The 71,157-nt window shown below is 42.0% G+C and overlaps 3 protein-coding genes across 6 annotated transcripts; 2 read left to right on the top strand and 1 right to left on the bottom strand.

Annotated features, from left to right (window-relative positions):
• The first annotated feature begins 19,345 nt into the window (after positions 1 to 19,345).
• C1GALT1C1 (C1GALT1 specific chaperone 1) lies at positions 19,346 to 21,866 on the top strand. 4 transcript variants are annotated; one of them, XM_076347310.1, is made up of 2 exons: positions 19,346 to 19,531; positions 20,482 to 21,866. In XM_076347310.1, the coding sequence occupies exon 2, from the start codon at positions 20,487 to 20,489 to the stop codon at positions 21,441 to 21,443; it is 957 nt and encodes a 318-aa protein (XP_076203425.1). In that variant the 5' UTR covers positions 19,346 to 19,531; positions 20,482 to 20,486; the 3' UTR covers positions 21,444 to 21,866. The 4 variants fall into 4 exon arrangements, with proteins under 4 accessions (XP_076203425.1, XP_076203427.1, XP_076203424.1 ...); XM_076347312.1 differs by lacking the exon at positions 19,346 to 19,531 and adding an exon at positions 19,888 to 19,937; XM_076347309.1 differs by lacking the exon at positions 19,346 to 19,531 and adding an exon at positions 19,888 to 19,940.
• A 2,002-nt stretch (positions 21,867 to 23,868) lies between these two features.
• On the bottom strand, positions 23,869 to 31,357 carry MCTS1 (MCTS1 re-initiation and release factor). Its single transcript, XM_076347313.1, has 6 exons — positions 31,268 to 31,357; positions 30,304 to 30,456; positions 29,480 to 29,577; positions 28,247 to 28,380; positions 27,129 to 27,196; positions 23,869 to 24,970 (listed from the first exon to the last, which is right to left on the bottom strand). Exons 1-6 carry the CDS (start codon positions 31,276 to 31,278, stop codon positions 24,889 to 24,891), a joined length of 546 nt encoding a protein of 181 aa, XP_076203428.1. The 5' UTR covers positions 31,279 to 31,357; the 3' UTR covers positions 23,869 to 24,888.
• Positions 31,358 to 35,326: 3,969 nt separating this feature from the next.
• CUL4B (cullin 4B) lies at positions 35,327 to 61,843 on the top strand. The gene is made up of 21 exons (XM_076347305.1): positions 35,327 to 35,394; positions 36,193 to 36,711; positions 39,423 to 39,538; positions 44,289 to 44,392; positions 45,331 to 45,400; positions 45,893 to 45,966; positions 46,996 to 47,158; positions 47,259 to 47,348; positions 47,630 to 47,712; positions 48,848 to 48,915; positions 50,054 to 50,172; positions 51,008 to 51,200; positions 52,297 to 52,401; positions 52,710 to 52,820; positions 53,595 to 53,680; positions 54,518 to 54,625; positions 54,886 to 54,999; positions 55,964 to 56,069; positions 56,147 to 56,319; positions 56,855 to 57,007; positions 58,238 to 61,843. The coding sequence occupies exons 1-21, from the start codon at positions 35,382 to 35,384 to the stop codon at positions 58,331 to 58,333; spliced, it is 2,664 nt and encodes an 887-aa protein (XP_076203420.1). The 5' UTR covers positions 35,327 to 35,381; the 3' UTR covers positions 58,334 to 61,843.
• Positions 61,844 to 71,157: the final 9,314 nt, after the last annotated feature.

Raw genomic sequence — 71,157 nt, 5'->3', positions numbered from 1 at the left:
ATATAGATGCCCATGGTACTATTCCACTAATATTAAGAGATTTGGTTTCCTTCCTCTTAAAAAACAGCCTATTAGAGCTAGATGCATGCTAGATTGCTTGCTTTCAAAATAGCCAAGAAATAGCCCGACAGGTTTTTTGGGCTTGGTTTTGATGTGTTTTTTGGGGGCATAAGCGAGGGCTCCCTTCTCACCCCTCTTCAAGCAGAGCATAATCTGTATGCTTTTCTGATACACTGCTTGTTGTCTAAGTTTACTCATCACGTTGATCAAGGAGTCTGGAGAAGTTTAAGTACCCTCTTTGTGTTCTCATTTTCATTTCAGAGATTGCCTTCTCCCCATCACCTCAGATGGAAGAAAGCAGAGCAGTCGCTGTGATGTGCTACCCTACCATTGCGCTGACCAGCCACACAGGAAAAGACACTTCGTACATTTTTTAAGAAGATGGAGTCTTCTATTGCTCCTCCACAGTGATTATTTTTGTGTCTCATTATTTCAAACCCTTTCTGCTTCATTATAAAAACACCATTTGCTAGAGCTAAGGTAACTAGCACAACAGCATTTCAAGGCAGCATGAATTAATCAATACAGCCTCTGCAGCTAAGAAGCACAATGTCACTCTCACTGGGAAGGTGTAGGTTTCATTTCAAGCTGCTCTCCACCCTCCCAATTAAGCACTTCATAACTCATCCTCTACCAAAAGCCTCAGCTCCCAGCTATAAAAACAAACATCTCTGTTCAGAAACAGATGTGAATGTAACTGGAGTCGAAACAAAATAACCCATCTGTAGGAGAAAAAAAGCAAGAAGGAAGGACAGAAGGATGGAAGAAATTGAGTCAAACCTGATAGTCCCTACTCCATCTAGAATAGTTAGGCTTGACCCATACACACGTGCTATTTTCTGTACAGTGTTCCCAAGCCTCAGGGTCACTTGTTTGATCTGGCAAGAAGAAAGGAAGCAGGAGCCAAGAGTGGTTTCCTACCCATCCTTTTCACTGCCTAACACCCCATCCCATTGCCAAAGAGCACTTGTTCTGCTACTGGGGTGCTGCGAGAGCACACGGCATGCAGCCTGGCACTCACTAGAACTCAAAAAGACAGATTTTTATTTCCAGGGCTGCTATTGAACCAGAAAGCTGTTACGGGTTAAGGCTCATGATGTTATTTCAGCTTCACCTGTGTGGGCTGTACACTAAACATTCAGTCCATTAGCTGTACTGAAAAAATTTATTCTTAAAATAGGATACTGTGTTCCACTGTGTCTTGCGAGTGGAGACAATTTCCACCCTCCCCAACCCGTCCAGAGCAAACCAGACCAGTGGGAGCCAGCAGAGCCCTGGGTTAATTGCTGTAGGAGCTGCTTGCCAAACTCCTGTACAGCCCCACCAATGCAGTCATCCTTTGTCACTCACGGCCCCTCTATCCATGCAACTTGCAACTCAGCCTCTAGAGTTCAGAGAAATGTCTTACAGCAAGAAAACCAGCCCTGTCCTTTCCACCTCCAAGCTATCATTTCAAGGTGTAGAAGAGGCCAGGCTCAGGGGCTGTAATCCAATACTAGCTCTTTCTAATTGCATGATTGGGAAATGGGAGGAGTAGCACCAGTCCTTCAGAGCAGGAGGAGTTCTTCCCTTCCTGCAGTACAGCAGTATAGTCGTCTTCTTCAGAAGGGACAGAAGCACTTATCTATTTGTGCCTCACCATGCTGAAGGGTGGATCTGGCATGCACTTCTGCCTCTAGTGATCATACAGGAAAAAGCAGACAACTGGGAAAACTGTTTCTCCTTTTGCTCCCAAACCTTTTATCTATTCTGCAGTCAAGCACTAAAGCAAAAGCTTAACACAGCCAGTGTTTTCTTTAACAAGAGGTCTCCCCGCACTTGCTTTTGTTCAGCTGTGCCATGTACAGATCTGGTTTAGGGGTCTTTTAGAAAGCACTGAAGAGCTGACAGAAGTAGAATAAATGCTTTGAATAGGGAAATTTTGTACATTTTTTAAATTTAATTTGTGGAACCTCCTCACAGACCAAGACTAATATTGTGCCAAGAGCCATATGCATACAACACTGCAGTTTATTCTGTAACATGCTGCCAGTTTTCCAGTGTAATTTAATGCACGGGATTTTATCACCAGTCTTTCAACAGCAGATACCAAGCAGTCAGAATGAAATGGCTTACAAGATCTCTTACTGGCAAGAGTTTAGCTGTGTGCTTGAAGGGCAACTGGAGTTAAAATACGACAGGCAGTAGACTATCCCATACCTTAACAAAGGATGAAGCTTTCAGACAGTTCTTTCTCTCCCAAAACACAGTCAGCTCCTCTGGGGTCTGCTTTGCCTGTATGTTGTAAAGGCCTGTAACAGTTTACTAATCCAGCCCTTGGGGCTGGCTCAGAACAAGAGATGGTGTTGACTGCAAGCTGGGAAAGAGCAGCACTCTTTTTACTGAGGCGAAGCTGGCTGGCTGTTATTTTACTTTCCCCCTTCAGAAAGGTATGTGCTTAAAAACATATGCAATCAGGACACCAGCCTACTGACTACTCTGTCAGATGGAAAGCAACTCAGCTTTAGTGAGCAATCTCCCAGCACACTAGCCTTTCCACCTCAATTTACGGAAAAGTTTCATTTTCTTCAGCTTCTAAGTCTATCTAAAAGCAGATCCAGTAGCAACTCTTCCACATATCTACTTTATCCTCCAGTGGAGAGAATCAGAAGCAAGCAGCTCTCAGAATCAGCAACAGGCAACGCAGAGAACTGCCAGCCTTCGGATGAATGGTACCAAGGACAATACATGGAATAGCCTCATGAATATACTGTTTGGCCAGACTGGTTTCTGCCATACTTTTCTATGTTTCAGTACTGTAGTGACCACCTTCAAGCCAAGCAACTTCTGTTCCTTAAGTTCTGCCAGCTGTGGTGAACACATATAGTCTGCTTTGAGACGCTTTCTGATAGCAACACTGCTACCTCTTCTGCAGCTGTTCTGCAGCCTCATCTAGGTTTTTTCCCTACCAGGATGAAGTTCAACTACTAAATGATCTGAGCTTTTACTTACTCTTGTTCAGTGTTCCAACAGTAATAAACAAGCAAGGGCTGGATCTAGGATCTTTGGCAGAGAGAGTAAAAGTCTATTCCTTTCTGAACAGGCTGTTAGAAATAGTTCTCTTCCAAGATACTACTTCAAGGGCTATTCTCACATGTATTTTATATGAAGACAAAGGACACTTCAGGTAAAAAAATAAAAAAATCAGGCCTCTTATTTGGTCCAGGATTGACAACTGAGGTAGCCATCTAGCTGAAGATTTTGTAGCAGCCAGAGGAGGAAGCAGTCACTGCCCCGCTGGCCTCCACAAAGTTCATCCTGAAGGAAGGATCTATTTTATCAGATCAGAAACAGTCCCCAGCTCTCAGTTTCCTCCAACAGCTGCCTGTTAAACAGCTGCAGTGGGCTCCAGATATTTCTACCAGGCCTTAACTTCCTAGTACAGACACCTCTGTAACCTTGCCTCTCCAACATCCTTTTCAGAACAGATCGGCAAAACATTTTGACTCCCTCCCTCTTAAAAATGGAGGTTGGCTAACTGTGGAAATCACCACCTCTTTTGGCATTGTCTAGATTAGTGTTGCATTATTGCATGTGCTTATCTCAAGTATTTTTATTGCTTTTCTCATTTCTTTTATCACCACTGATAGTACTGCAACTGGGCAATAATCCCTCATACCTGACTCTGAGTACTCATCAACCCAGCATGACCACAACATGCCGGAGCAATTAAGTGGAGAGAACAGAGCTCAGCATGCAAAGCCCCCTTGCAAATCTGCTCCACCTTGCAGCATGGACACAACTACCCCGTCTTTGATTAGCTGGGTCACTTCCCCAGTTTCAGCCCAAGAAGGGCCAGAGACCACAGCGACATCTCCTCCCACCACGCTGGGCTGACTGCACATAGGCACAGCCCTGACACCGCCTAAGCAAATGTGCTTTGCTCTGCAAGTGCAGAAGAGTAGCTTCTTCAGCTGAGGAAAACGTGATGGGCTTACTGCAGAGCTGAAGTAGCGCAGACAGGCGCAAATTCTGTGGCTGCCTGCCAGCACACAGAACGGCGACTGCAAATGCACAACACTGTCCTCCCACGGCCGAGATGGCAGAGTTACACAGCGAAGGCAGAGAGCAGGAGCAGCCTGGTACCAGCACAACCCGTTTGGTCTGAGAACAGCTCACAGAGGGATAGTCTCAGCCACGACAGGCCTTCAAGCTGCAACATGAGCAACCCTGCCCTAAAAATGGGAGGCATCTATGTAGCGCATTAATACTCAAGGACACACAGGCACACACCAGGCAAGATATCTACCCTGCTAGCAACATGCTTCCTGATGCTAGACAACATGAGAGCTACTAAGCTGAAATCCAATTTTAAACCCCTTGTTGAGTGAGATCACGTAAGTTCAAAAGGGAGCTCTCTATCATTGTTATAGATCTCATCTCCTGAGACAAGGTGAGGCAAGTAAATCAACAGAAGGATCGTTACTAAACCATAGGAGAAATGGGTGTATTGGGGCTGAGTTGGTTTTCTAACTACAGCTTTGATTCACCTATTTTTCTCAAGCCTGTCTCATCCGTCAAGCTTTCCGAACCGGTACCATTCCAATGCCTAGATGAGCTATAAAGCTTCCACTATTCCTCGTTCAGCTTAATATAGCACTCAAGCCTCTACACGAAAAACGGTGGCGCCACATGGAGAGAATAGATACGTTTAAGTTTAATGCTCACTATAGCTAACAGTCATTTATGTTAATAGACACTTTTGTTTCTTGGAATTAATCTTCCGCTGGGATTTTTTTTGGTGGCATAAATCTGGATGGATTATTTCCCTTACAATTTAGAATACTCTTCTTTCTCAGATACTTAGAGTAGAGAAATACAATCACAAGCTATCGAATTACCATATCCTAATGAACTACCATTTGTCAGCTGAGCCAGTGACTATTTTCTTGCATGTAGCAGGTAAGCATCAGAAAGGCTTGAGGAAAGTAATTAAAGCCAGTATGTTTAATTCTGCATTTGCAGTAGGCTGAGAGAGCACTGTCAACCACTTACAGCCGCTTGCGTTCAGATCTCCATCAACTGCAATCTCTTGTCCTTACTCCACATTTTCATTTCAGTCTTTTCCAACTCTCTCAACACTGGCTACTCCGGCCAGTTCCTGCTGAATTTCCTACCAACCTCTCAGCGCTGGAGAGAGGTGTATTCCTGAGCAATACAGGTTTCTGGATGACCAGCACAGGGAAGTGAAGAGGCTTGCCTGGTGTCCTAGGAAGCCAGAGGGCAGCTCTATTCTCAGCTCTGCAAGAGACATTTTGACATTTCTTATGCCTCCTTTTCCTCACATCTGAATTGAGAGTAACTTTGCAAAACATCCTGAGATCCTTGGTGAGAGAATAAGATATATAACACTCCGGGAGAAGGAGATGCCCAAATGTGACATCTTGAATGACTGCAGCATATATACATTTGAAACCTCAGCTACTAAAAGAAAAAAAATCATCCTCTCCTATCCAATAAAGGGTTAAGGGTTCAAAAGAAATAGTTTTAGCAATTCTGGGTGCAATATTAGCTCAGATACATGAGTTGAATCCATACGGCATATTAACAATTCCCAGCAAGGAAACAATTTCAGGAACTATTCATTTAAGCAATAGTTTTCATTCTATCTAAATACTGGAAGCAATAAAGGCTCCTACGCACCCAGTAAAGTAGATGAGGAAATGGCATAGTATGAAAATCAGAGAATGGGAGACAGATGTCAGAGTTCCAAGGAATAGAAGGTAATATTTTTATTTTTCCTATTCCAGCTTTGTGTGCATGAAGGGGCACACACAGAGCCTGCTTCGGTTTTCAACACAGTATCCAAAGATAGGAGCCTGTGTTCCCCCCAAGAGAATACAAGATGAAACAGGGGGGTGTTTCCAACAGAGCTGGTGATTCAGAGGACCGAAAGATTACGTGCCTAAAACAGGGAAGGGGTGAATAATCCCCTCAGCTGGAAAGCAGCTGGACTTGCCTCAGCACTAGCACTTTAGATACTCTGCCACTGTTTTGAAACTCCGTAACAAAAATGAGAGAAAGCTTAGTACAAGCGAACTCCCCTATGTGCAGCATGGGAAAAGCAGCGCACGCTTAGCCCCAGCCTGTCATCATACACTTATAAAGCCCTGCAGCAGTGTCACATCCACGGGTCCATGTATTCCTTCTTACAAAGGCCTGATCTCACAGGCAGCTGGGGACTACAGGATGGCTCAAGCAGCCTTCGGCTGGTCCACACAAGAAACCTGTTAGGGCTGTGGAGCATAAGTCACAGAACATACATTTCTCTAGACATTGAATTTTTCCTAACAAGATGTGATCATCTTCTGCTCTTGCTGATGTCTATGAAGACAATGCACAAGTAGCACCACATACTTCAGCAACAAACACTAGGGATCTGATCTTTCTTTATAGAAATATATATTGTAATAGAAAAGTTCGTGGGTGTGTTTGCATCATATTGATTGGAGCTGGTTCAAACCCAGAATGAAGGACAGCATTCCCTACTGAGACAAAGGGCAACAGTGACCTGGAGCCCTTTAATCTCATTACGATCAGACCATCCCACCAGTTACATCAGCACTGCACAGAGACTAAGGTTTTGTCCTGGCTCCTGTCATCCAGCATTTGAGTAGACTTAAATACTGCAGTATTATTTCAAAAAAAAGGCTAGGGTGTCACAGGCAGAGCCCAGACTTACTAACACTAGGATATTTCTGGTTAACCAAATAATCACTTCTCTCTCTCCAGGAGGATGTATGCAGATTGCTGGGGAGTCATAAAGAAAATGCATCCCAGAACTACAGCAAAATCAGTGAAATGCTTTACTTTGTTCAACTTGCTGTTGAACCATCCTATTTGGCCACATATGGAGGCAGGTACTATGCTACTGCTTTTTAAGGAATTTATATCTACCATCTTTCTTCAAAAGGAACAGTAACAAAACTTCAAATATCCAAAAACTCTGAGGCATTCAGGAAGCCTACAGTGCATCTGGCACTGCTCTCTGAATGCAGCACTGCTAGTGCTCTACCGTGTCCTCTACCCCGTCCCATCAGATGTATTGGGTGTACTCACCCAAGCTGTGCTTTGAATACCAGCTACTTCTGGGATCACCTTAGATATTTTTCTTGTTTAAGCAACTCTGCAGCAATGCTTCCCTCAACAGTATTTCAGCCTTGCTGCCACCTAACCAGACTAAACAGATCAGCACTCAGTTTCCCCAGAGTCTGTAGAAATGGGGCTTATTCTAAGAGAATGCTAAGGGCTTTTGATAAGAGCTGAAGCCTCCTCTGTCATCAAGCTCAGGAGGGATTAAAACCATTGAACATCTTGCAGAGAAATCTGCCTACGTTCAGCCACCAAGTTTCGGGGTAGGATGCGCATGTGTCATACACAAGAGCCTAATAATTCACTTGCAATGTCTTTAATGCTATCATTGCAGGGGGGAAAGAACATTTTATCAGAGCAACAGAAGTGTCTTTTTTTAACATTGCCTGAAAACTGACAAAAAACCCTACCCACAGCTGCTGAAAAGGCTTTTCTTCAGGAGCCACAAAAACCTTTCACTTTTCTTTAAGGCTAAAAGAGCTTTCTCCAGTGCCACTTTCATGTCCTATTTTTCACCATCTCTGCTCTGCCCACCTCTTCTGGGGGTCCTGCCTGCTTCCCTTCTCCAGATCTGGGTCCTCTTTGAACAGCCTTTCTGTTCTAGCAGTTGGGAGAGGAAAAAAACACTCCTCTCTTCTTATCTTTTCCCCTTCCCCACCAGCAGTGCTTCCCTCTCTGCCCAGCAAATTACCAGTGTGGAGCTGCCCTGTGTGTCGGGGGGAAGAGCTGCTCTGGATGGCACGTCCTGTACCTAGGGTAGGTGGGAGAGACAATAGGAGTACCAGCACTCCCTCGGGCTGCTTCACACGCCTACCTCCAGCACAAGGCACGTCTCCAAGAACATGTCCTGACACCTTGGCAAAAGCAGAGCAGCAGGGGCTGGATGCAGCTAGGAGGGAAAGTCCTGACGCCCTGTCTGAAAGGTTGAAAAATGTCATCACCACTAGTGAGATGGTGTTGCTTTTGTGGGAAGTTCCGCTGACAGCACCTGTCACCATGCAGTAGCTCAAATGTGCACACACTTGTTGCTCTACATACACTGTTTGCATTCCTGCAGAGTACGAAAACCAGGAAGAACAGGCAAGCAAGAGAAATTAAGATTGACCTCCCCTGTTGACCTCATAATGCTATTGTCAACATTATGGCTTTGCTACAGGTCTTGCAAATTTGGCTACATACAAGACATGCTCCATCATGCTGACATTTGACATATGGGCCTAGCAAACAGACTCTCCAAAGCAAAGGCTACCTATACTGCAATGCTGATTTCTGTAAGCTGCAATTTCCTGTCCTTAGTTGGCAGTTACAGGAATGTTGTCAGTATATTCATGCCAAGAAGTCCAACCATGAAAGCAAAAACTAAAGAAAAAGGACATTGCCAAAGAAAATCTGACCTTTCTGAGACTCTGACATATCGTGAGTACTGTAGATGTTGGATTGTTCTGCTCCTAAATACTCCTGAAGTCAGCCATTAAATATTGTACAATAAATCCAGTGTAGACTCACTGCCCCATACTGAAAGTTTTGCCTAAGCTTTAGAGATCCTACAAAAAGTTATAGCAGGGAGAAGCGAGGCCACTCATCCCACAGAGAAGCATTTCCATTAATCAGAATTATAGGGCCACCACTGACAAATACAGCAAATCTGTTAGCAGACAGTTAGGTGACCTTGAGGGGAACATCACCTTCTAGGAAACTTGTACCCATAAGAATCAAAATTAGTGGGGTTAAAAGGCCTCACAGGCTTTTGTGTCCTTGGTCGCTTCCTTTGAGCCAAGTCACACATGGTGATGAAGCACTGAGCACGTGAAGTTCCGCGAAACTCACTGTCCTGTTCTTGTCGATTTGAGTCAACTGTTATTTTTTAGCGATTATAATCTTGCAGGAACCCTAGGCATAGGGCTGAAGGGACCTCATGGATCACTGAATCCAGCCTCCTTTTCTTGAAATTCTGCCATATAATCCCACTCACAAGACTTGCAAATTCAGGCTTTAAACTAGCAAGGTAGCTTGCTCCCAGTGCTCTATTGGATATGGCTTATCAACATAGTGCCCTGATGCTAAACTGGTTCTGCTGCATTTTTAGCAAGTTTTTTATAATACTTACTCTCTTTACAACTCTACCTGCAAAGTACTTCAAAAGATTCTCTGTTAAGACTACCACAGTAAACCTGCTGACTCCATAATACAAATTCAAAGTAATTCCAGGTCAAACCTTTAATCAAAGAGACCTCTCTAAGCTTCTTCTCACCCTTATTAAAGAGATTTACAAAACCGTGAAGGAGGTTGGAGAGTTAATGATGTGCCATTTAAAAAGGCTCCATTAAGATTTGGGTATTTTTATCTTTTAGAAAAAAAGCATTTGCAGATTATAACTCTAAGAAGACAATTATAAGAGCATTCTGAGAGTCTTTTCACTTGATCTATAAGGGGGAGAAATGGTACAGCAGAGTATAGGAAAGAAAATACACTGCCTAAGCCTTTTTCTTGAATAGGATCCTAACTAGCCATGTTGCAGCTGCAGTGAAGTGTCTTATGTTCCTGTGATTTATTACTATAAGGGCCACATCATCTGCCAAAGTGTGCTTGTAAGAAATTAAATGGTTTCCAAAGGAAACAGTAGAATAAGACAGATTTTAGATTTGCATTTTTACCCTGATTAGTGTCTGTGAAGCTCCCTTGAAAACTTTTTTATCAAATACAAATACAAAATTATTGCCAAATGCAGTTTGAATTTGGGAAGGTTTCAGGACGGAAGCCCAGTTACCCACAGAAAGGGATGAAGGGACTGTTTACAGGAGTGAGAATGCAGAACAGTACTGAAAGAGAAAGGAAGTGGCAATCTTCCAACGTGCTGCGCCTTGGACCAAATTGCTTTCTGTCTAACATGATGAGTTGTTCACAGGCCTGAGTTATTCTGTTGCCCTTTTAGCTCGACCTTGGACACTAAGCTTCAAATCAAATGTAAGTAACAAATTAAGGGCTTGATCCTACACTCCAACTTCCCTTTCACTTCAAATTGAGGAGGGGGAGCGGTATTAAGACCTATATTAATGTTGATCATGATGGTATTCCTGATGGATTTCCAACCAGAAAAATCACCAGAGAAGAAAACTCCCACAATTAGCCTGGCTACTGCTGACGGACAATTTGGGATCATAGCAGAAAATGAAGCAGCAATATTTCCATTGATCCCAATAGCATCTGTGAACCTCAGAGTCAGTCTTTCAAGATGTTTGTTTGCAGATGAGCATTTCTGCCAACTTGTATCGATTTCTCAATTTCAAAGGGAAAGAAATTCAACCTCACAATATTTGTTCATAGTTGTAAGACGCTGCTCTGTTGTCCTGCTGTAAGTCAGGAAAACTGAGTACAACTGTAAAGAAGTCCCAATACTTCCATCAGAACAACCTTGGGAACAAACAATATGAGTCTATTACACTTTTTTATTTGTCATTAAAGCATGGAAAGAGGCAAAACAAGATACAAATACATGGAAAAAGAAAAATCTGTAATAATCTAAACAGATTGGCAAGCTGTAACACTGGGTATTCTGTCATGAATGCCCAGAATTTTACTACTACTAACAGGACAAACAAGACTCTTGGTCAGTATCAACTTGACTCATGTTGTATAAAACACCAAAACACTAGCAGTGAGAAAGGACTGACATCTTGCTGGCCTAAAGAGGCTCCCAGGGAATAATCAGATGCATGAACAGCTGGAAATATGTGGCTAATCATGAAAAGAGAAGGGTTTTTTGAACTGGGTCTTCCCACCTTTGTCTGTATTCCTCCCAGCGAAGTTTTGCAGAGCTTCTACAAGGGATTATTTCTGATTTTGAATTCACAATAGCAGTTGTAGCCAATAGCACCTCCCTATAAGCCGTGAATATCTCCATCCACATTCAAGGAGCACAAGTTACACCACCTCAATACCTCAATCCATTTGCTTTAGCACCAACCTATGACCCATAACTGTTCAGTCTTCTACCTGCTTCCTTTTCTCATTTCATGGTCAAAACAAGCACTTCACCTACTACTGCAAATTCCCTTAGGGAGACAGGATCACAATATGATGAAGCTCATCAGATTTGTTTTAGAACTATAAAATATCAGGATTGGCCCATAAGAATCCTTCCAAGTGTATGGCGTAGTTCTCTTCCTAGACCTTATTTCTACAATCCCATTCCAGTTACCATGTTCCAAACCCTTCTCCTCATGCGGAGAAGCCAGGTAACACACGAGAACCCATTGAAAACATTTCTGACAGCTTCTTTGACAGATGTTCAAGACACACTGTTGACAGTATATTTTTTAACTGCTTAGGATTAATAATTAAAACTGATTCAGCACTGAGAATCTTCTAATCTTTGTTCTGATCAGGAAAAATCATGTTCAGCTATGAGATGACTAGTATCATTAACATTCTATTTCAGAGAACTGCTGTTAAGTGATAATTTTGCTCTTCAAATTAGGAGAGAGGATTAATAATTGAATCCAAAGACCTAGTTATATATTTTGGTGGGTTTGTTTCCTAATAGGAAGAATGACTTGAGCAGAAATCCATTAAAATCGTTAGTATTCCCATGCTAGTCTGATTCTAAACTTTTCCATTAAGTAGCACAGGCATTATACCACTTAAGCAGCAAAAACAGCACATAATTATCACTTTTAATTCAATCTTTTAGAGTGTGAATAGATACTGTACATCACTGACAATTCACACTCCTAAAGAGATTTTTCTATTCCTTCATAGCAGTTTCACAGCCTCTTGTACTGATATAACTGACCCAAACGTATAATTTTTTTTCTTGAAAAATTCCTCAGAATAATGAGATAGCAAAATTAAGCCCAGATGAAAGAAGGTGTAACAGTCAGCTACTGCTTTATTCTTACCTTAAGGCAGATGTTTAGATATGAGTGGGAACTAGGGCACCATTATCCATGTATCAGCATATCAACATTTGAAACCTTGAGTGTACTCTCAGAATTATGAGCACGTTAGATATTGCACATATTAAAAAAAAAAAGTCCCACATAGAGAATATAAAGTACATAGAAGCTCTATAGAAATGAGGGGAGAACAGAGAAGACTACGCAGCACGTAGCGTAGCACATCCCCTCCCTTGCCCCTCAACAGACCCCACTGTATTTACCACCTGGGACCTCTTTCCCTTGGGAATTAGGAAGTGTGACATCTTATCTGTACCTGCTGCCCCAAGCAGCAGTGACAATGGCTTGCTCCCTGCCATCAAAGCACTGCTAGGAGGTGCAGCTGCTGTGAACAGAACGAACATTCACTTCGCACCACTGCCATCCTCAATGCCAGCACTGCAGGGAGCCAGGAGCAACACTGAGCGTTGCAGGGTCAGGGATCCCCCAGGTGCCTTTCTCCTGGTGCCAGCTCCCATACGATTAAGCCTCCGGCACACTGTAGATACTACCATAGTGCTAAGGAGCAGTGGCACCTTTGCATTTTTGTATATGTTAAAGGGATCCATAAAGGCCAATAAAAGGCAGAGCGCAGGAGCACTGTGGTTTAGCTGTCGACAGCAGTGCCTCTGCTAAAGGCTGCAGCGCAGTAGCTGCAATAACAGAAGGCTGTGCAAGTCAGGAGTCTAAGTACAGCTCACTATTTACAAACCAAACTGAAAGAAACCAGACAGCACGCTAGGACTGGCCAAGCTGAGCCCCTGTGAGACAATACAACACTGTCAACATCTGTTTGAAAGAGAAAGAGGCTAAAATCTGACACATCGACTGATCTCAAATGCAGCAGTCTCAGACTCTATGTGCTCTCCTCTTTTGCCTGCAGTCTGTGCTACTCCCTGCTCACATGCGCACGCTATTAGCGCTGCTTACATCCCTGCATAAAGCTTCTACATCTGATCACAGTGCCAGAGTGACAGCATCCCCTCCTACACAGAACAAACTCTCTCTTTCATGGGCCCTCAGCTAGCAGAAGCAGTTCTTTCCCCACCCCAGGACCAGGCATATAATGTTCGTGGTACATCTCTCTGCTAAATCACAGATTTACAGTTGCAGTACCGGGCTCTGCACTGCTGCTCTAACATCATTAATAATTCCAGTTTGTTGCAAACACATATGTAGCAGACATTTTTGTTTTGCCTCTGCACATACAGCTCGGGAGTCTCCTATTTCAACATCAGTACAGGAAAGCAGATGTCTGCTTGGAGAATCTGATACTTCAAAACCTCAATTTCCTTGGCGAAATGAAGGGATGTCAACATTTGGTACAAGAAAGCATCTCATGGAAGCTCCTGACATTCAGGCCTGTCAAATGCTCTGCTATTTCCATCCTTCCTCCTCTTCCCTTAGTGGGCTAACGTCAACAGAACTTCACAGATCTTTCCATCTAGTAACAATAACTATTTACTCACCATAACCCCTTTTATAACAAACACCATGCCAGAAGCTTTTGTGTACCTCCAGGTTGCAGGTAACCAAACTGAGGCAATGTCTAAAGAAGATTTTCTCAGACACTGGACCAGAACTCCTGTAAATCAAAACACAAACCTAGTCCTGTGCTCAGGCTCCACAAACTGTCCATAAGTCATGTCAAGGCAGTGCCCGAAGAGCAAGGTTCCCCTTCTGGCTTGTCTGTGTGCCACGGGGCTGTCTTTGTCACTGCTGCTCGCAATGGTGCTTCTTACCTATGCAGTCTGAGCCTGAAAACCATAATTGGAGACCATAATTTTCTGCAGAGGCCCTTTTTCAAATAACCTCAGACTGACAAAAGCAGGCTTCTTAAAGATGCAGCAAAATCACTTCATCACTGTTTCATGCATTTTATTTTAAAGGACTATTAAGAACCCATTCTCTCTGATCGAATTCTATTTTCATCTCCACTTTTTTTTTTTCCTTTGGGAGTTTGAAAAATAAGATTTCTCTATCTCTGCCTTTTTTTTTCCTGTCTGTTTCTATTTGATCAATGATGATTCTTTTTTTCTGTGCTTCTAAGAGAGTTGACATTAAAATGTCTAGTTCCTATTCTCTTTCTGTTGTATTTGTGCATCGGAGCCATTCACAATGATGTCAGCTCAGCTCTGGGCATTGTCTCTGCTAGTTCAATTCCAGCTGAGTTGCTAGAGCTCGCAGGACATTAGTATTCACTTGATTGATTTAGCATACCCAGAGAATAAGATGGGTTTTGTATTCAGCTACACACATTAAAAACTGAAGAAATTATAAAGCAGTCCAAAGTTGGTAAGCTCTTTTGGAGTCACACATCTTTTGCTTTTCATATATCTTCCTGTGCTTGAGGGCACCGTTTAAATAATGGCTATTTCAATGCCAAGCCCTTCCTTGACAGTACTCATGGATGAAAGAGGAGAGAAAAGTGATTTAAAACTATTGTTTAACATAGTTAATCAATTTAACAGATTTCAAGGCTAAAAGATCATACTATGCATTATCTCCTATAAAATGTGGGCTATACAATTTCATCCTGTAATTCCAGCATTTTGTCCAACAACTGGAGAGAACACTTTTTCAGAGGTAAATACTTCAACCTGAGTTTTGAATTTAGTATTAAAAATGTAACACTGTCTCTCTTGTTGGCTTTAAAGCTTTCTTCCTTTGTGCAGTGCCTACCCCTGTGACAAGGTCTTGGTGTCATATGTGGCTGTGCACTCTTGCTCAAGATGCACATGACCTATGAAGAGTCCATGTCTTTCCAGGTTCCAGATTTTAAGTGTGAAACTAAAGTGAAGAAGAGGGTGTGGGGCAAAATTTTCAGAAGAGGGAGCTAAAGTTTGGCTCCAGAATCCATCTTCCTCCAAAAGAAATGCTGAGCTGAGCAGCTCCCTGTGAAGTGAATGAAGAAATCTGCCTTTACCTACCTGCAAACTAGAGTCTCCACCTCGCTATTTTATGACTTTAGAGCAGGGATTCCCAAACCTTTTCCAACAACAGGACTGAAGACCTCAGCAGACATGTTTGTTCAGTTAGGCACTTTACGGGCTGAATGAAACAATGGAAGTATTAGGCATGTAACAGAACAGTAATAGTTGGCCTCTTCATAAAAGACCTTTTCCTGCACCGTGTCTGTTGGCTTCAATAGGAGTTCAGCTAACCAGGATGAGAGTTTGTAACTTTCAGACCATAACCACGCTTGACCCCCTCTTCTGATGGAGCCAGATGGCCGAGCAGAACTTGTGTGTTTTCCAGTAGCTTCAGCATTATAAACATACGGGTGATGTGACAACACAGTCAGCTGTCCCACTTCAACCATACCTCTGCATTTCTCATAATTTCAACAGTATCAACCTATTAGGGGTTCTTTCTATATGGCCAATAGCGTAACTGGTGTTTTAACTGCCCAGGAACATCTGCAATATCTCACCTCTAGTTTTGGTTACCTGTTCTGAATGTTACTGCACTGCTCTAGCTCAGCCTCTCTGCTGCACGCTTACAGAACAGAGAGACAGATGAGTCTGTTTCCAAGAGAGTGGACAGTCATTTGTGATCATTAACAAGCAGTCACTGTAAAAGATGACAACTCGTATGTCAGCTGAAACATTTCGCATTAATTGGAACAAAGTTCCTATCGAATATGTTTTGATAATAGCCAATCTCTCATGGACATTTTGAACCACACAATGAGAACATAATGTTTGATGTCTTTCCTTGGAGGCAAGAAAGAGCATCTGAAGGCAAATGCAGCTGCAGCCAGCAAGGAAAGACAAACAGAAAACAGCAGGGGATCAGCTGTCTGTCATGATAAGCAACGAGCCGTGGAGCTCTTCCTCTCTGTCAGCAGTTTAGATCCTGGCACAGGTCTGTAGGTTTCAAAAGCTGCTATTGTTTGAGAGTGTGGTAGAGCTACTACGAATGATCAGTAGCAAGTGAGGGGTGAAGCTGCAGCTAAAGACGGTCTCAATGTACAGCAGGTCAGTACTGAAAGCTGAAATCTGGCCGATATTCCGTGCGCATACATGACTACATGTTTTAATACAAACCTAATGCACAGCTATTTGCAGTGATCTTAGAGGAGCCAGCTCTTCTGGTTCATTCCTACTGTGTGACGCAGCACCTCCCTTGGCTTTCCTCACTCAACTTCCATCTTAGGGCTGGCCCTTCCTTGGTTATGACATTTGACTGGTTCCCAGACCATGGCGGAATGACTTCAAACACTCATCTCCCGCAGTTCTTAAAAACGACACTCACAAGTCCATGGGGCCGGATGGGATCCACCCGAGAGTGCTGAGGGAGCTGGCAGAGGAGCTCGCCAAGCCACTCTCCATCATTTATCAGCAGTCCTGGTTAACGGGGGAGGTCCCAGACGACTGGACGCTTGCCAATGTGACGCCCATCTACAAGAAGGGCTGGAAGGAGGATCCAGGGAACTACAGGCCTGTCAGCCTGACCTCGGTGCCGGGGAAGATTATGGAGCGGTTCATCTTGAGGGGGCTCACAAGGCATGAGCGGGACAACCAGGGGATCAGGCCCAGCCAGCACGGGTTCATGAGAGGCAGGTCCTGCTTGACCAACCTGATCTCCTTCTGTGACCAGGTGACCCGCCTAGTGGATGAGGGAAAGGCTGTGGATGTGGTCTACCTGGACTTCAGTAAAGCCTTTGACACCGTCTCCCACAGCATTCTCCTAGAGAAGCTGGCGGCTGACGGCTTAGACAGGTGTACTCTGCACTGGGTCAAAAACTGGCTGGACGGCCTGGCCCAGAGAGTTGTGGTGAATGGAGTTCAATCCAGTTGGTGGCCGGTCGTGAGCGGTGTTCCCCAGGGCTCAGTTTTGGGGCCGGTCTTGTTCAATATCTTTATCAATGATCTGGATGAGGGGATCGAGTGCTCCCTCAGTAAGTCTGACACCAAGTTGGGCGGGAGTGTTGATCTGCTTGAGGGTAGGAGGGCTCTGCAGAGGGACCTGGACAGGCTGGATCAATGGGCCGAGGCCAACTGTATGAGATTCAACAAGGCCAAGCGCTGGGTCCTGCACTTCGGCCACAACAACCCCATGCAGCGCTACAGGCTTGGGGAAGAGTGGCTGGAAAGCTGCCTGTCGGAAAAGGACCTGGGGGTGTTGGTCGACAGCCGGCTGAACATGAGCCGGCAGTGTGCCCAGGCGGCCAAGAAGGCCAATGGCATCCTGGCCTGTATCAGAAAGAGTGTGGCCAGCAGGAGCAGGGAAGTGATCGTGCCCCTGTACTCGGCACTGGTGAGGCCGCACCTCGAATACTGTGTTCAGTTTTGGGCCCCTCACTACAAGAAGGACGTTGAGGTGCTGGAGCGTGTCCAGAGAAGGGCAATGAGGCTGGAGAGGGCTCTGGAGAACAAGTCTTATGAGGAGCAGCTGAGGGAACTGGGGTGGTTTAGCCTGCAGAAAAGGAGGCTGAGGGGAGACCTCATCGCTCTCTACAACTACCTGAAAGGAGGTTGTAGCGAGGTGGGGGTCGGTCTCTTCTCCCAAGTAACAAGCAATAGGACGAGAGGAAATGGCCTCAAGTTGCGCCAGGGGAGGTTTAGATTGGACGTGAGGAAAAATTTCTTTACTGAAAGAGTGGTGAAACATTGGAACAGGCTGCCCAGGGAAGTGGTTGAGTCACCATCCCTGGAAGTATTTAAAAGACGTTGAGGCGCTTAGGGACATGGTTTAGTGGGCATGGTGGTGTTGGGTTGACAGTTGGGTTGACAGTTGGACTCGCTTAGAGGTCTTTTCCAAACTTAATGATTCTATGATTCTATGATTCTAATGGTTTCTTGTAGTAATTTGAGATGGATAGTTTACAGGAGTACATGTATGTCTAAACGAGCTCCATATATACGTCTAATATAGCTCCAGAATACTTAACAATGGCTGTTGTGAGATCTTATGCATTACTATGCCATTTTAGTCCTTTTAACACCAAGCAACAATTTCAAGCAACACAGAAGCCAGAAGAGTCTCTTCAGGTTTATAACATGCTTTACATGCTGCTTGAACTTTCTCTTCACTGATCTGCTGCTGGATAAAAGCAATGTTGAAAATATATTAAAGTGACAGTCAAGATCTGTAGCTACATTAGTCATTCTGTCAGAGCCTTGGAAAGAACCTCATAGAAGTCAAGCAGGAAAACAATTTGTTGAAGCTTCAGCTGAAGCAGTGAGTCTCAACTCATTCAAATCTCCCTAAAGTACATGATCAAGCAACTGCTGAAGCCCTGAAAGCCACAACTGATTCTGCAAATAGGAGCTATGTAACGTAAACTTTAAACTGACCTCCAATTCTGGTATGTGATAACAACCTGAGTGTCCACCTATTTGTACCTTAAAAGCAGCCAGGTGGGAAAAGATAGGATGAGTGATGTTCCTGTAGTGTAGTAACAGAACTACCCGAACATACAAACTGACAATATTTCCCCCCCCCCCCAAGAGGCTGGTGGAAAAAGGGAGTAAACTATTGTTCAGTGATGCTCCTTCAAATCAGATGTCAATTCTAAGCACTTAAGAGCTGATGTGTAGAAAGCGATTCTGACATACTTCTTTCAATCTGGAGCTCAGGAATAATTATCAATAAAGGAAAGAAAAAGTTGTTAGTAGAAAAATGTCTTGGCTTTACTCTTTAAATATTTAACTCATCTTGTGTGCGTGTTGTGCTCTATGCCAGGGGAAAGGAAAACAAGTGAATGTACTATGCTTCCAGCAGAGTTTGTTGTGTTGGCTTGGAAATTTAGGGCAGTATATCCAATGGGCGTCAGCAGATTTGATCCTGGATATGGTTTAAGGCCAGTTCTGCCTTTCCTTCGCCATCCTGTCCCCATCCATATACCTTCTAATCTAAAAGCAGCGAGTTTGTGCAAGAAACTTAAACTGCTTTCCCCGGTAGTCACGCAAGTACGTCCAGGAAGAGAGAGGTTCAGATGAACGTAGTAAACGAGACGCTCGCCAGCCCCCGCAAGCCTTTCTGCGTCGGCACAGTGCACCGGCGGCGGGGCAGAGGCACCCCCGCCACAGCAGCCCGCGCCTCTTCCCCACAGCTCGAGCTCGGAGGCGCCCTCGGTGGCTCCGGGCTGGCCCGCGGGCTCCGCCGGGGAGAAGCTGCAAGCGGCCTCTCCCCGCAAGATGGCAGGGCTGCCCCACCGCGCCGGCCGCGCGTCCGCCGGCTCGGCAGCCGCCCGTCGAGAAAGCTCGCCGTGCCTCTGCCTCAAGGCGAACCGGCAGCGCACGGCCCCGCTTCTGCGAACCACAAGGGCGCCAAGCCGGCCTCCCTGACGGGACCCTCCGGGCTCTCCTGCCCCACCGGCCCTGAGAGGACACCCGCCCGCGGTGAGGGGCCGCCGCCGTGAGGGCAACGCGCGGGGAGAGGCCTCCAGGGGGGACGAGGTGAGGCGACGGCACGACGCCGTGAGGGCAGGGCGGGTCAGGCGGGTAGCGGGGCTCGCTCGGCCGCGGGCGCAGGGCGGCGGGACCGGGACCGGGACCGGGACCGGGACCGGGACCGGGACCCGGACCCGGACCCGGACCCGGATCCGGATCCGCACCGCACCGCACCGCACCGCGAGATGGCGCCCGCGCCGACAGGAGGCACCTCCGCACCAGCGAGCGGGTGGCGGGCGGTGCCTAGAAGGGCCGCGCGCGGCGCTTCCGGCGGGGAAAAGGGAGGGGCGGTGGGGCGCGCTTCCGGGGCGGGGGGCGGGTGCCGGCCTCCTGGCGCGGGCGGTCCCTGTCACCGCGGCCGCGCGGGGGAAGGGGAGGCGGGAGCGGGCCCTACCGTGCTCCGGCCTCAGCGGTTGTAAGGCTCCCCCAGCGCTCCGGGTGTCTCGGGGGACTGCGGCGGGCGGGCCGGGCCGCCTTAGCGGGGGTTGCGGGCAGGTGTCCCGGAGCGCGGCGGGGAGCGGGACCGTCGGGGCTCTGCCTCCGCGAGGGCTCCCCCGGAGAAGCGCCGCCGCGCACGGGCCGCGAGGTGGCCGCGGCAACGCTCGAACCGGTGCCGCGGCGTCTCGGTGCTGCGGGCGGGCGGGCGGGGGGGGAGGCTGCGGGGCCAGCGCAGAGCCGCGGCGGGGCGGGGGCCGTGCGGTCGCCGTGCGGTCGCGGCGGTAGAGCAGGTCCGGGGTACGAGACCCCTCCCGCGGGGGTCTGTCGTACCGTTAGCGGTAAGGAGGGCCGAGATTGGGAACTTTCTTTCTGCCGGCTGTCCGTCACCAGCGTTGTCCTGGTACGTAAGTTAAGGGAACCAGAGCTGGATTTCGAAGTGGAAGAACGTGTTAAAACTATACGGCATCTGCAGTAGCAAACTTACTCCAGTAAGTTCTTACAGTGCGTCCCCTTTCCAGGAAAAATGATTTCTGAAAGCAGCTCCTTCGTGAAGGGTGTGGTGCTAGGAGGAGCCTTCTGCGTGGTGGTTACACTCCTCGGACATATTAAGGTGGGCCATGGGACTAAAGCACGTCACCACGAGCATCATCACATCCAGGCTCCCAACAAAGAAGATGTCTTAAACCTTTCGGAAGGTGAACGCATGGAGCTGAGTAAAAGTATCCGCGTTTATTGTATCATCCTTGTGAAACCGAAAGATCTGGGGCACTGGGCTGCAGTGAAAGAGACGTGGAGCAAGCACTGCGACAAGGTGGAATTCTACAGCTCTGAAAACGTCAAAGTGTTCGAGTCTGTAGCCCTCAACACAAATGATATGTGGGTGATGATGAGAAAAGCTTACAAGATAACGTATGAACGTTACAAAGATGAATTCAACTGGTTCTTCCTTGCCTATCCAACAACATTTGCTATTATTGAAAATCTCAAGTATTTCTTACTGAAAAAAGACCCCTCGCAGCCTTTTTATATAGGCCATACTATGAAATCTGGTGACCTTGAGTACGTAGATGGTGAGGGAGGAATCGTCTTAAGCATTGAATCACTAAGACGACTCTCCCGTGTTCTTGAAGACTCCGACAAGTGTCCAGAGCAGGGAGGCATGCTTTGGAAACTCGATGAGGATAAACAGCTAGCAATCTGCCTGAAATATACTGGAGTGTTCGCTGAAAATGCGGAAGATTCAGAAGGAAAAGACGTCTTTAACACTAAATCAGTCGGTGCTCTCATTAAGGAAGCAATGTCTACGCACCCTCAGCAGGTGGTGGACGGCTGCTGCTCCGACATGGCCATCACGTTCAGCGGACTGGCCCCGAACCACATGCACGTGATGATGTACGGCGTCTACAGGCTGAGACCCTACGGCCACACGTACAATGATGCGCTTGTCTTCCTTCCGCCCACAGGCTCGGACAATGACTGATGTCTCTTCAGAGAAAACCTGGAACCGTGGAGTCAGCTCTTTTCATGACACGCATTTGTACTGACAGATTTGATTTTTGTATCGGGTGGTACTGGTGTACAATTTCTTTTGCACATTGAGGTTTGGTAAAGCTCTTAATTTTAGAAGTGGAAGGAGAACTTTTTTCTAAGTCTTTTATACAGAAATGCTTCTGGCTTTTGACAGTGCTGGAATGAAATGATAAAGTTGTTAATGTTTATGATAAAAGGAAATTAAGTTTATATGGGGGGTTTGTACGTGTAAATATTAATGAAAACAAGTGAACTTTAGTCTACTATTACAAATATATTTTTGCAAGACACTGATTCTTTCAATTCTTCCAGGCATTTCTAGAATGTCTTTATATCTTTCTAAGATGTACCAATAAAACTGACTACAGATGCAGTCTCAAAGATTAACTTTAATCTACTTCCTTCACACTAAATTACACAATAGCTTGAGCTATGCTGTTTACGCAGCACCTATTGCTTTATGTACAGCCTCCTAACCCGGTAAGGAATTAGCAGAAAGCAAGCTAAGAAGACAACTGTTAGGGAGTTGCAGCAGAGTAGTATTAAGTGACCTTTGGACTGCTGTTTCTAAGCAGACAAAAGAGAGAGAGAACTGTATTTGAATAAGCATTAACATGGTCAGGTAGCCCGTTAGCAACAAGAGTAATTGCTCATTTAAAATTTCACTTCATAAATAAGCGTATTCGAATAAAGGTTCAGTATTATTTTCACTCCTGTTAGTGGTGCTAGTAGTATTTACAAGGAAGAAGTTGGTTAACGGTCAATACAAATGTAGTGTCGATATATTTACAGATATTTTTCACACGAAAGATGCAGAAAGAGCAACACATGCTTGCACTCCCAACCTTTCTTTGTATATTATGCAAAACAGGTTACATACACAACAAAGCAATATGCAGAACTCCCCAAGACTGGTTTTGGGGAGTGGGGTTGTGTGGTGGGTTTTGGTTGTGGCGTTGGGTTTTTTGGTGGGGTTTCCCACCCCCCCCAATTGAGCACACTTGAAAAGTTTTATACAAGTTACCAGGTCACAGTCCCTTCCAGTCACAGCAAGTAGGAATAAACAGCACTTCAATATTTACTCCATTTAGAATTCACTGACCTGACCTGCATGTTTCAAGACTTAAGGACCTATCTGCTGCATCTAGGACTACCACAGGCTTTGTTGGTACTACAAGATCCATAAGAGACCTGAGAAGATAGTACGTTATCTCACTTTTCTTTAACAGACCATTTGTAGTATCTCATCCTATCCTGAGCTGCAAGGGGGCAGGTGGGGAAGTGAAACAGCTGCTTCAGAGCTGATGAGAATATCCACATCCTTTTTGTTTTAAGCATCAGGTCCTTCATTTTTGACAAGAATGGTAAGACAACTGCTCAGACCCCCCCAGCAAGCTACCACAGCTCAGCTGTTGCAGAAGGTGCACCTTGTCTCACCTTTTGCACGTTCTCCTCCTCCATGTCAGTCAGAGCTCAGCTGACATAGCAAGACAAACATGTACGTGATTGCTGCCAAAACCTAGATAAAACTTAACTTAGTATTTTTGACAACGTTTTGCTAAATTGGTATACAAATTAATTTAAGCATGATTTAACTTGTATCTTCTTACAGAATAATTTTGAAAAGGTTAGATCCACAGTTGGGAATTCTCTGACAAAGCCAGACAACGTAAAATTTTTATTTCAGTGGTGTTTCCAATATTAAAGATAGTTCTGACCCCACTGCAACAACAGCAGTCATAGGGCAAGTCAAGGAAAAAGAATGGGAGTTAACAATTCAAACCAGAATAAATCTCATTTATCACAGCTTTGAGGGGTACTGTAACACAACAGGAGGAGACAAGATGGAAGGGGGGAAAAGCAAGCCACAGAACTCAAGACTTAGCACAAAAAAGAACCACTGAAGCACAAACTGATTCCCCATAGCACTAACAAGAAATCAGTACATTTATAGTGGAGTCTTTAAGATGCATAAAAATGTCCATTAGCATTCTGAAGGGAAGGTCTGAGGTTCAACCAAACTTTTTTCTGCAGCACTGCTGTAATAATCACCTTAATTTTTGTCTTCCTACATTAATAGTTTCAGATTTATCCTGTCATTTTCAAAAGTATGAACTTGTGCTACTTTTAAATTTCTCCTGTGAAATTATTTACATATTAGGTAACACATTCCATCTCCCATGTCTTAGTTTGACTTTAGAACTGGATGGAGAACACCTCTGTCTGTCTTCTGTGAACGTCCCAGCGTGGGGAAACCAAACATGCAGAACAGCACCAAGACAAGGCACTGGCATACAAAATTACGTTCTGCCATTATAAAGTACAAGTGTTAGAACAGAGACTTGAAATATTAATAAATGCTTCCAGAGACAGAGTTATGAGTGGTAGACCTTAAAGTTTCCTTAGTTTATTAAATGATTCCATGGCACAGGCTGTTTTCCATAGGCATCGCTTTGGGTATGCAGTCGCTGAACAGAGTTGGATTATCCGGACAAATACACAGCACTCTTTAACCCGTTCTGTAGATGTACATACTCGTGGCAGTGTGCACAAGCTGAGATCTCTTTTGAAGTTCCCCCTGAAGAAGCTGCTCCTGGCTACACTGACAACCATGTTTTGCTATCACGCCTTTGTTAAACAGTGATTTGTTTCCGCTCCTGAAATAAGGCGGCAAACAGGGAGCAGAGCATCAGGCACCAAGTTGGCACACACTCCATTTGGAGTATGCCCACCATTACGATATCAAACAGCGTTGACAGGTAGAAATTTGAACATGTACGTGTATGTTCTTCAGATATGAACTAGCATAAAGGAATTGCTAGTCCACATACCAGTTTAAGTTCATAAATCCTATACAGATAAATGCATATTAAAAAGAGAAAATCCCTACGTAAAATACTAAAGTTAATGCTGTTAATAAATTAAGTTAAAAAATAAAAGTCAAAAAAACTGATTTCTTCACATTCAAGAAACAAGTAGACTAACAAGGTGTTAATCAGAAGAAAAAAATCTGAAATGTTTCAGAAGTTTTATAAACTGTATTAATTATATTTCACATACGCTTTATATTACTTTTTTAGAAGAGCATAAAAATGTAAACATTTCTTGGCTTTTTCCTCCTTTTTGTTTGAAATAGTCTACTCACAGTCCATGCAGGATCTTTCCATTAGATATCTTCAGTCACTGAAGACTTGGGTTTAAGACAAAAGAACTGTAATAAAAAGAAATCTAGAAAACTATTGTAGCCTAACAGTACTTTTCGCATTCACTTGATTTATTTAGCATAGCCACAGAACAAAATAATTTGTACATTCAGTCACATTAAAAACAAGGAATTACAAAGCAGTCCACATTTAATCTAAGTGCATTCCTTTGGAGTAACAGTTCCTTTTGTTTCACTTGTATGTCTTCATATGCCAAAGGCCATCATTTAAATAGTGGATATTTTCGATACCAATCCCTTTGTTGACCTTCTCACTGTAGAAGGAAGAAAAAGGTACAGAAGTATTAGCTAGGTTAAATATTAGAGCACTACAAAATACTATATTTAAAGTAGAAAACGCAACATTTGTCAACTGGAAGGGGAGAAGCTATCATCCACAAAGTCATAATCTTCAACAGCAGGTGGACAAGAAACAGTATTTGTTATTACATATATCCGCATTGCTGAATGATAAGAGGACAATATTTGCCTTCCACGTTTTGTCAACAACCTTCCACAATATTTTTAACTACTTCTTTGTGGGAGACAGTTCTTCAGACAACACTTCTGCTACTTTTCTTAATTTTAGCATTTCTCTATCAAAGTAGCTCAGCAGTTGGGACTCTCCCCCTCCTAGCACAGGAGGTGGTATAACATGGCTGGAATGTGGAATTTGACAAGTTCTGGTTCCAAGTGTGCCACTGACACAATTAAATGCAGGTGAGCTGCTTCGCTGCAAGTTGCGGGACATCTACCCACTTAATAAAGAATTGTAAGTGCTAAATTTACATGCCAAGGACTTGCAGCACGTTACAGACATACTATCCTTCTATATCTTTTGCGTCATGTCATCTTTTAAAAATGACTGTTTTGTGTGTCTGCATTGGATTTGCGTTCACCTTTTTTCCAGTACATTATTCCATGGGAAAATCTAGTTTTGTCATAATAAACAAGACAAATCTCATCATTCTAGGACTGAGAACAAGTTTCATTCCCCTGGAGAGTATACTTTACTGTATTTACACTAAGCGTTCCATTACTTATACAACTCGTCCAAAAGTAATCAGGAAGGAAAATACTGCTATGTTAATTGCATTAACACATCGTGTATCATAATCACACCAAGTGACTGAAATCGTACTGTTTCACAATTTTCTGGTTTAAACTATCACACAAAAAAGCATGCTAACGGGGCTGCACAGATCAGTCTCATTTCGTTTTCCTCTCCGGTTCATGTTGCTTCTCACAGTAACAGGATATTCAGCTGCAAGGCTGCTGAATTTGGAGTTAGGATTAGGAATACAGAAAATCTTGGTTTGCAGTGATCACAGATGATCACTGCAGATGTAGGACTGGGACAAAAGTAGCTATTCTTTCCACCTACTCTTGGAGTCTTTTGAAGGCACAACAAAGAATCCTGAGGAATGTAATTCCTCAACAGCTACAGCAGGTCCAAATCCAGGTTGCTGCAGTTCCACTCTATCCCCATCCTCTGTAAGACATTCCCACCTCTCTCCCTTGCGCTACCATTACGACTTAGGACCACAGAGTGACCCAGTACAGAAGATGATCCTGCTGAGAATTATCCCCACAAGAAAGAGTGACTTATTTTCATCAAAATCAGCTTCCTCACCCACACAAGCGCTAGACGGGGCTGGAACAACGCAGCCCAAACCTGCTGGGTGCATCTTACATCCTGCTGCAGGATGTTACAGAACTGAAAATGACAAAGTGGTTTAGCTACTTATAATTTAGCACTATCTGAATGCTAAGAATAACTAACATCCATTTCCATTTTCTGTCTCTTTTCCTTCTCAAATAGTTTTCAGTTGATGTTTATCCCCTGAACAGACCTCTACGTTTCACAAGAAGCTCAGCTAAGCTAGTAAGCACATCAAGCAGGAATGCTGCCTGTGGGTACAAGGTAAAGAAAAAGAGAAAAGGCCACAGAGGAAAGCCTAGCTGGTCAACCAAGTACCAGCAGGACTTGAGTCTCTGCTGTCCCTGCAGACAAAGATCACTTCAACGTTTTCAACCCCCTCAAATCCAAATTACATCTCTTGCCCAGCCCAGGTAGTAAGTACTCTATACAAATATTTCTTTGTTCAGCAAGATCTTTGAGAAAGTATGAATAGAGAGCAAGAAGTACGAACATTCAGTGGTAGTACTAATGTTGTGCGTCTTAAAATCCATATTCACATGAAAAGAACTATTTTAATTCTCTTTGGTAACCAAGTAAGTAGGGAAGATATTTCCTGCCTCCTCTTCTTTCCCTGAATATTAATCAACAAAATGAAATCTTAAAAAATTCTGTACTTGAACGACATATGCTGCAACGGTGATGCAGTAACCTTGACAGTGGTGCTTATATTCCCAACTAACATAGGAATAATGACGTGGGACAGGTTATATTTCAATTTTTAAAACACTTACATGTCCTCAGCTGACATCTTCATTACTCCCACACATAATGCATGTTGTTTTCCCTCTGCCATTATTGCCTACAAATTACCGCTAAGGAAAACAGATTTTTTTTAAAACTATTTCAGAAAAGTAAAAGCAACTGAGGAAACGACTTCCCAAAAAGTTTCAAAATCCCGCGTTGAACTTTTACCCTTTTAGTAATTCTAGAGCTCTAGCTCTTAAATATAAGCAAAACAATGCACTGCATTTAACAATTGAATCACAGTGTGTAGAACAAAGCATGTATTTATGAACTTCGAACAGCAATTGCAGAAAAAGATTACCAGCACTACACTCCATTTCTTCCTTTGTGCCTAACACTGAGAGATGATAGTCTCGCCCTTTCTGGAACAAAACTGCACTTGTTTGTGGGGCCATTTTAAATTCCAAGGTACAGAAGAATTGAGACACAAATCTGAAAAACCAGGAGTACTGAAATCAGACGTGTCCTTTGCAAAGCTTAGCAACACGTGATGGCAACTGCTGATCTTTTCCTATAGCATCTAACAACAAAAGCAGCACGACTTGGTATTATTAATGCTGTATTTGCTCAGGGTTCCTTTCTCAGTAATATAATGAGCAGGAGTGAATTAGCATATTTTCTTCATTTTACATATGCTAATTTCATCAGACACATAGAGCGAGTCCTGACTACAGCAAAGATGATCCATCTTTCCAAATTCCCTAGGAACAGGAGCAAATTCTTCTATAACTGAAGGAGATACAAGATTGATTAAGGAGGCAGGGGACAAATTACACTGTACCTCATCTATTTTTACAGTTCTGCATAAAATCACAAAGGACCTCCACTTATCAATTAGATTAATGGAACAGCATGCCACCCAATGGCACAGCAGGAATAGTTATTTGGTTTGGAACATCACAGTAAGTAAAAAAAAAAAAAATTAAGAACAATTTTAACCTTGCCAAATAACATCTGAACCTCTGCAGCTCTTTTCAGATTACTAGTTATTCCATTAAATACCATTAAAATCCAAAGTAACTCAGATTATGATCAGCTGAGAACACAAGAACAGAAGTTTAACTCATCTCACAACAAGCAGTAATTCATAATTAAAGAAGGATACAACAACAGTATCAACGGCAGCAGGGTAAAGTTTTGCTCCAGGAGACGTCAGGCCAGGGCACATTATATTAGCTCCACTTAGTACAAATTTAATGGCGCCTTTATCAACCTGCTGATGTGGTAGAATAAATGGGTCTAGGAGGGGAAAAATACAGCATTACAATTAATACAGTAAGATGACAACATGAATAACTCATTATCAAGTCAGTTTAGACAGAGCAATTAGATATATAGTGCACTGCGAGGGTAGGAAGTTTGAGAAACAATTACCGGAGCTCCTGCTGGGCTGTACTGTCCCGAAAGGACACAAGTACTGTTCTCCCAGACCACATCTTTTATCTGAGAACCAAGGGATAATCCAACACTAGGCCTATGCCTCCTGCATACTCATATACCCATATACTGAGTAACGATTTTAACAAGTTTCCCCAATGAACACAATCACGCAAGTGCCCACATACTAAGAGGTCTTAAAACCAAGGGGTCTAAAATCCCTCAAATTACATGTATAACCTCTTACATGAAAAAGAAACAGTTTAATGTTAACAGGACAAAAAAGGCAAAGATGGACAAAATTCATGAAGGCTGTCAACCCTCCAAGCCATCTTTCAAGTGCATGCACCTTCTTGAAGTATTTCAAACACTGAGATTTGACTGAATAACATTTTTAGGGACACCTACGCTCACCCAAGTCAGAGTAACACAATCAAGCAGAACAACGAGAACAGCAAGAAAAATAATGCAAGAGAGTAAATCGTAAAAAGCATGCAGCATAAATTCTGACAGGAGACAAGCGTACACTACATCATTAAACTGATGATTAAAGAATATTTTTCTAGTAAGAACCTACAAGTATTTTGAAGGAAGCAAAAAGGGTTTAAAGGAAGACTTGAAAGAACAAAGATAGGGACTAACAACAGGAAATTTAGATCTCTGTCCTAGGGAAACCTCTCTCAAGATTTTTTGCAGAGCTTTACACAATTTAGTTCTTAGAAATCAAAGTTTAGATTGCTTAACATATAGCATTACAATAATTATGGGAAAAGCAACCCATGTAGGCACCTGAAATAGCAAAGCAATATAGTTGAGAAGGTATACTATATCTTTAAGATCTATTCTGGAATATATATATGCGTGTAAGTAACAAGTTCTTTTTAATTCGGTTCTATAGAAGTCCCATGGAATCATGCGCTCACCCCTCTCTCCCCACCACTACCATCCTCGGGAAACTTACACTTGTGAAGCAACCTTAGCGTCGGGTAAAAAATCCCTTCTCTTTGTCTGAAGAACAGCAACTCCCCATTCACAGTGAGGATTTCTATATGTTCATGACTGCAAGATTAAAAAAAAAAAATATTCCAACAGCTACTTAACCCTTTTATAATTTAAATGAAATATTTCACTTCACAGAGTCTGATCTATCTTGGCATCTGAGAATTAAGACAGTCAATTAGCAAGAAAATTTAAAACTATTATCTTTTTTTTTTATGGCTTGTTCTTCAACACTGGCCTCCTGCACACTTCCTTCCCCTTTTAAAAAAAAGAAAGAAAAGAAGAAAATATCTACGGACAAACATCCAGCTGTTCACAAACTGCATTTCTTTGGGTTTTTTTAAACGCAATACAAAGACTGGACAAGGAGAAGGAATCAGCAGAAATATACTACCCTCTATTTAAAAAAAAAAGAAAATAATCCAAATAATATATGGAAGCCCAAAAATAGTAAAAAAATGCTACTGGAAGCTATCCAAACAAGTTTGAGCTTCCATATCCATAAAGCTGAACGCTTCCCTTCAACAACAGGCTGATCCCTGGAAAGTCCCTCAATATGTTGCACATTCACTACTAGGCAGCATTTTTTTTTCCCCCTCAAACATCCTACTAACACGCCTTCATGAGCATGCAAACCTTCTGGTTTGGCCATAAGACAGACTATTATTTATTAAGAAAGTATAGATGCTTTTCAAAAACACTATGTTCATCTACTATACAAAATAAACATATAAAGGAAGCAATCCTATCACCTTGGAAGCAAAGGTTAAGTGAAAAGGAACTTACCATCTTACTATTTTGACTGGGTCTTTCTTTGGCATAATTTGGTTTAGCCATGGTTCAATAACAGGAAACTGGTCTATCAGCTGATTCTTAATACCTTTAATGACTGAAGTCTTCAGCTGGATGCAGTTTGAGACATTCTCCTTTTCATCAAATCTGTCAAGTGAGTGAAAGTATTTCAGAAATGCACAATTTGCTGCCCCAAGGATGCCATATCTCAGCAGCGTTCTTCAGAAACGTGTATACAGTCTCTGTAACACCTTAGCAGGACCGCATCTGTCCAGCTCTCAAATCTAGGATTTCACGAGGCTTAAATTTGTCCCCTGGGAACACTGGGCTGGGGGAATGCAGGAAGGTTCCCACTAGTAGGCTGTCTTTGTCCCTAAACTTTGCGTACAGCCATGAAACGTGTTTTCAGTCTCACAAACACACCTTGGCACACAGCGTTATTTCATCTAACTCGCAGAGTAGACGTTGCTGGTAAAATTAACACCTATGGCCCTGTTCAGATGTATTTATAAGAGTCCTTCACCTTTACCACAGACGTACGAACTGTGCTTTGTACTACCCCAAAGTTCAGACAACTTAATGACTCAGCTTACTTTTCAGGTTTTTTTCTTTTAACAAGCAAGTGCCCCAACAGCCCAGGCCAGCGCGCCCGAAGGCAAAGCTGACGGCTGCGGGGCGGCGCTGCCCCGCGGGCTGAGGGCGCGCCCTGCGCCCCGGGGAGGCCGAGGCGGCCGCGGGGGCTGGCAGGGAGCGGGGCCGGCCGCTCCCGCGCTGCCCCGGCCCCAGCCCCCGAGCAGGGCCTGGCCATGCCGGTCCCGCGGACGCAGCGCTGAGCCCGGCCCCCCAGAGCCGAGCTGAGCTGAGCCGAGCCGAGCTGAGCTGAGCCGAGCCCAGCCCCGGCCTCCCCCCCCCCCCGGAGCCCCGGCCTGGCGGGGGCGACGGGTCCGGCCCCACTCACTTCTTGAACATCCTGGGGGCGGTGGGCGCCGGGCGGGCGAGGCGGACGGGTGCCTAGGACCCGGCGTGGGGCGGGCGGGTGCCTGGGGCCGGGCGTGGGGCCGGCGGGTGCCTGGGGCCGGGCGTGGGGCCGGCAGGCGGCGGCGCGGGCACCCACAGCCTCCGCGCTCCCTCACACGAGGCTGCCGGCCCACCCCTCCGCGCCAGCCGGAAGCGCCGCCCGCTTTACGGCCTGTCGCGCCGCTCCATAACAACGGAACGCGCGCAGCGTCACCGGGGCGGGCGGGGACTACAATTCCCAGAGGGCGGCGCCGTGCCCCGGCGCGTGCGCACGGGCGGCGCGCAGCGGGACGGGCCGGCCCGGCCCCGGTGATCCGCCGCGCTGCTCCGGTGAGAGCCGCCGCTCCCCGGGACGGCTCCTCAGCGGCTTGCCGTGCCGCATTTCTGTCCTCGTTATGGCTCCCCTCTGACCCGCTCCGGTTTGGTCCGGTATTGCCGTTCTCGTGCCCCCGACCCCGAGCGGCGTGGCTGCCTTCTCGACTACAAAACCGCCAGGAAGGACGGACTCCCAACTTTCAGACTGGTCGTTTCTTAAAAATCAGCACGCCAGCGTAAAGCATTCGAACTGAGGAAAGACGCTTTGCCCGCAGCCCGCCGAGGCACCCGTAAAAACCCGCGCCCCTCAGGACGTGCGTACAGACGAGGCGCGGGGTGAGAAGTTGCCCCGTTCCGAGATCTTTGGGACGCCCTCCTGCCGAACCGCCTCCCGTTGCACCGGAGCGGCTTTATTAGGCTTTCACAAGAACTAGGTGCTCGTTACTTGCAGCCACGGCGCCGTTTTCCCAGGCAACGTATCGCTTTCCATTAAAATAAATCCTCCAAAAGCGCTTATAACTACTAACGTCGCTTAAGCGCAAAATCTGTTCAACGGGAAAAAACGCAGCCACCTTCAAGTCAGGAAAGCAGAAGCTATCCTCCCCCCAGCCCCCAGTTTCAGAACAGGACACAGGATCCTGCCTACAGGATTCTGAAAAAAGGTGCGTTTCTTGTCAGACAGCAGATGCGGGAGCCGGGCAGGGCGTCGGTCAGAGGCGACGGTGCCACGTCCTTCGAGGTGGAGAAGGAGCAGAAGAAACCTGGCTTCCAGCGAAGACCTCAACTGCCAGACAGAGAGATGGGTTCTGGTGGAGACCATTACGCTACGTAGCGTTAATTAGAATCAAATCAGGTTTTGCTTGGTGATGGCTGCAGTCATTGTGAGTATTAATAGAAAAACGTAGATAAAGGGAATTTACCATCCTGCTTTTTAACTCTTTGAGGAGCAGACACGCATCTTTTTGTTCGTTGCTACAGAAGCACGCATACAGGCGACCGCCCTGACTCTTTTTAGAGTAATGGAAGCGTTACCACTGGCGTAAAGGGGAGAAGGGAGAGGACATAAACGACCAGGTCATCGTCTGTGCTAACTACCAAGTTCTTTCTTCCATACAAAACAAATGAATCGGCTTTGATACTATAATAACTAATTAAAACCTAATCCTAAAGAGTTTCATCAGTCACGCAAAGTAAAATCAAGCCTTTATACATGGTATCATTTATTCAAATAGTGAAATACAGAGTCAGGAACACACCGGTAACTTTTAAAAAGGACAGGAACGAACTATGGCATCATACAGATATTCAGGCATTTAACTCATCAACGCCACCTCCACCTACTTTGTAGCATCACTAAAAATACTAAGCTATAATCAAGAATTCAACCTTAACTGAAACACAGCGACATTGCTCGTGCCCAGATTAGAAAGTGAGAACCCGAGTTTATCACACCGACAAACTGTTCCATACATTTTTTTGTGCTCCTCAGAATAACTTTTATTAAATAATACTTTGCCAAGTAAACAATCCTTGCAGGTGTGCTCACATTTTTAAAAACCATAGTTTAAAAATTCATCATATTCCCACCTCGAATGTTAGAAACACAAGGTGAACTTTTACTCTCAATGACCCCCGATAAATACGGCACATCTCACTGAAACCATCCGAACCACTGGCTTCATGCTAGCCTAAAACAGCAAGATTCATTCCTAATTTTCAAAAATGGCTTTTTATCAACAGGAAGCTCTTACCTCCGTTAGTCTGCTACCTTAAAGCACCTGGGCCACTGGCCCCCTTCAGGGCTGAGCTAACCTTGAGTCTGGTTTCAACGTCTCCATCGCCTCTTCCAAATGCTTTTTGCTGGTGTAGCTGTAAAGACTTCAAGGCCAGCTAACTGCTTGCCCAACCTCAATTTGCTCGTACAAAGGATTTCTGAATAAGGCTCCGAGCACCTAGACTGGAATTCTGTAATACAGCTCTCATTGTTATTGTTCAGCCTCACCGCCAGAAGGCTGGAGACCTTTGCTCTGGTTGCAGTGTCACTTTAAAGCAACAGAATTTTAAAAGCATGGTACCTGGATAAGACTGACAAAGCAAGAAGCGCATCCGGCAAATGGCTTTACAACCCCTCCACCTCCAAGAGAAACCACCCTTCAGGATCATATGCTAAATAGAAAGGATTTAGAATCTCTCAGTGAGATTTTCAGTGGGAAAAGGGCAAAATCCATTGCACCTGTCTTCCTCCTGGGTCCCCAGCACTTTGCCTTCACCCGCTCCCCCACGTATCCCGGACCATGACTGGTCAGGAGCTGCGTATTCTGACTGATGGGACACAAGTCACTGACTCTTCCCCACCTGAATGACCGCACGGACAGGATAACCCTCCTGCTTCTCCAGGAAAAGGGGCACTTACTCATTCTATAAATCCAATCGTTTTCACAAATCAAGAATCTGTAGAAATTTAACATCTCTTACATCTCTACACCTCTTACCTAATTTGGCTTAAGTGAACGTGACAGTTACTGGGAGCAGAGGAAAAACCTGACAGCGTAGTCGTGTAAGTTTTATTCACTTAGCAAACCTGTTTATTTCTGTTACATCTGACTTGGAATGTAACTTATTAGTGCCTGGGAACTATACAACCTGTCCTAAGGCCAGTCAAAAACAGACTGAAGCTTTGCTTGTTTTGTTTTTTTTTTTAATCTGGAAAAAGTGCTTTTCTACACATCACTAGCATTAGGTTTCAGGCCTCAGGAGCTGTCTGGCAGCGCCTCAGACAGAAAACACGCTCCAGAAAAAACCTCAGTGAAACTACATTCGTCTCTCTGTGAGCCACAGTTACTGTCAAGACAAGTTAGCGTATCTGTTTCTATCAAACACGGAACTGCCAGCAGCCTTCCCCCGAGGAGCTGCGCTGTCAGGAAGGCAGGTGTGAGCTCTCGGCTGAAGTCCTTGGAGAATCTCCTCTGGAACAAAACCTCATCGCTTCTTTTGTTACTTTTTCTGCAGCTGTTTCTCAGCAGCGACCGCATGCTAACAACGCTCTTGGAGAGTTCACGTCTCCTTTGGTAACAGATACACCAGCATCAAAAAAGAGCCACTAAAGGTCCACGATTTCCATTTTTGCTTCCAAACGTTTAAAAAACAAACAAAACCCCGACCCTAGCCCAATGCAAGTCCACATATGTTAAAATCGTATGAAAAGGCTGACGCTAGGTGACTGTTTATAGACAAATGTAAGAAAAACCATTTCCCAAATAAGCTAACAGGCCGAAGCCTTCAGCTCGACCGCAGAGCGGAGCGCCCGACTCCAGTCCGAATCAAACCCGGTTCTGTGCCACATTTACCTCAGCCGGCAGCCCGTGCGGCAAGCGAAAAGCAGGACTTGGCTTCCCACGCGGGGCTGTCCTGCGGGGGTCCGCCCCGGCGCACAGGCACCGACCTGCCCCGGCGGGAGGCCGGCAGGCGGCAGCCGAGGCCGCCCGGGGCGGGCCGGGCCGAGGGGACGGGGGGCCGCCCGCGCGCCGAGGGCAGGGCGGGACCGGGACCGCGCCCGCCGGCGGAGCGGATCCCCCCCCCGCCCCCCCCCCCCCGGTACGGGGCGCGACGAGGGACGAGCCCCGCCCCCTCCGCGCTCCCGCCACGCGGAGGGCGGCGGCCACGCCCCCTTCCCGCACGACGCGCCCTGCGCCGGCGCGCAAGGGGGTAACGAGCGCGCCCGTTACGAGCGGCCGGCAACCATGATCACTTCCGGTAGGTCAGAGGGCAGCGGAAAGGAGCGGGGGGCGCCGGCGGGAGCAGGGCGCGCGGGGCCGGAGGTGGGGCCCGCCGCCTAGCCGGGCTGCCCGGCCGCGCTTCCGGGCGGCCGCGCCCCAGCATGCACGGCGACCGGATGTGCCGCCATCTTTAGGCTCCCTCTCCGCCGTGTATTGACAATAACAAGCCCCGGGCCGGGCCGTCCCCCCTCAGGAAGCGCGAGCAGGAGGCAGAGAGGGGGGAGGCGGGAGCCCGAGGAGAGCGGGCCGCGGGGGGAGAGCGGGCCGGGCGGCGGCGAGGGAGCGGGAGGCGTGTGGGGCGAGGGGCTGGAGCCGAGGCGTGAGGGAGCCCGCTGCTGCTCGGCGGAGACGAGGCGGCCGGAGCAGGAGGGGAGCGGAAGGAAAAGCCGGGGGAGCGGGCAGCCGTGGGGGAATACTGGTGTTGGAGAGAAGAATTGAAAGAAGCTAGTGGGTGGCGAGAGGCAGGCGCAGAGACGCCCCGCTGAGAAAGGAGTAAAAGCAGGAAAGCAGAGACAAACTACGAGAAGAAACAAAGTGATAAAGAAAAGGGGAAGAGAGGAGATAAAGCGATTCCTCCGAGAAACAAGAAAGCGAAGGAGAGGGAATACGGAAGGACTCCACTGATGAGAGAGAGGAGTTGAAAGACACCGCCCCCCCCCCGAGAGACACCAAACAGAGACTGACTCTAAAGCTCGCTCGCTCTCTCTCTTTGTCACACCACAAGGATTTGATGCCCCTCAGCCTGTTCACTTCTGTGTGTTCATGTTTCCCACAGGTTTCTCTTCCCCCAACCCCCCAGCTGCAGCCCAGGAGGTCAGACCTGCCACTGATGGTAATACCAGCAGCAGCTCCTCCTGCAAGAAGAGAAAGTTAAATAACAGCAGCAACAGCAATTCTGAAAGAGAAGAATTTGATTCCATTTCTTCCTGCGCCTCTTCTCCTTCCAAAAACACCTCATCATCATCTTCCTCCATCATCACCACCTCCTCGTGCTCCTCCTCAGGGGTTGCCTCCTCCAACCATCACCTCCAGAAGAAGCTGCGCTTTGAGGACTCCGTGGATTTTATTGGACTCGATGTGAAGATGGCTGAAGAGTCTTCTTCCTCCTCCTCTCCTGCTGCCTCTTCTCAACAGCAGCACCAACAACAGCTCAAAAATAAAAGCCTTTTAATTTCATCAGTGGCTGTGGGGCACCATGCAAATGGCCTGACCAAAGCTGCCTCCTCTACTGTTTCCAGTTTCGCCAACAGTAAACCTGGCTCTGCTAAGAAATTAGTGATCAAGAACTTTAAAGGTAACAGGCCATAATTTGTCACAACCTATGGGGAGCTGACGCTCAACCTTGTGTTTTGTTTTCAACATGAAAACCGGTTGGCTTTCAAATAGCTCCAGGTTTTACAGGAAATGCTTTTCTGTGGTGAACGTTTCTATACTTATGTAAAGGGGGAATAATGTTTTATGATGCATACTTGCCCAGTCATGTACACATCCTGAGCTACACTGCGCTGCTTGGGATTGTTTTTCAGATTCCTTTCACTCTGTCTGTTGAGAAGGCCTTAACTTGTATGTTAGATGAAAGGTTTTACTACTTAAGTGTGTAAATCGCCTTTCTTCAAACTTTTAACGTTTGATACCGCTTTTCTAGTAATCCTGATTCAGGGCTTAGTATATATTTTAGACCAGTTTATGATGAGTCTTTGCACAGAATGCATTTTTTTTAAGTTGGGCCTGAATCTGTATGTCTTGCCTCTATCCATGTTGTCTGTTTATAGGTTAATCTGCCGGTGCTTAGTTTTAATTGTTGAAACTAAGGTGATTATCAGGCTATTATGGTGGATTTCCTTTCTGGTTTCCCCACTTGTCTCTAAGTAGGTAGTTCAGATTTTTGCTGAGTGTTTTCCTTGCAATATCCTTGCTGTAATTTTTATTATTCAACTCTTTAATGTCTATTCTCTGTCTTAACATAACTCTCACTTTACAAGCTTACATTATTTTATAAATTCTCTCAAAAGATGTGTTTGAGATTCTTGAATATTGTTACTAGAGACCAACTGAAGCAGAGAAATGAAACTTCTCTGCTGTGATGCTGCTGCTTCATTTTCTAGTAAACAAAAATACAAATAGGTGTAGGCAGAAAGCTTAGCTAAAATTCTGTCATTTTTTCCCCTATACAGATGGGGAAATCGTGGGCTTTTCTTACCCCCTGCCTCTTGCTATCTTCTAAAATAGTCTGATAGCTTGCTTTCTTGGGTTGTTCTTCTTTTTCCCCGTGTGTTTGGGGTTGGGGGGGGGGGGAAGATATTACTGACATTAAAATTAATTTATACAAATGTTCTGTAGAGATATCGCAGAAGGTAAGGATTAGGATTATTTTAGCCACTGTAATGTTTTACAGCAATTCATGATCACAGTGTAACTTTTTGCTTTAAGGTCTTCCTAATTCTCAAAAATGTTTTCCGCCCATTATGTCATCATCATTTAATTTGACTGATTATTTTAAAACTTATGATGTGTGATAGTGAGAAGTAAATGCCACTCTTCTGTTGCTTGTACACTGTTATCTCTAAAGGAAGTCAACTTTTCACGTTTAAGATATTTGTGAAATGTCTTGGATTGCATGGTGCTGTGATCATCATTGCTTATGAATTGGTATTTGAATCACTTGCCTAAAAAGGATGTCTCAAGAATCTGCCAGCTTTGCTTTTTGTTTACTCTCAGATGCTAAACTGAATAATAAGATTACTGTCTTTATCTCAGTGTGACAGCAATAACATCCTTTACAACTTAAATAACTTCCTAAAATCCAGAATCTTGGTATTTACTCCTGAGTAGCATACTCATTAGTTGCTAGTGAAAATAGGCAAGTCTCACTTGTAGTTAGTTGTGTCTCTAGATTCTTACGGTACAGCTAATGTTGGGATATTGCCAATATTGTAGGGAAATGCTTGGGAGGACAAAAAAAATTGCTTCTCTCTGTTACTTCTAGAGAAATCATAAAGCTTTACAACTTGTTTTTTACCGTTAGGTATATAAAAGTCAATTTTAACAGAGTATAAACTCTGGGCCAATTTCACCTGTTGGTGGCATGGATGTACATGTGAATTCCTCCCTAAGTTTTCTCCTCCTTCCTTCTCCATTTGGGAACGTGCTTATTAGAACAAAAAGGGTCATTTTAGCTAGTTATGAGAACACACAGAAATTTAAAATAGTCCTGGTATTCTGAGGATGTGACTTGGGGAATCTCTCTTAGCCTGTTGTAAATGCTTTAGTCTTGTTAAAGATGCTGCGTAGCAGGGGCATCTCTAGAAAAGAGGCTGAAAAAAAGAACGGAAAGAGTCAAATCTGCAAAGCTTGAGCTATTTGAACATTAAGAGGGCTTAACTCTAACAAATATCTGCTGGCCAAGCCCCAGAGAGACGTAAATGGATTAGTTTGAAATAGAAAAGTTTTCCTTGCGACCATAAAGCCTGTATTATAATTACAGTATTTCCATGCATGTTTCTTGAGGGTTTCTTTCTAACTGTTAATACAGAGTAGAATTAATGAGCAATAAATTAAAAAAATAAGCTTTACACAACTCTCTATCTTTTAATCCATCATTTTTGGCTTTTATGTTCACTTTCTTTTAGCTGTGCTGTCCTGGTAGTGAAAAAGAGTATAATGAAGATGTAGATCATTCTTGCTGTTTTTTACCCTTTTATCCCATCTTGGGCTGCTCAGACACAGTATTGTGATTTTTATAAATCACACATACTGTTTGAGCTACAGATGCTGTGATGTGTATGTGAAGAGCAATACTGAATTTTTACAATGCGTTACTATTTCACATGTAAATAAGATACTGCTTTTACACTAATGCTTTCTTTTCATGTAAGCATAAATTAAAATCTAGAGCATCAGTCCATACCTCTTTCCTCTCAAAGCTACATTTTTCATTTCTGTAAAAGGTAAAATGTTCTGCTTTTTCTAAATACTTTCTCAAACTCTATATAATTTCTTTTAAAGATAAACCTAAATTGCCTGAAAACTACACAGATGAAACCTGGCAAAAACTGAAAGAAGCTGTAGAAGCTATCCAGAACAGTACTTCAATTAAGTACAATTTAGAGGAGCTCTATCAGGTAAGTGCTTTAAGTAAAAGCGATGGGGTAGGGGTTTTTATTTTGTTGTTGGAATTTTTTTTTTTGCTTAAAACACTTTTAATACAGTGGTAAGAATTTGACATTTTGCTTAATAGCTGCTTTTGTCATTGAAAAACTTTTCATCAAATAGTTTCTTAAATTTTAAAATCATCAGTAAAAATTTCACAAGACCTAACATTGAACTCGGAAATTTTTTGACTCACCACAACATAATCCAAGGTATGGTTTCCTTTGCAACAGTTGACAAGAATTAAATAAGGCAAGGAGCTGTATTCCCTTTACTGTTTTGGGGTTTAATGGTGTGTAGCTGCTAAAGGAGAAATGTGAGATCCTAAAACGGTGGTGTTTAGGTAAGAAAAAGATCATAAATAGTTTGGGTTGGAAGGGACCTTTAAAGGTCATCTAGTCCAACCCCCAAAAGATGATTTATATTAAAATATAATCCTTTTTCTGAAGACAGTATCTGTCCATGATGGAAGATCATAAATCATTTAAAAACTAAAACTTTTTATTTGACTTCTTAAAAGTAAATAGAATACCACTTTTCTTCATGAATTGTATTATTTTGGTTTGATCGTAATTTTTTATCATTCAGCATTCTGTCTATTCTGACAACTGAGAATCAAAATTTATTCCCAGCAACAGCTTTGATTATTTTGCCCTAAATGTTTTAGGAAGTGATCAGACTTGAACTGCATTTCCTAACTTTTTTTATAAGCTCCACTTCTGCTTTTTCAGCTGAATGTGTTAGGGAGACTTCTCCCCCTCCTCACCTTTTCCCTACTAACATCGTGGTACTTGTGGTTTTAGCGGCCTAGCAACAGTACTCCTTTAGCTAGGTATTAAGAAGCACTTACACTTTTTACTCTACTTTTAAAGCCTCTATTACTTGGTTAGTTGTTTGATTTGTTCCTCTGTGTGTGTATAGCCTTCTCTCCACCTGTTTTCAGTGTCTCTTTTTCCCCTGCCCTCCCCTTTTCAATAAAAGTTGCATTTGGATATGACTGATTTCTGTGAAAAGTTGGGGCGAAAAATCCTGTTTGCACAAGGTTTGGGGGCAGATTTAGGGAAGGATAAATTGCCATTCCTCATGAAACCAAGAACCTCATGGGCCAAGTTCTTCAGTCCAGTGCATTTTTAAGCTCATTATAATCTTTTATAATGTTCAATTAATCTAAAAATAGCTTTTTTAACAGTTTGTCAGGATAATGTATTGTTAAAGTAACAATAGTGTTGTTACTTTTGCAAAACTTGGTGAAACTAATAACAACTTACAATCCACTGTATTGGCTGGTATTGTAAATTACTTACTCGAGACTGAACAGAGCAAATAACTGTTAATTAAATACTTGAAGGATATCCAAAATTATTTAAAAATACGAAGTTCTATTGAAAGCCTTGCTTCTGCTTCACAGTTATCACACATAAATTTCACGCTTAAATTTCTGCTCGCTTTTACCACAGGCTTAATTTAATGTTGCTTGTGCTCAGAAAACCAAAAATACGCTTTTTTCTTTTAAACCTTAGTTTTAACATTGTAATAACTTAGATACTTTTCAATGGAGTGCAATCAAATACAAGATTTTCTTTTTTAATAAATCTAAAAATAAATGTCTTGATTTAAAAATAGTAATAGGAATCACTAGTGTTTTTAAATGCTAACTAAACTAATGTCATTTCTGAACAGCTGCTTGGTAAATGGATCTGATGCCAAATATGCCTTGGCAGATACCATTATCCAGGCATAGAGGGGAATTGCAAAAGAGTCTGCAAAAGTTCTGCTGCACACCTCAAAATAAGATACTTCTCTTTTTAATGGAGTTAAACTTCTTGAGTTTGGTTTAACTCTTGTCTGTGTTGGAAAATCCCACTGAGCAAACATTTTGAGGCTTTATTTCTTTGTGGGACACTAGCTTCGTACTTGCTTTGTTCCTCCCCAGCAAGAGAAATAATACACATCTTTGAGTAGCTGAAGTGCTACAGAATTGACAGCTTCTTTATCAGAATAATTTTCCTTAGCTTAGTACCAGAAAATAGAGATCTAGAACTTTGGCACCAGATCCCTAGTTAACTTTTTTTTTAATCAATCACAGAGTTACATACTTCTGGAAAGTTCTGATTTTCTCCCATCAGACCTGTGTTCAGTTCTTTTTCCTGCTTTTCCCCAGCACACAAACCCAGGTGTGGATGCTGCAATAAAAATTAAAAAAAAAAAAACCAAAACAATATATATGTTACACAAAGGAAATATGGCGCTTCACCTTCAGATGTTCTGACCATCTTCAGGGCACAGATTCCCTGATCAGAAAGCTTTATTCCACTAATTCAGAACAAGATAATTTTGTGAACCTAGAGCCCCTGAAGTTGTTGGGAATTTTTGATACATTACAATTATTGTTGTGTAACACCAGTAATTAAATTTGCAAAGCGTAATATTGCAGTAGTGATGTTATGCTCCAGAGAGCAAATCTTAGTAAAAGGGTTTGTATGTGTGTGCTTAGAAAGTTTAATCTCTTAAAAAAAGCCAATTGAGCAGAATTCACAAATTAAAATTAAAACATTTCTACGGATGTTATCAATGAAGATGCAGAATTTTTGCACTTGATGTTCAGACACTCAATACTAGCAGATGTGTTTAACATTTTGGAATTTCTGATACACAAATCCAATAGCACAGCTTTATATGAACACTACATAAAAGTAAACGTCTATTAATATATGTTAAGTTATTTTGCTAAGAGTTAATGGTATGCGTTCGTCCATCTACAGTGCAGAGGCTAATTCATTTAAGGATTTGGAGCAGCATGGTTAAATAGTACTTGTTTTGATAGACAGCAGTGATGAAAATGTTGGTAGTTGAGATGGATGAACTGACCAGAAGTACAGCAAAATGGCCACTGGTGTCCTAGGCTGGTAGGTAGAAGCGAGACTAACTGTGGTTCTGCGGGTGACTAGCAAGTTCTAAAACACTCATCTTGCCGGCTCTTAGTTGGCTTCTCCAAAGTAAGGGGGAGAAAAGAAGAAACTCGTTTATTGCACTTGCTGCAGGCTCTTCGAGCTTAGTGTTTTCCATCCCCTTTTTCTTCTGAAATCAAAGTAGCAGTTATTTCCTGTTTTGCTGCCGTTTCATTTAGAGCCTGACCCTGTGAGTACAATAGCAGAATAGAGTTGAGCAGTGTCCATAACCTACTCTGAACAGTGAACTGTAGAATATGTTTTCCTATCACATCATTATTTTGTTTGGGGTTTCTTAAGCATTAAGGCTGAGAGTTGAATTCGTTGCAATTTCCAAATATTAAGATATGTACACTTCAGTGGTAATTCTGGCTTTCCTAATAATCATCATTCGGATCTGTTTTACCCTTAATTGGCACACTCACTCTCTTGCTATACCTGTTTGTTTCTGACAGTAGGCTTATGCAGGTTTGGTTTTCTTTTTTTATTTTGTTACTGTTGTGTGGGATTTTTTTTTGGTGGGGTTTTGTTTTTTGTGGGGTTTTGGTTTTTTTAATTCCTCCGTGTCCTAGAGCCAGTATTAGCTGTAGTGCACTTGCTCTAGAGGGTTGTTTACTCTTGATACTGAGAATGATTACTGTTGATATCCTAAGATAAACTGAGGAACTCCTTGTTTAGCTGTTTTGATTGTTGCTGCGCTTTTAGTGGTGGCCGCTTGCTGTTTGCCAGTAGCTTCTGTTTGGACTGTTGGGAAATATCCTGGGGGACTTCAGTGTAATGGAGTAGATCTGCTCTGTATACTTCTGAACTACGCTGTCCCTGCATGGTTGCCTGCATTTGCTGGGGAACAAACTTGAAAATTGAAAGGCATTAGTTGAAAATCATATATACCTCTCCTCTCTAGCTTCTACAAATGTTTTACAGAATGATCACATACTGTGTCTTTTGCCAATCCGCAAAGAGTTAAAGTTGCTCAGTTGCTTTCCAAATCTGGGCAATTGGTATAAATTTTGGAAAAGTCTTGAGTTACGCCTATGGACTTAGGAATGCTTGTTTGCTTAATCAATCTCCAAGACATGTCCCCATTAAACTTCTTTTCGCTTCTTGCTGTGAAGCACAGCGACAATTCTTCTAATACTTGATTGTGATCTAGAAATCTGAGATTTGTCACTGTAAACGTCTGGAATGTAGTCCTACTACTGCAAATTGTTCAGGATTATAACTAAACTTATTCAGGCAAGGTGTTGATGGATGGAGAGAAATATATATAAAAAATGTGTGTATGTATGTACTTTTGGGGATGAGGGAAGCTTAATCAAAGAAAGGACTGCGAAGGAAATAACACTAGCAGTGCTTTTCTACTAATATTAGTGTGACTTGCAGAGCACAGCAGTTAATAAAATTGAGACCTTAAGTGTCTGTTTTGAAGTATGAAACCCAGCAAGCTGCTGGAACATATTAAACTAACATCCTTGTTCTTAGAGATGCAAGTCCTGCAGTTCCTTATGAGATATCGGTACTCCAGCTGAAATTAATAAACTGTAAGCTGTTCAGGGCATGGCCTTCCTTTGTCTCTTATTACCATTATAGTGCCATGTCTCTGTAGTGTTTTGCATGCAGCTGTTAACTATGTTACAATTAAAAGCTGGTAGATTTTTTGAGTGAGAAGCAGAAGAATACCATGGTTTGTTTTGGGTTTTTTCCCTGCTTTCCTTGTAAAACCACATATAAGAATATAAATAGATTTCTTAGTATCTGTTTCTCTTTACTTCAGGCTGTTGAAAATCTCTGCTCCTACAAGATTTCTGCAAACTTGTACAAACAATTGAGACAGATCTGTGAAGACCACATTAAAGCACAAATTCACCAATTCAGAGAATATCCTTTTTTTTTGTTGTTGACAAACCAAAACGTTTTTACCTGCCAGAATGTGGTGATGGATTTCTTTGACTAGTTCGTGACAGTAGGCCGTGGTAATCTGAATTCCTAGTTTTTGCATAATTGGGTCTGTTTTCATTTTTTTGTGGGACCTCAGAGAACACTACTAGTTCCTTTATGTCTGTAACCATTTTAAAAGTTTGTGAGAGAGTTTCATTGGTATTTATGAAACACTTTGACATCTTACAAAAGCTCACATTAGACTTACAGCAAGGCTTAAAAAGGCTGTATTGGCTCTATCACTTCAGGGTTTTTTTATATGCTGATTTTGCCATGCTCAGAAACAGAAAAGTCTTCCAACAAGTAGTTCTTGTTTTCTTTTTGAAAAGTGCTGGTGGTCTGGCAGCATACAATATTAGTGGTTCTGTGGATCAAAATGTTTTATTTTCAGAAGTTTTGAGTTGCATCAGATTGAGATCCTGTTAAGTGGATATTAATTAGTACCAGAACTATGCAGTGAACTGAATACAAGTTAAATTTCAAGAACAAAATTTATCTCTTAAGGTTCTCTCATAACATGAGCTGAAATTATAGTATCTGTGTAGTGGTGGGCTCTTACGTGTATTGTGGATTGTTGGGTTTTGAGGTGTGGGGGTATGTATATTTGTTCCACTCCCCAGGGATGGGGGATTAGACAAAACATTCAAATGTATTTAGATCCTTTTTTTTAAATCATTCAAATCATTTTGATTTCTCATTGTTAACACAAGGACCCTCATTAAAAATAAAAATAAACATGTTGCAAGAAGTTAACTGGTTCTTCTTGGGAGTAGGTGAGTTTGTTGTGCTCTCTGTTAAGTATCGTTAAAAAAAAAAAGTTGGTTCATTTCATCGCTAACGCTACCTATTAATCATAATTTTCTTAATGATTTCTTCATGGATTCATTGGATAGTGTCCTTTTTCTAAAGAAAATAGACAAATGCTGGCAAGATCACTGCAGACAAATGGTAAGTTTTTTATCTTTTTAAAGAAAACCAGTTGCCTAGTCAGCCTATGTTTTGCTTAACTTTGTTCCTTTACAAATATACTGTGCTTTTGAAATGTTGTCTTAAATTTATATAAGGCTTCTTTGTGAAATACAACTGTATCTAGTTTGTTAGAAATCAAGCCTTGAAAATACTTGTCTGTAGTGTGTTTCTTGACACATTGTTCTGACCTTGGGGACACACACCCCCAACTCCTAACTGTTGTTTCTATGCAAACCTTTCTCCTTTTGTACCTATTATAAAAGGACCTATTCTTTTATACAGAAAGATACTAAATGTCGCATTGATCATCTCACTGAGATTGGCAGAATATTTTAAACAAATCAACACTGTCTAAGAAAGCACTGCCTGAAACCTGTCAGTGGGATTTTTTTTGTTATTGAACGTAATTTGTGTTGCTCTTCAATTTCAAGAGTAAAATGATTGTGGCTTTTTTATTCCTTGTCATTACAGATTATGATTAGAAGTATCTTTTTGTTCTTGGATCGAACTTACGTACTTCAGAACTCAATGCTGCCATCTATTTGGTGAGGGCACAAAGAATAAAATTATGGGGGGTATATTTAAATTATCACACATATCTTGCTGATTTTCAGGGTTTATTTTAATATAAACTTTCTAGTGACCTGTAAATTAGATGGTGAATGCATACATGCTTGTTGCAAGGGGAGATTTCACTTTTAATTTATTTGCCATGAATTTCAGGATTCTTCTAGAATAGCTGTGATAGCAAATTTCAGCTGAGTAGATAATCAGCCTCCAGTTTGCACAGTAAAAGGAAAGGGCCTGCTCAACAACTGAAGTGCGAGGGTTTGGGTTGCCCAGTTACTAGCTTTAACATGCATAGCATTCAAAGTTCTGTAAGTATTTTTGAAGGAAAAAGTTACCTAAAATAAAAGCAAGTTACTCTCTTTTGGACTTCAACCTCCCCCCAATATTTTAATAATGAGCAGATGCCCTACGGTGTCTTTGGCACTACCTGAATTACTTTGCCAGAGATTGAAGGAGTGGTGGATGGAGGGCCTGGCTTTTCCTAAAAGTGTCCAGACCCACAGTTTCAAATTCATGGAAGGTTTTAACTGGGATGCCCAAAGCAGAGACCCTTGTCTTTCACATCACTGAAGTCTTCTAAGCTCTGCCTAAGAATTAGAGATTAGAAAGTGATGGACAAAAAAAAATATGTCTAACAGCTTAACCATGGAATTGGGACCCAGGGTGGCGTTATCGTTTTCTCGTGAAGGCTGCTGTTTATTCAGTTTCCATCATCCTGCCAACCAAGTGAAAAATAAAGACACTGCAAAAGTTAGGTGGTTATTTAGGAAAAAATACATGCTTTGGTCTTTAAAATCTGTAGCTTGCTGTCGATGCTTTGTCATGGTTTATTTTAGTGTTTATGTGTTTGTTCATCTTGAGTGATTTGGGGGCAGAGGAATGAGGAATTTAAAGAATGCTAGTATTTATTGGCCTCTCTTGGATCTAGATCAAATTTTATTAATAGAGAATATTTGGGGTTGATTCTTACGCAATTCATTGAACAGTCTTTATTTTCTTTTTAGGGATATGGGGCTAGAATTGTTCAGAACTCATATAATCAGTGATCAGAAGGTTCAGAACAAAACTATTGATGGCATTCTTCTGCTGATTGAGAGGGAAAGAAATGGTGAGGCTATCGATAGGAGTTTACTTCGAAGCCTTCTAAGCATGCTTTCTGACTTGCAGGTGAGTAAACTTGTTTCACCTTTAAACCAATAAACAGCTCAGATTCTTATTTAGTGCTCAGTAAGCTTTATCCTGGACTGCTGTTGTGTTGTTTCCTTAGATTTATCAAGACTCTTTCGAACATAGATTCTTGGAAGAGACTAACCGCCTGTATGCAGCAGAGGGACAGAGGCTTATGCAGGAACGAGAGGTATTTTGAATGTTTAACCATATTTGTTACGCGTAATGACGAAGCATTTGTCAGGGAGAGGAACTATTCTGCTGCCTTAGCCAGCGTGCAGGGCAATAATGTGACCTTTGTGTTTTATAGTACTCTGAAAAAGCAAATTCACATGCGGTTGCCTTTAGTCACAGTGCTAATGATTTCTGCTTAAAACTGGAGCTGCTGCTTCTGTCAGACCAGTATTGTCTTTTTTTTTTTTTCCCCTCTTGATTTTTTTTAAACATACAAAACTACTCTGGCATTTTCAGGTTCCAGAATATCTTCACCATGTCAACAAGCGCTTGGAAGAAGAGGCAGACAGGATAATCACTTATTTAGATCAGAGCACACAGTAAGTGCAATCTCTCTTTGCTTGGTATTGTTAGCTGTTTGGCTCTTCTTCTGTTGAAGGCCATCTAATAGCTACAATTTAATTCAGTTATTGACTGACCATCAAATGCTTCTCAGTTCCCATAATTCCTGGTTTACAATGAAGCACTGTCTTGGCTCACACAGCTAATATCCTTTTCTTTTAAGCCACTAATTATTTTGACATAAATGTTGTTGGGCATTTGGTTGGAGAAAAATAGGCTGCCATCCCCAGTCCAAACGTCTCTTTCTTGCTGAAATGCAATTAATCAGCTGTCATCCTACCTGATAGAGGTAGGTATCCCTACAGGATAGAGAATTCTCAAGCTAAAGGCTCTGAATATTTACATTAAAGTATTTGCATATTCTCTATAGAGTCTGGAAAATTACTGACTAATGTCACTCTTCAGTCTTTTCTACTTAGAGGCAGGATTTCCTCAAATACAGTCAAGTGGAGGTCATCACGGGTAGGACAGGAGAAATGTTCTCCTAACATAAAGCCCCAGCTGTTGTGTCTGAGAGAAAATGTAGGTCACTAATATAACAAAACTCTTCGAGCAAGTGGTAGCAACTTCTTAAAGAGCAAGTACAGAGGATCTCTGAGAGGAAGGTGTTTTATTGCTACTGTCATACATTTTTATTTCCTTCCTCCGTCAGCTGTTAAAAACATTTAGCTTGTTTAGTGGCTTCCTTCTTCCACACCATTGTTAGTGGCCAACTCCCTATTTTGTTTTCATACCTCTTGACTCATGAGGTGTGTTTTTTCTTCTCCTTGGTTTGTCTCCCAAGACATGAATCTTCTCCCACAAAGCAAGAGAAGGTGTATTCTTTGACAAACTTTTGCCCAATTTCTTCACTGATGGAATCATTGTCCAGCTGCCTAGAGGTCATGTACAACAGGCTTATTGTGTGAATTAAATCCTCAGTCAGCAAACAGGAAAAAAGATTGCTTAGTGGGGAGGGAAAAGGATAAATACGTGTATAATCATTTTAGGTCCTTGGCCACAGATAATTAGAGCACTCCTAATTACAAGTGTAGTTAACATAATCTCAAAAAAAGGATTTAAAACTGTCAATAATGGGAAAAGGAAAAGTAATTGTAAACGTTTTTTCTATAGGAAGCCACTAATTGCTACTGTAGAAAAGCAACTTCTAGGTGAACATTTAACAGCCATTCTTCAGAAAGGTAATCTTTCTTCTTTATAGAAATGTTTCTAATTACTGCTTCGGGGCTTTCAATTCCTGTGCTGAAAAAGAAAGTGACAGATTCAGGTGCTGGGGGAGGACACAAGCTACATCATTCTTTAACGCCCTTTGCTACTCAGTTCATGAAATAGCATTGACCATTTTACAGGAGGGCAAGTACCATTCTCCTTGTCAGAGCTAAGGAGACACAATGCTGTCTTCAGATACACAGCAAAGCAAAAGGAAAATTAGAATAGGGGACTCTTGAGTTCAGTATGTTAAATAGCATTTTGAAGACTCGGAGGTAAAGGAGTAGCCTTCAAATTATGGCTGTACCAGAAAGGGGAAACACTGATTACTCACTGCTCACAAAAAGCAGCTTGTTTTAAAAAATTAGTACCATTTGAGCAATGAAGTACATTGCCTCAGTTCTGCAGTAGTCTCTGTGGAGTCAGGTGACCCTCTTGTTCTGAGGGATGGTCTGGAAATAGATGCGGGTGCAGCAAGAGTTGAATAATAAAAGAAAATTATCAAGTCCTTACTTGCCAGATTCTGGATGAAACAGGTATGTGAGCATCTTCCTGCACATCTGTAACAGACTCTTTATTGAGAGGAGTGCAATATTTACCCATCTACTTCCTTAGAACCTTGCTAAGAAGCATCAGGCCTTCTCTGCCAAAAAGTTAAAAAGTGAAAGGTGAAGATATTTCTTGAAGCTGCTTGCCTTCAAACATCTGTAAAATTTATTTTACAGCTGGAATTGAGACTCAGAGCTGTCTTGCCAAAGAACCTTTCCTTCAGATCAGTAGAGCGTAAACTTTTCAAATCTTTAGGGAATAGTAAAGCACAAGCAAGCAAAGGTGTTGTGATAAGTATGTTATGTAAAGTACATGTAGCCTAAGATATCCAGTGCAATAACCAGGTTTTTAAGGTTTGACCCAGTTCAGGTAGCCATTCTGTGTTTCACTGTTAAATTAGGTAGCTTAAAAAAAAAAAAAAAAAACACTCAAAAAAACCCCCCACCACTAATTGCTTGATAAAAAATACTAGCTTTGAAGAGGTCCCTTACTGTAATAATATGCTGCGCTTTCTTTGGATTACTCTGGTTTTAATTTCTATTTAAATTCTCTCATTTGTAGGTTTAAACCACCTTCTTGATGAAAATCGAATTCAAGACCTGTCTCTTCTGTATCAGTTGTTCAGTCGTGTGAGAGGCGGAGTACAGGTTCTCTTGCAACACTGGATAGAGTACATAAAGGTACTGTCTCTAGAACTCTGGAACAGATACCTCTTTTGTATCGATGGGGTTTATACACAGATATTTGAGTCATGTCTGTAAACTATTGAATTTTTCTAAGAATTAAAGATTACTTGCTTATAAACATATATTTAATGGGCAGCTTTTGAAACTGTACTAGGAAAAGTACAGTAACTGTTCTAGCCCTATCGAAGAAAATATTGAACATTCAGTTGAATTATTGAACTCCAAATAAATTTGGAGGTTTTATCTTGCTTATAGTTAGTTGTGGGGGACAACTATATTTCTCCAATAGACATTCTGGGTATGGCAGAACATTTCTGTCTTCTCCCTGCTAAAATTTTTCGTCAGAATGAGTGGTAGCTTAAGTTACCAACCAATTGAAGTTCAAAAAGCACTTGAATATCACTTAAGATGTTTCACCTTATTACTCAGTGAAAACGTTGTCACAGAAAGTATGGTTGTTGTGAAGGAAGGCTTTGTAATGGCATAGGAGTGCTGTTAAATAAAGTTGAGTTTAGTGGGAGCTTTACTTGTGTAAAACCTGAGGATATAGATGGTTAAAAAGGGTGTGTTAATTTGTCACGCTTAAGTTTATTTCTTCAGACAAAAGTTCTGAATCTGTTCGCTTATTCATAGATTGGTTTTGAATCAACATACAAGGTCTAGGAATGGTCATATAGTAAATACTTCATAATGCTATTACTTCTACGGTGTTAGTGGAACTAATGTGAATACCAGAAACAAGACATCACAAAGATAACTTAGGCTTTCAGAAGTCTTGTCATTTAAATCCATTATTCAGGCTAATTGAAAGATATGTTTTATTTTGCAGGCATTTGGTAGCACCATAGTAATTAATCCAGAAAAAGACAAAACCATGGTCCAAGAACTACTTGATTTTAAAGACAAAGTTGACCATATTATTGATGTTTGCTTTCTCAAGAATGAGAAGTTTGTAAATGCCATGAAAGAAGCCTTTGAAACATTCATTAACAAAAGACCAAATAAGCCAGCTGAACTCATAGGTATTTCTCTTCAGTTTCTTCCCATGTGAGAATTTGGGTGGGGGACAAGAGCTGATGCAGCTTACAGATGGGATATGATGGAATTGTGTGTTAAAAGACATTCTGCACAATGCGTTGTCAAACTGGGGATCTACTGTGCCTTATTATGCAAGTGAGTTATTTGATAGGATAGCATTGAACGTTAAGAACAAGCTCTATTAATCAGTTCACTGGCTAGGCTATGGAAAAGTGAAGAGTATTAGAACTTAGGCATTCCAGCAATTGACTGGTGTCCAGATGTGAGAATACTGCTAATAATTTGACTTTTTCAGAAGCTTACATAACTGTGCCACCAACACGTGCACAGAGCTATTAGGGGCTCTACATAGATACCTATGTTTTAATATATAAAAGTGAAGAGAGATGAGGATGCACTGTACCTCTCGTGTTAAGGGGGCAGAGCCTCTGTAGTTTGCAAAGAACGTTGTTTACAGATCTGTGCGTTACGAGCCTGGCTCTCTGCGCTTTTGAATACCTTAATCATTTCCCCACACAGTGAATAATACCTGCTTTGCAGTCTGTTGTGCTGTTAGGCTTGTGGAGTAATGCTTTCTGCCCTCCTTTTTTTTAAATTAATTCACTAACTGTAATGTGCTTACCAAACCATTTGAAACTAAAACAAACAGTAATCTGCTAGAGAAATTCAGCAGTATAGTCAACACACTTAAATAACTGGTTTACGTGTTTTTCTTCTGACCTTTTTGCTTCCATTATAGCCATGTCAATCTATAGCAATAGTCACTTTTTACTTTGAGATCATAATACGGACCAGGATTTTTTACATACGCAAAAATCTTTTTTAACATTATGTATGCTAATAAGAAGCAGTAATTGCTTATCTGAAAAAAGAGATTAGGCTATAATGGTTTTATATTTTCATAGAGGCTATAAAGTTAAATCAAGCTAGCTGTGATGAAACTGATTTGAAGGTAATTTCAGGATCCTTTACATTTCCAAAAGATTTCACAATATTAGATTTAAAAAAAAAAAAAAAAATTATTGTTTCATTGTGATACTAAGCATACGCTAAACTTTTTATTCCTCAACACTCTTTTAGCTAAATATGTAGATTCAAAGCTTCGTGCAGGCAACAAAGAAGCTACTGATGAAGAACTTGAAAAAATGCTGGATAAAATTATGATCATATTTAGATTCATATATGGTAAGTATTGCTTTTTTTGTGCGGATACAGTTGTTTAATCAGTAACATAAAGGTGCTTTGAAATAATTTTTGCACTCTGTCTGCATTTTCAAGTGTGTGTTCTCTGTAGATGCAGTTTGCTGGTGTAGTGCTGTTTAACTAGTTTGCATATTAAAATACCGATAACAAGACCTGAGCCAAAATCTGTGGAAATCTTAATGTGAAGGCCCTTGTTAGCTTTACTGAGCTTTGAATTGGGCCTCTTGTAGGTAATGTTTGTTTAAAACAAACAATGACTTGTGATCACTGTCAAATCTCATCTCTTACAGGAAAAGATGTCTTTGAGGCCTTTTATAAAAAAGATCTAGCAAAGAGACTATTAGTCGGGAAGAGTGCATCAGTAGATGCTGAAAAATCTATGCTTTCCAAACTCAAACATGGTAAATATCTATCTATCTATCTATCTATCTATCTTATCAGCTTGCTTTCTTTTAAAAATAGTTGTTTTAACAGGCCTTCCCAGAAGTGCTGTTTGTATTTCCCCTTTGCGTGAGGGCAAAAAACTCATGTGCAAGTCTTGAATGACTGGTGGGTTTTGAGGAGATTCATTTGCTTTTAGTTTTGTAATTACAGCAGCAATAGCCAAAAAACAGGAGCTTAAAGTGCATGGTTTATCTTGGCCTGTGGGATAGAGTTGAGGTTCCCTGCTGAATAAATCAGTGATGTGCTCAGAGAACTTGAGGATGACTTCTGCTTGTTGTTCACTCTGTATAAGGTCTGAAACATGAAGCTGCCAGCTAGCAGTCTTCTAGTCTGGTCTTCATTGTTTCATAGGATGGAGTCTTTTGAGTGGTAAGCATAAGATTTTTGGAACTTGATGTTGTTCTACCATCAAGAGACAGTTTGGCAGGCAGCTGATAGGGATTAGAATTGTTGTCTGAGTGACAGGTTGCCAGTGGAGTCTTAAAGATGAAGAGTCATGTCCACATGGAAAAACAGTTGGGTTGCAAAATAGCTGCCACATTAAAACATTTTCCCCCTTCTTGTTTATAACCTTATTCTGTATCTTAATTAGAATCCAGGTCTTTATGTAAGAACATATGCTGAAATAGGTTGTCTTGCTTCAAAGTACATTCTGATATTTAGAATAACTACTCTATGGTCTTGAAAATAAACAAGATTAATTTTTAAGATTTAAATTTTCTCTTTTATAGAATGTGGAGCTGCTTTCACCAGCAAACTTGAAGGAATGTTTAAAGATATGGAGCTTTCAAAAGACATAATGATACAATTTAAACAGGTACTGCAGGAAAGCCTGCCATGGCTCCTTCATTTACTTGCTTTTTGAATGAGTTATTCTCAGAAAGCCTAATGAGAGGGTGCAGGATGTCTTCAGTTGTGAACATTTCTATTGTAATTGAGTTAAACTCCTTTTGAATTATTCCAGTGGTCTGTAATGTTCTTTCACTATGGAGAAAAGGACTTTGTAGGTGACTGCTTTCAAAAGGAGTGGACGAAAGCCCAACTGGGAAAACAGTCTCTACTGAAAATCAGTCGGAATCTATTTCTTAATTCTGTGCTTTTGAAAATTTTACTGAATTTATTAATGGTTTTCCTGAACAACAAAGCAAAAAACCTGAAACAAGAAGCTTCTTTTAAAAAAAAAAAAAAAAAAAAAAAACCACAAACACCTGCAGTAATAAAAGAAGAATTGTAAACTTATAAAACATTTTAACACCAGTTATAAAACATTTTTAAAACCACTGTATTCTGATGGACTGGCTTGTAAGTTTTTGCCTATTAGTTTTAGTAGTTCTGTAATGTTGTGATTACAAGCAAATTTTAACATTCTTTCCTCCATTCACACATAATTAGGTGGTACATCTTCACATCAGCCTGCTAGAACACTTCTTTTGCTGTTTTCTCCCTGTATGGAAGTGCCTTTAAAACTTCAGAAAAGTGCTTTTTCTTATCCTAATTGTCTTGTATGTAACTCACAGTTTATATAGCAAAGACATCATAAGGTCACTTGTCTTCTGTGCTCTCGTAATGCCTGTTCTAACTAACTTTTCAGTTCTACCTGAAATATGTTTAATAAACATTGCTTTATTTCAATTTACTTTGTTTCTTTCTGCAGTATATGCAAAACCAGAATGTACCTGGCAACATTGAACTAACAGTGAATATTCTGACTATGGGTTATTGGCCAACCTACGTGCCTATGGAGGTCCATTTGCCCCCAGAGGTAATGATGATACATGTATTATACCAAGTATCAGCCTATCAGTAATCCGTCTTGATATCAACTGCAACTTGGTTTTAAATATGCGTATAATCTCTAGAAAGAAATGCAGAAGTGTTTTTTTAAATAGAGTTTGTTTTCTTTTCTTGCAATTCCCTTCATCTTTCTAAGCCTTTATTTAAGGCTTATTTGATTGTGGAGGAGGGAAGGATGCTTTTAAAGGAGAAATTGTTGTAGTGTTTTGGGTTTCTTCTTTTTTTTAGATGGTAAAACTGCAGGAGATTTTCAAGACGTTTTATTTAGGAAAACACAGTGGTAGGAAACTTCAGTGGCAGTCAACACTAGGACACTGTGTACTAAAAGCAGAATTTAAAGAGGTGAGTGTATTGTTTCTCTTATTCCTGTTGCTTTGCCGATTCTAAGTCTGGCTTGTACCTTAGGGATATATTGGGAAGCTTTTTTGTGCTGTGATGGAAAACTTAGTACTGTTTTTGCAATTACTTTTAACTTTTGACCTCTTGCTATCATTTCTGAAGTTGGATGTTTCTGAAATAGATGTATTAAGGTCTAAGAAGATGTATCTGATATCTGTGTCGGTGGAAAAAAAAAAGTTGTTAGTTACTGCTTGGGGAAGATACCCAGTGGGTTTAGTTCCATATTAAAAATGGCACTAACTTTTATACTGGGGAGAAAAAAAAAATGGGCCATGTTCCATAGATGACCTTAGTTCATCTTACAGGGTTAAGCATCTTTATTTCAGTAGTGAAAAGCTTACTGTAAAGTTTTGGATTGTACAAGAACACAACTGTTTTTAAAGGGCTTCCAGTTATTCCCCTTCAGTATTTTTTCATGGGCACAAACATATTTCAAGAAAATTTCTCTCGGAATAGGAATGCTTACCAGTTCTATTCTTCAGAAAAATGTTAATGGTAAAACAAGTATTATCAAACTTGGTTGTTGCAAAGATCCTAGTTCCTAATACTGTGTTTCTTAAACTGTTTCTGTTACACTTTGACTTAAAGGTCTTTCAAATTGTAATTTTAAGCACTCAGTGCTTTGAGATTTGTCTTGAGTAAGTTGATGCATATCTTGGGTGAGTTTTGTCACTGGATATAATAGTCTAACCTTCTGACCTCTAGTTTATTCTGCATTTCATAGTAAACACAAGATGACCAGTAACTTTTATTCTTTCATATTCCCAAATGAATAAAATAACAATCACATCCTTTAAGTGAAATAATTAACATACGAGTGACTTGTTCCTCCCACACCTCCCCCCCCCCCCCCCCGAAAAAAAAAAAAAAAAAGCCTAGTAATGTCTGTTAATTTCTCTTGTGACAGGGCAAAAAAGAACTTCAGGTCTCCTTGTTCCAGACACTGGTGCTGCTCATGTTTAATGAAGGAGAGGAGTTCAGTTTAGAGGAGATAAAGCAAGCCACTGGGATAGGTTGGTACTGAAAACAGCTGACTACTTCCAAGTGTTCTTACCAAAAAAAAAACCTAAACAACTTGTTTCTGCTTTAGAGGATGGAGAGCTGAGAAGGACACTTCAATCTCTGGCTTGTGGCAAAGCCAGAGTACTGACTAAAAGCCCCAAAGGCAAAGATGTGGAAGACGGTGATAAATTCACATGTAATGATGATTTCAGACATAAGCTCTTCAGGATAAAGATCAACCAAATTCAGATGAAAGAAACGGTATATTCTTTTTAATCCCCTGGGGTTTAGATCCTTGGGTTAAGTATCTTGTTGCCTGCCCATTTACAAGCTTTTTTCCTCTCAGTTGTAACGTACATACTGGTATCTTTGTAAAAGTTAAATGTATAATTTGGATGATAGCACGTACCTAACAATGCAGACTTAAATGTGTGCTTCCATACTAACTTAGACACCAGTGATGCTAGATGTCTCTAAATAAGGTTGTTTAATAAAGTTCCAATTAGTGAATGTTCTTTTCACCCTTGGAGCTTTACTAAATGGTTTATGAAAATAGACACGCATTCACAGTGAATTTTCCCTGACAGCCATCCAATGTAAAATCTGTGTGAAGATTTTAATTCCTTGTACAAGTAGGTTTTTTAATAATTGGTCTTCATATTTGTAAAGGATTTGTCAAATATTTGACAACAGACATTTTACTGTCTTACACTAAGAATTGTCTTAGAGATACGAAGAAGAATTGTTTTGACAGTTCTAATGTTCTCTTTGAAACTTTTCTGAATGGATCCTTCAGGTAGAAGAACAGGCAAGCACTACAGAGAGAGTATTCCAGGACCGGCAATACCAGATTGATGCTGCAATTGTACGAATCATGAAGATGCGCAAGACACTGAGTCATAACCTGCTCGTGTCAGAGGTCTACAACCAGCTTAAATTCCCAGTAAAGGTGTAGTACTGATTTTTCTTCTTCTAAAACTTTACTACTTCTTTTTATATTCCCTGGCCTGTCCTCAGTGAAACAGTGCTTCTGTCTAAAACATGCATCTTTTTACTATTGGGAAGGACAAACACTCACTTTCAGGAATTTTTAAAATGCCAGTTGCATTCATTTATCTGAATATTACCTCAGGCTCTTAGTAAGTTAATAAAACCTACTACCAAAGGCTTTCAGAACCAGAGTCTGTTAGCAGTAACTGTGAAGCTAGCTCTCCTTGTACGCTCTTCTTCTTGCACTTAAGTGTTCTGGCAATGCGTTCTTGGGGACAAGGGGAAAATGATTCAGATATGTAATGCAGAATTCGTTTTGATTCTTAATTTGGTTGATACTTTTTAATAAATTAGTAACCAATAAATGTACAGTGGTTTTTCCAGACAGATTATATTGGTTAATATATATATGCATACACACACATATATATGTGGAATGAAAATTAGATATTGGTGAATGTCTCAAAGCTAAAGAAGCCCACAGTTACAATATAAAATGAATAGCTTACTTATTGTGTACAAATGGAAATGGGTTTTCAAATAGACTGATGCATCTGTTTGACTTCAAATATACAGTGCTTTCTATCAATGGAAATGTAAAATAAAAGGTACTGCCATCTCACTCTGTTTTGTTACCATGTTAAGTTCCTGCAGGCCTGTAAGTATTGCATAAACTGCAGCTGGGCTTTGCAGGGTTATAACAGATGATTTAAATGTTTTTCCTCACTCTTTATCATGAGGCATTTTTATAAAGTCCTTCACCCAACAAAATCATAGGGCACCCAAACTGTGGCAGAACTCACTCGCATCAAGAAAAAATGAAACTTGTACTATCTTTTACTAGGTAAAAGTCAGAAATAGAAACACTTTGGTATGTAATGCATGAATTGCAGTTCTTTAAAGTAGAGTTCAGTTTAAACAGCAGCAAATCTCTTTCCCTGCTGTAAAAAGTCTATGCTTAGCTGCAGGTGACAAGCTAATTTTGTAACTTTCTCTTCAATCAATTATACTTTCTCTTCAATCAATTATACTTTAGAAGCTTTGATGCTTTAAGGGATTTCTTTTTTAAACTGTGATTTCTGTTTCCTCAGCCATCTTAAACAGTATGGATATTTGCCTTAAGTAGAAAGAATGAACTGAGAAACATTGACTGCAAAGTAGTAATACTGACATCTGCTTTATTTTACAGCCTGCTGACCTTAAGAAGAGAATAGAATCCTTAATTGACAGGGACTACATGGAAAGAGATAAAGAAAACCCAAATCAGTACAACTATATTGCATAAACATATGTTGGCCTTTGTTTTACTGCACACTTGGTGTCATACACAGTTGCCAGTGGATAAACTAGCCTGTTGATCCCGTTAATTGACTTTTTATACTACCGATGATTGAATGAAAGCAGTGTAATGGAAAAGTATAGTAGAGTGGACTTCTTTCAGTGGTTAACATGCCCATTTAAAGAGTACTATTTACATTTTAAGAAGAATGCTGTTGAACTCTTTGCATGTTATTTAGTAAGATGTGCAGAAAGCTGAAAGAAAGTACCTGGTCTTTGTGATTCCATTTGTCTCTGGGTCTGAAGAGGAGTCCCTTGATATATGACAGATGTCTTTCACACCTTTAAATGGAAACAGAAGGTTAATTAATATAAGAAAATAGCCTTTAAAATGCTTAAACTGCATGCAAACTTTTAATTTACTGTACAGAATGCATTTCAGTTAGTAACATACCATTGGTTTGGTTGATGCCCACACTTGGATTTTTCCCTTGAGGGAGGGAAAATGGGGAATAAGCCAAGCTGTGCTTATTGCTGATCTAATGGAAAATATTCTTGGTCGCAATTAAGACAAAATGGTACCAATATAAAGCGATGTATAAAGTTTGCAGTGTGGGCATATATACTGTATATACAAACACCATTCTTAAATAACTGCTACAACAAAACAAGTTCAGATTAGATTTATATGGCTTGCCTGTAAGACTTAGTGTTCACCTTTGGGAATTTTAAGCATAAAACAGCCATAATGGAAAAAGTGACAGTTTTTACTAGTCATGGGTAGGAGGCCTTCACCTCTTGGCAGCAATACTCTAGAAAAGAGAATCTATTTACAGATATCTATGAAAAGCCACACTGTTCTTGTGGTAAAGCTGTAAGAACAAAAATTACAAATGGATTTTAATACTTGTTTTGCTTTGCAACATTCTAAACTTGAACTAACCTCAAGGTTTAGACAGGGCAGCTCTTCTAAGACTGCTCTGCTTTGGATTGCTTTAACTTAAAGCTTTAAGAACTCAGCCCTAGATGTGGCAGGCCTCCTAGAACCCAGAAGCCTACCTCTCATATAGTAAGTTAAGTATTGCTACAAGGCATCTAAGATATATTTTCTTAGATGACCAGAGAGCGTTCTTTGCATCTTTATAAGACATGGGAGAATAAGTCACTTGAATGTAGAGCTTTGTTTCAACAAAATGCATTTTTTTTATTGCTATAGCAGCATGTGCCAGGAATAGATGGGAAAAAAAAAAGTGTCAGCAGAAAAGGTAACTCCTCCACATAACAGTTCTTCCTTACCCAGCCAGGCTTTAGACCTACGATCAGCTGTGTTGCAGAGCACAATGAAAAACCTCATCCTCTTTCAGGCACTGATAGTCCTGGGGAATACCAGATATTTCTTGAAAGCAAGATGTTACTTTTGTTTCATGGCAGTGTAACTTAGCTCTCTACGATCTATAACTTTTATCACTGTGATCCCACATTCAGGGGTGTGCATGTGCGAGAGAGGGAGAGTGTGTGTATGTGTGTGTATTTTGTATCTGACACATCCCATCCTTATTGCTTTTTTGATCTACTGTTTAATTCCATATTTTCTCCAGCTGTGTTTTCTCTCAAGCTCTTTTATATGCAGTCCTCAGCTGACAGATGAAGCAGATGGTTTTTTTTCTCCTACTAAATTATTTGCTGTCACCCTCTACTAACTGTCATACAGCTCTTTGTGATCTGCAGAAAATCTACCTTATCCTTTGACACTATTGCAGCGTAACCACTGGTAGACATCCAGGACCACCCTTGCCTCTGTAAGAAAAATACTCACAGTAGAGTTATCTGGTAAGAAGCTTGAAGACTGCTCCTGCAGATCTTTAAGTAGTAGTTCAAATAGAGATCCACTGGGGAGGAAAGAATGTGTCGTCCTGTCCCACCCCCACCCCCCGGAAAAAAAAAAGCAACCTGTATTTTGCATTCAATGTTCCTTTTTCTTGTATGTGTTTTGTACCTTTAGCCAATAAATGATTCCTTTTAAAAAGGTGTTTTGGAGAAGGAGCATAAAACTTAACTCTTTGGGAGGCAGGAGATGATGAATATCAGTATTGAACTGGTTCCATTCAGTCTGTTGTAGCATATAAATCTAACACTCCTACATGTTTAAAATACCTATTCTGGTAAAATCCTCCCTCATTAGACAAGTGTGTTGCATTCAGTCAAACTAACCGGAAAGGTCTGAAGGTTTATTTAATTTTTATCCCATCCATTTCATAACTTAAATGCAGAAAATATTAGATAGAAAATGTTCTCAAATCTCATCAGAGTTCCACGATCTGAGGCAGACCCTAAGCGGCAATCCAGTTAAAGCAACCCAAAGAATGGACTTTGAGAACCCTGGCTAGGCCGAGAGAGGGGGTGAGAGAGGAGAGGGGAGGGGAGAAGGCTTCTCCTTCTTCATGGGTTTTCCCCAAGAACTTGTTCATCTCTTCTGCTAAGGTCTCGCTCATTCCTGGTTAATGACAAAGCTGCAGCCAAGATTTATTGTCCAGCCGTACAACTCTGCAACTTCTTGCTGGGATCATGTGCCTGCCTATTGAGCCATATATATCTCTGTAAGAAAAAAATTAAAGTGGGCTTGGACCACAACTCATCTGGCTATAACACAGCTTGTCTGTTTGGCCACACATTTTTAATCTTGACTCTTGCATGCAGTTTATAGCACCTTGTTCATAAGAAATTGCAGTTTATTCTTAGAAATATATATTTTAGGTTTTTTAATCTTTATACCCATAAATGGACTATTTTTTTGTCTTGGCTGGTTTAAAAAGTGACCATTTTGTTTAAATGCTGTAATTGCAAATGTGTTGTAAACGTTGTTTTGTTCTATAGTTTACACAAAGGTGCCAAAGTAAATAGTTAATAAAAAAAAAAAAACAAACCCTAGCAAATTGTTAAGTTGCTTTAGCTGTTCTTCATATTTTGGTCTCTGCCTTTTTTTTTTGTCAGTCTTTCTTTTTTTCCTAGACATATCATTTGCCCTAATGCTTTCTTTAAAAAAAAAAAGTGCATCTAAAGAAATGTTCACATACCACTTTTTTTAGTGATTTCATATAGTAGGAAGAATATTTTCTTTGAACCGTTACACTAAAATCGTAAGAGTACAGCAGCATTCAAAAATGTAATATACTTTTTGTATAACAGTTCTTCAGAGTATGTCTGGAGTGGGGAAAAAACTAACCCTGTTACTTTTCAGAAGCCTCTTCACTCGGCTACCAGAATACAAAATTGTGCTTTTTCACTGCATCAAAAAGTTACCGTTTATGCAGACTTGCAAACAGGGCATGTATCACCGTCGCATCCTTCGATGCAAAAAGCAGCAAAACCTTTTTTATGTTTCATAAGTCTGATATGGGTACAGAGAGTCTTTCTTAAGTTGGTAAATAATGTAAATACATGTCCTTTCAGAGAGTGAGTCTGTTATCTAGGTATTTTGTGTCATTTAATAAATATTAAACAGTTTTGTGTTGATAAACTCTTGTGTGTAAAATGCCTTCTTACTCAAAGTTCTGTATGTTGGGCTTACTAATGTTTGTGGCTTCTTTCAATTCTTTAGCTTGTGCTTTGATAGCAAAATACCTGTTTGCTACTTAAATATAATAATAAGTAGTTCCTTCTTCATTCAGTCATTAAAATCCCTTGAGTTTTCTAAGTGGCTTCCATTCCTGAATTTTTTTTTTTTGTTACTAAGTCTTCTACAAGGTTATTGGAGGGGAAGGCAATAAGCATCCTCGCAAACTCTGAATCGGGATTAGAATGTGTAGAAGTGTGAGAAATGGTACAAAAATACCAAAGGTGGTGGCTTGTTGCTAGTAGAGGAGGCTGCTCTCCTGCTGTACGACTATTCCTTGTCTCCCAGTACAGTTAGTAAATTTTTTAATGGCTCTGGTACAATTATTGAAGTACAAAGGACAGGGCTGGACAGGGAACTTGCTTCTGTTATTGATGATGGCCCACCGGGCCATTTCTTAATTTTTCTTCAGCCCTTTGGAACTGCTGGACTCAATCCGAGCAGCATTGTCAGGAATATCTTCAGCCCGGCCTTTTCCAGTGCAGTCGCTCTGAGGACTTAGTGGAGAGGGGAGGTGGAATGTGTTAATTTTACTTCCTGAGCTCTGGAGGGGTGGTTTGGAAACACGGATAGCTGTAGCAAAGCAAGTGCTGATCCTCCAAACTGATCTCTGTTGAAGGCTGGCATGTACTGCAGGGAGGCTGACCTTGCACAGCACTGCTGTAATCGCAGAACGTTCCTAGTGCACGGTGGTTTTAAACAGGTATGGTAAATGTCTTCCACTAACACTGCTCAGGTGCTTGCTTCTGTTACAGCTTGGAGGCATCTAAATGCATGGGATGGTTTTTCCACTAACAATTTCTCCTTAAAGAGAATGTTTCCTACGTTCTCCACAATCCGACAGAATTTCGTTGTAGGAAAAAAAAAAATCCTACAGAAGCAGATAGATATCTGGAGATTGATAGATCTTCTGTGTGCTCGGAGAAAAATGCCAGAGCAGTAAATACTTTTCATTTCTGTTACTGTATGAAGTGCAATATACGTTACTGTACTTTCTCCTGATTTTGAGAGGAACTGGTGCCAAATCAAATTTAAGATGGTAGCTTTGGATTTATCTTCCCCCTCCCCACACCCCCTTAAAGAGGCAAGGGCTTGTGGACATACTGTGGTACTTACAAAATGAACACCTCAAAACTTACTTGAGGGGTTGAGAGACGTTGGGCTTCGTGCAGAGGGTATCTTGTAAAATATGGAGTTAACTGGGAAGAGGAGCAATGGATGTTGATCAACCTACAATGGAGCAGGTTTTTCTTCTGGTTAAGTAACTGCTTCCTGATACAAGGTCATCTTTAAAATGACTCTTGCAACTTGCCTTGCTGCTGCTTATGGGAAATAAGCATTAGGATATAAATGAAAGAAGAGAAGTAATTTGAAAGTTAATTTTCTAAAATCAGTAAGATTGCAGCAGCATAGATAAACCCCTTAAGCTTAGAAAAAGTAGTTCACATCCAGCAAATACTAAATTTTTATTGATTGTTATGGATTTACGCACGCCGGCCACTGTAACAGGGTCCGACCCTAGGATCCCGCTGAGAATGCCAAGTCCGAGTGAAGGTTTCAGACTAGTCTTTTATTAGTTCTTTGGTTACAGCTCGAGCTGGGTGCCTCCGGAGAGGGACCCCTACCCCAATTCACGCCTCAATTATACCCGTACCACCCATCACCCGAACCCCAAGTCCAACCACTTAATTCTGGTCGGTGGTCTCTTGATTTCTTATGGGTTTTCACTGGCGCTGGGCTGGCCGCCTTCTGAAGTTACTTCATTCTCTTGGAATTGTCTCCTTGGTCCTTATCTTCTTCATTCTGCTCGTATCTGCTGAATTCAGTGAGTTCTTTGTTAGCAGCATTACTTTTATCAAAAGTTTATACTTGGTCAGCTCTTGCGGCCTAAGGCTTCAGCTACTTCAGCTGCTAATGCTAGGCCACTAATGCTAAACGAGACTATTCAGAGAGAAGATTACAGTTAATCAAATTTCTTCTATAACATTGATGATAGTTCTTTAACTTATTCCTTAAAACAATCAGTTGTTTGTCAGCTTGAAACACCAGTATTTTAGAGCTGGAGGAAAATAGGGATGTCACTTGGTACTTCTGTGTTAAAATGCCTAAGTAATCTTAAATAGCTTTTGCTACAAAATTGTCTTTTCAAAAAAGTGTAAGTCTAGAGGTTCTGCTCCATCTAATGATATTTTCAGTAATAAGGAAGTTGCAGTAACTGCTTTTCTGGTAGATCCAACATTTAGGTGCTTTATGCAATTAAGGCACGCAGAGGGTCAGGCATCAGACTCTCTGATAATGCCTAGGCCACTGCAGGGCTCAAGGGTTGCAATGCTTCTTTGCAAAGCTTAGTCACTGTGACTTTGCAAATAGAGAGGGCCTAGTATGCAAGTAAATTGCATCTAAGGTCACGTGGAATGGATTTCTTTTTACCATTTGGAGTGGTAAGTAGTTTTAATACAGCATGAAATATCAGTGCTGGATTGTTATCAAGATGTTCACTTAATATGTAGCTTTTTTCCCCCCCTCCCAGACCAAACCTCATCTGAAATTATCACAATGCATGTTCTGTTTTACCCTTGTATAGTCTCTGAAGCTTGAAGTATATCTGAGAACAACTTGTTACCATGGTCAAAAACACATACCTTTTTCAAAAGCAGTCCCTTAACTATAGCAAGAAAATCTTTCCGTGGGTGCTAGTTTGAGGCTCAAAGCAAGGCTGCTCTACTAATTTTCACTAAAGGCTGGGCAAGACACTCTGCAGCCCAAGTTTTGCCAGGTGTGTGCTGGGGAGGAGGTACAGCTTTTGGGCATGAGATGGGAACAAAGATTACAAAACACAGCCGCTGCAGAGGTGAGCTGGAACATTGTCACCATGCACGTAAAGCTTGCTTATAGGCTGCAGCCAGGGAGTAGGTCAGGCTCGCTCCTCCGGAGAACTGGTTCTGCAACCAAAGGGCTGCGATTCTGCTGCTTGCAGAACTGGCACCATCTGCCCATCCCTTCGGTTTCTTCCTTTTTATTCCTACGGCAGCAGCTGCTGCTTCAAATCTTAGCTCCAAAAGCACGAAGCAGACACGAAACCTCAAACTGGAGAGAGATCATCCCCGGAAGAGTTTTGTTGCTCAGGACAATGCAGTGAACAGGCATTATCTCGGGGTTTGCCAGACCTGGTTTCCTATCTCTGTCAGAGCTGGAAACTGTAGACTAATTAAGATATATCACTATTACATATATCATCTGCCCTATGTGCTCTCTGTAGAAGGAATGTAATGTTATTCTAGGTCACAAGGGATCCTGTAGCACTTAAGTCCTGCAGTTAAAATATTCAGATATGGAAATGACTGTATAATACATAGTCTCCCTTCCAACCCTGTATTTCACATATAACTTCCCTTCCTGCTGAAATTTCTCAGAAAAAGTTACAGTTGACACATCTTTCGTAAGAGTTGGAAGTGGGAGGTGCCTCGTGTGCAGCGCCAGTCATTTTCACAAAATAATTTCTGCTCTGAAGCTGACAGATGTATCTCCAGCAAGTTAGCAACGTATGTCAATAAAAACACAAAATTGAGAGTATTGACATTTTTCTACTTTGCTGTTACAAACCCAAAGAACATGCTGAGTTGTCAGTCAAACAAGTTTTTTTTCACATTAAACAGATCTACATCTAGAAGTAGTTTGGCATGACTCACAAAATGCATAAATCTCATCTGCTGCCACATGTTAACCCAGCTGCTGAGTGTTCTAGTACATGTCATGTCCAGCAGCAGCTGGAAATGCTGCTTCGGAGCACAACAGGGTACCCCAACAACATTGGCACCACCTCGCCCTGCATCCTGCAGCATCGCGGATGCCCGCAGTGGGACAGCAAAGGAGCACCTGCTGTACCAGCACCATGTCAAAGCCCAGCTCCTGCCTCGCTTTCACCTCCCCAGGCAGCCAGCATATGATTAAACCAAGTTGCATGGATATGAGTTATGTTTGTACAAACAGGCTTGTGACGAAATACCGCCGCCTGTGCCTTTGCTTCTTCCTGCTAAGCTGGGAATGTGTTTTTCCAGCTGTGTCACAACACGAGATTTCAGAGTGCTTTTGCAGGAAGTTTTGCAGCTGTCTGCTGCAACCTGCTCTCTGATCTCTTTGTCTCCCCACCAAGGTTTCTTTTTTTGGCATTTCACGTGATTGTTTCAGTCTTGACTCAGCAGTTTCCTGCAGCAGCATTTAATGGTTTGGTTTCCTACCACCACCTCCTCCAGAAACCCAGCAGCTCAGAAACACTGCCATCTGCTCAGAGCAATAGTGAACCACAGCTTTCGCACAATAATAAGCATTTTTTTCAGAGCTAGCACAGCAGACCTAGCGGGAGTCATCCCTTTTCTACCACTGAGCAGGCTAGCATACGCAGCTGAAGCACTGCAGATGTCACGCTGTGCTGGACAAAGTATGGTCTTCATTATGGTGCCCGGATCACAGCAAATCCTTATTCCCCAGGCTACAAACTGGAGCTGCATGAGAAGGAAAACTTTGGTGAATAGCTGTAACTCTCACAGTTGTTGGCACAGTCCCAAGAAGGTCCCTGTGGTTCGTCCCCCTCTGCCAAGTGAATCTGTGACCTCTCTGGCCAGCATTAATCTCTTCCTCTTTCCATCCCTCCCATGTGAAGCGGTACCAAATCCTTCCTCTGCCTCCTGTAAAGGAATAATTGGTTCTGCCATAATCTTATCCCTGGAAGACGTACAGAAAATGCCCTGTTGTTTAAAGAGACATCTAAAAGAATGAATAAAAATACATTAGAATGAAGTAGTGATTACTGCATGTCCTAGGTATTCTCTCTTCTTTTTATTACAAGCTGTACTTTTCTGCACCAGAGGTCAGAAACATTAAGTTAGTGCTTCATTAAACACTGGACACTGCTTCCGACCACACACATCCATCAATTTTTGCAAGTCCCAGGGTTAAGAAAAGTTTCATTACAGATATAATATCTAACCAGCTGAAACTGCTGAAGGATTCGCAAAGGATTAAGCATACGCTGGACATCAAGAATATCATGTGAATGAAAGTCACAGAACAGCCTACACATTTGAAATTCGGCATGAATTTATATTTGTCGTGGTTTAACCCCAGTCAGCAACTCAGCCCCACCCAGCCGCTTGCTCACTCCCCCCCGGTTGGGAAGGGGGAGAGAATCGGAAGAGTACAAGTGGGTTGAGATAAGAACAGTTTAATACTTGAAATAATAAATTAATAACAACAACAACAATAAATTGTAATGGGAAGTAAAACAACGGGGGGGACGACACAAAACCCAGGAAGGAAAAAAAAACACAAACCAAGAGGTGATGCAACCGCTCACCACCCGCCAACCGATGCCCAGCCAGTTCCCGAGCAGCGATCGCTGCCCCCCGGCCAACTCCCCCCAGTTTATGTACTGAGCATGACGTCACGTGGTATGGAATGTCCCTTTGGCCAGTTTGGGTCAGCTGTCCTGGCTGTGCCCCCTCCCAGCTTCTTGTGCACCTCCTCACTGGCAGAATATGGGAAGCTGAAAAGTCCTTGACTAGTGTCAGCACTACTTAGCAACAACTAAAACATCAGTGTGTTATCACATTATTATCATGCTAAATCCAAAACACAGCACTGTACCAGCTACTAGGAAGGAAATTAACTCTGTCCCTGCCGAAACCAGGACGATATTCTTTGATGAAGCAAAGCTTTAAAAGGAAATCATAAGGTTTTGCATATTTGTTCGCAGTACATGTCAATATCTTCTTAAAACTACTGACATCAGACTAAGTATAACATGCAGTAAAAACGTAATGCTGTACAGAAAGATTACAGTCCTCATTTTCGCATCCAGCAATAAATATAAGGAATGTCTTAGAAAACCAGGATCAGCTTGCCATCCATCAGTGGCTCCCAAAATCATGCCAAAGGCAAAGTCATTTCTAGTAAGCAAAAGGGTAAGGCATTTTCTCGGCATCATGGTAACAATCATTCACATGTCTATCGTTAAAGGAAAACAGCTGATCATAGGAGTTTGATCTTATGTTACTGAAGTCTGACTATCACATAAATTTTACTGTTGTTTAAGACTGCCACAATCAACAAAGTAATTACTCACAATAAGTAAGATGCAGTGGATATTTGTTAGAGGTTGAATCCTACGAGTACTGAATATAATAGCTTTCCATGGAATTTAAGAGGAGTCAGACAACATCTGACCCCAACCACTAAATTTTTTTTTGTAAGGAAAGCTGGAGGATTTGTTAAACGAGAGAGGAACGGAGTTTCATTTTGCTCCCTCCAGAGCTACAAACGGGAGATAGGCTTTGGGAACTGCCCCAAAATTCTCTATTTAGGGAGAATAGTGCCAAAACCAGGCTTCTGTCAGTTGGCTGGGCAAGAGGAGACTATGACTGTGCTAATGCAAGAGCACATTGTTTTTAACAACCTTTTAACACATACAGATGGCTGGAGCATGTGGGCTTTGCTGGGCAAACTTCATCCCGTACATGAACGTGAGGTGCCTGTACCAACTCCCTGCAGGTGGAATTTGATCCTTCGGTCTCCCCAAGGACTCCACGCAAGGGCAGAAACCCTTTGGGCAGCCTTTGTGGCTGCCTCACCACTTCCCGCGTTGTCGCTAGGGTCACCCTTGACGTACAGACACCACAGGCACATGTCTCTCCTGTGATATTCTGTGACAATGAAAATAAACCACCAGTTCACAGTCTCTGAATTCATACAACTTCATCTTTCTATTAAGCTACTCCTATAGGTAGTTTGGCATTGACTTAACTGAAAGCAGGATTAGCCCATACATTGTTTTTCCATAGCTCCAAGGGAGGAACTGTCCTCTCATTTATCTTGACTGATACAGCGAGCAAGAAGTAAGCCTCTGAATAAAAAGTGCACCTGCTAAAATCACAGTAAAACGATGTAATACCACAGAGTGCCCGTGGAAGACAGTTACATGGCAGGGATGGAGATACAGGGAGGGCAAAGCAACCAGGTGCAAACAAAGAAAGAGAATAATCTGTGTTCTGATATTAATGATGATATTTCTGGTGCAAAACAATGTATTTTTCATTATGCTAAATTACATAAACTATGCTGTTCTTTTAATCCCACACCAGTTGCTGCTTTTATTCTGTGTTACTAAACAGAAACCGATTTGTTTGTTATGATAGCTACCATTTGATTTCATGTCAAGCTTCGCTAAATTGGCATAAAGGAAACAAGGTAATCAGTCTTCCTTTTATGTCTGCAGAACATCTAGTCATTTTACAGTCTATTTCCTATGTGCAAGCAAGAGATCAAAATATTCGGGATTCTTCACTCAGAACAAGAGGGTGTTTGAACATACCAACATTTATACACAAAGCTACACGTCCTGAAGTAAATGTTCCAGCTGATACGAAAGGTGACATTCCACCACACAAACTGCCTGGAACGTACCAATCATTTTCTCCTCCTCCAATTAATTAAAGCCTAATTCAAAGTCTCTCTCCTAATAGTCAAATCCTCTTAATGTAATTGCTCCTAACTCCCTGAGAGATCACTTTTTAAAAACAGGACTTTGCACTAAAACAGTGAAGCCTGAGGAAATGTAAAAGCCCCGGCAGCAGGACTCTCCCTAGCCTCCGAAATGCCCCATTCTTTGCAGTGGAGCTGAGAAAGACGAAGGACTTGCTGCTTTCAGAATTCATGGTTTTGTCTGTGCTGCTGTTACTGGACACTCCCCCACAGCCTACAGCAAGTGCTGGCTCAGTTATGAAATAGAAAGTTTATTTCTTCAGATAATTTTTCAGTAAATTAAGCCCAAAGGCTAAACAAAAAATTATTCTAAGTATTTTGAAATGACATGAATTTCGATATTCACATGCAACGATGCTTAGACAGATGCATGTGCAGGTATGTAATATGCATGGTAAGTCGGTTCTAGGGGCAGTTATTAAGCACAAAAAGAAATACAAAGAAGCAGTGAATATGTCTGACCACGCAAGCATTTGTGCGTGGAACCCCCGTTTGTACGATGCACTGGTTTCAGTGGTCGTCCTGACTTGACAAGTTTGGTTTTGTGATACTCTTTGGAAAAGTATGGTATTGCAAGTATACAACTGAGAGTATTTAACTGACATTTAATCACAAATTGCATTATTTCAACTTCCTCAAGACTTCATAACTACTTTCCTATCAACACCATCTACACTCCCACTGTCTCACTATATCAGGTCAATGTGTTTTACTGTCTTCTTCAAGAGCTTTCATTTTCTTCCTCCATGACTGGGCATGTCTCTTAGTGCCCGATTATTCAAAATACTATTTGCAGTTCTCCCACAGCACCAGAAACAGGAATATGTTATTCCAGGAGGGCCCTTCCTCGCTGAGTCTAGCGCTGCTGTCTCCTCAGGCAGCCGAGCAGCTGCCTGCCATTTTCCTTGCTATCTCCCAGCCTTAATCTTTTGAGGCAATCAAAGAAAATCCCCTTTCTTTGCCAAGCCAGCCTTTCTTTTTTTTTCCCCCCCTAATCAATACTCTCCGGGCTGCAATCCAACGTCCATCACATCTTATACCTCCTTCCAGACTCAAATCTACCGGGTTTCTTGTCCGCTCCTGTCTTCTCCCCTCCCTCCACCCCGCTGGCTCTTTTCTCTCGCATTTGCACCAGGCAGCTGATTTCTCCCACCTTCTTTCTGCCCGCGTTTTGCATTTCAGCATCAGCGAAAATGCAGCAAAGCGTCCCAGTTCTCGGTGCTGGTGCCGACCCCCTCCCTGCTTTACAGAGGCCATTACTGGAAAGGTTTCTGCCCAGTCACGGTGGATGCAGAGTTCCCCAGAGAGCCCGAGACCGTCTCTGGTCGGCCCTGGGCGACGTGGGAGGATGGACAGCAATGACAGCCGTGTCAGCCGGGAGGGACACCGGCAGACCACCCGAGGCCGCCCCGGCCCCAAGGCAGAGCCGCTTCCCCCCCCACGGCAGGCCCGCCTAGCCCCCCTGACCCCGCATGGCAGCCCGCCGCAGTGCTCCGCTGCTCCTGCACCACCGACTTAAACATTTAGGTCGATTTAGCCCGTTTCTCCCCCTTTTTACTCATGGTAAACATGGCAAATATCTTAATTCTTTATTCTTTTGCAGTGAAAGCCTCTGTATTAAACGACTTTGAATGCGTATCTCCTCTCAGCTTTCTCTTCTCAACCTACAGCAGCCCCAGTGG

Source organism: Aptenodytes patagonicus, chromosome 9 (assembly GCF_965638725.1).
Source record: "Aptenodytes patagonicus chromosome 9, bAptPat1.pri.cur, whole genome shotgun sequence".
NCBI lineage: Eukaryota > Metazoa > Chordata > Aves > Sphenisciformes > Spheniscidae > Aptenodytes > Aptenodytes patagonicus.
The sequence above is the reverse complement of the archived record's forward strand: the minus strand, read 5'-3'. Positions and strand labels throughout refer to the sequence as shown.

What these genes read in the sequence shown, in the direction of transcription:
- C1GALT1C1 (XM_076347310.1), top strand. Translation starts at nt 20,487, where the DNA reads ATGATTTCTGAAAGCAGCTCCTTCGTGAAGGGTGTGGTGCTAGGAGGA.
- MCTS1 (XM_076347313.1), bottom strand. An exon ending in CTGCCGTTGATACTGTTGTT is followed by an intron (nt 27,197 to 28,246) that starts GTATCCTTCTTT and finishes GGTAATTTGTAG; the next exon opens with GCAATAATGGCAGAGGGAAA. An exon ending in AAGATGTCAGCTGAGGACAT is followed by an intron (nt 24,971 to 27,128) that starts GTAAGTGTTTTA and finishes TTCCTTCTACAG; the next exon opens with TGAGAAGGTCAACAAAGGGA.
- CUL4B (XM_076347305.1), top strand. An exon ending in AACAGCCATTCTTCAGAAAG is followed by an intron (nt 48,916 to 50,053) that starts GTAATCTTTCTT and finishes TCTCATTTGTAG; the next exon opens with GTTTAAACCACCTTCTTGAT. An exon ending in GCTTTCCAAACTCAAACATG is followed by an intron (nt 52,821 to 53,594) that starts GTAAATATCTAT and finishes TCTCTTTTATAG; the next exon opens with AATGTGGAGCTGCTTTCACC.